This window comes from Saimiri boliviensis, chromosome 15 (assembly GCF_048565385.1).
Source record: "Saimiri boliviensis isolate mSaiBol1 chromosome 15, mSaiBol1.pri, whole genome shotgun sequence".
Lineage (NCBI taxonomy): Eukaryota > Metazoa > Chordata > Mammalia > Primates > Cebidae > Saimiri > Saimiri boliviensis.
Genome location: NC_133463.1, coordinates 6,692,351 through 6,760,000, shown reverse-complemented (window position 1 = coordinate 6,760,000; position 67,650 = coordinate 6,692,351). Strand labels below are relative to the sequence as shown.

The following is a 67,650-nucleotide window of genomic DNA, read 5'->3' as shown; positions in this document are numbered from 1 at the left end:
GAGTGGCCAGGTCAATGTCTCTCCCCAATGGAAAGCAATCAGGGAAATCAAGGCAGGCCTAGACACTTTCGCTGCTCTCACAGATGCTGTGGAGTGCCATAGAGAAAGGAGACAGGCCACAGGACCCCGCTGACCAGATTGTGTTGTTTGAGCATCGGAAGAGGACAAATGATATTGTGATTATTATTACAGATTCTTAATTCTACTCAAAAGGGAAAAATATGCGGTACAATAGACGCAGAGCTTATATGATTTAAAAATCATATCTAGAGACATTGTCATGTATTGTTTCATTCACACTAAGCATGTATTGGATGAAGTTTAGGTCAAATCAGATAGCAAAATATTAAGTAACAATCTTGCAAATGGGGCGTGTGTGTGTGTGTGTGTGTGTGGTGTGTGTGTGTGGGCGCATGTGCATACATGTGTGTGCATGCAATTCCATGAATATCAGTAGAAAAAAACTGAAAGAAATTATTGTAAAAGTTGTGCCAGAGGTTGTAGTAAAAAGAAAAAATGGTCAGAGTAAAATGTAACACACCAAGTTCTAGAGAGAGATGATGTGAAATATTTTATTGCTGTAAAAAGGGGCCATCAACTCTACAATATGGCTTAACCTTCTTGAAAGTTCCATGTTTTTATGTTGCTGTCCTGACATGTTCCTCAAGTTCATAATTGAATCAACCTCCTATCAGATAACCTCGAATCAAGAGCCTAACTTGACCTAAAACAGGACTTCTAAGCTGAAACAGAACTTGTGTTTATTTCGGTCAGAAAAATAGCCTTGTATCTAAGAAGGTACAAAACATGTATACAGATAGAGATGATGATTTTGTTTGTTTGTTTGTTTGTTTGTTTGTTTTGAGACGGAGTTTCGCTCTTGTTACTCAGGCTGGAGTGCAGTGGCACGATCTCGGCTCACCGCAACCTCCGCCTCCTGGGTTCAGGCAATTCTCCTGCCTCAGCCTCCTGAGTAGCTGGGATTACAGGCACGCACCACCATGCCCAGCTAATTTTTTGTATTTTTAGTAGAGACGGGGTTTCACCGTGTTGACCAGGATGGTCTTGATCTCTTGACCTTGTGATCCACCCACCTCAGCCTCCCAAAGTGCTAGGATTACAGGCATGAGCCACCGTGCCCGGCAGAGATGATGATTTTTAAAAATTAAGTTTTGTGATGGTTAATACTGAGTGTCAACTTGATTGGATTGAGGGATACAAAGTATTGATCCTGGGTGCGTCTGTGTGGGTGTTACCAAAAGAGATTAACATTTGAGTCAGTGGGCTGGGGAAGGCAGACCCACCCTCAATCTGGTGGGTACCTTCTAATTAGCTGCCAGTGAACATAAAGCAGGGAGAAAAATGTGAAAAGACAAGACTGGCCTAGCCTCCCAGCTGACATCTTTCTCCTGTGCTGGATGCTTCCTGCCCTTGAACATCAGACTCCAAAGATTTTCAGTTTTGAACTGGCTCTTCCTGCTCCTTAAGCTTGCAGACAGTCTATTGTAGGGCCTTGCAATTTTGTAAGTTCACACACACACACACACACACACACACACACACACATATACTATTAGTTCTGTCCCTCTAGAGAACCCTGACTAATACAGATTTTGGTAACGGGAGTGGTTCTAGAGGAATGGAATATTAAGGACGGAGTTATTTCAATGGTTTTGGGTTTTCGGAAGTTGGCGGCTTAATATGATTAGACCTAAAAATGCTAAGGACTCTACTTTTAATGGTATGGAGAACACTGATAGTCCTTGGCTTGAACTGTTTAGAGAATTATGCAAAATAAATGCATGTGACACTCCTGATTCACCACTCATGAGAGGCAAGGAGTTTGGTGACTCTGTACATAATACCTTTGACCATATGTGGAGACCCAAGGAACATAATGAAGCTGGTGGCTTGCTGTTAAGTTTAGTGGACAACGTGATGAAAGAAAATGAAGAACTCAGGGATTCAGCCTCCCGGCTTCAGAAGCAGATACTGAGTCTGAAATCTGCTAAGATTTCCCTGAGTCAAAGTCTTATCTCCTGCAGAGAAAAAGCCGAAATTGTGGAAAGACAGACACAAGCGCTCGTGCCATGCCAGTGGCTGACATGCAAGGAAAGGTGCAGTCGTGACCTCGCCAGGTGTCTACTGTTAAAGTGAGGATATTGATTGGACAAGAATGGGACCCTGTAACTTGGAATGGGGACAAGAGGGAGGACCCGACCCAGAGATTGTAAACTCTGATGAAACTTTTTTGCCAGAAGGAATAGCTTCTCCAAACCCTGTAGTGACCATGTCCCCTCCCCAACCCATCCTGCCATCTGCCTTTCCACCTGTGTGTGAGCAGATAAACCCTGTGCTGCCAGAGACAGCAGTGATGGCCTCCCCTGAGACAGACGACAGGCAAAATAGTGTTGATTCTTCTCAGGAGGCACCCCCAACACCCTTATTTGCTTTTACACCTATAATTAGACTAAAATCCTGGCGGGGTCCTAGAAGTGAGGTTGAGAGTGTGACCCATGAGGCAATGTGCCCGACTCAAAAAGAACTGTTTGAGTTCTGTAATCTATATAAACAGAAATCTGGAGAACAGCCATGGAAATGAACATTAAGGGTATGAAGCAATGGTGGAAGAAACATACAGTTGGATCAGGCTGAATTTATTGATTGGGGTCCACTAAGTAGGGACTCCGCTTTTAATATTGCAGCTTGGGGAGTTAAAAAAGGGTGTAACAGTTTATTTGCATGGTTAGCTGAAATATGGAATAAAAGATAGCTCACTGTGAGCACGCTGGAAATGTCTGATCTCCCTTGCTTTAATGTAGAGGAAGGGATCTAAAGGCTTAGGGAGATTGGGATGGTGGAGTGGATGAGTCACTTCAGACCAGCTGGGAGGGTCCAGAAGATATATCCTTCAACAATGCCTTGCAAAATAGATTTGTGAGGCCAGCACCTGCATCTTTGAAGAGCCCTGTAATTGCTCTTTTCTATCTGCCAGATCTAATGGTGGGAACCACAGTCATTCAACTACAAAATTTAAATACAATGGGAATAATTGGATCTCAAGGAGGCAGGGGCCAACTAGTGGCACTCAACCATCAAAGGCAAGATGGGTATAGCTACCGTAATGGAGAGCAGAGGCAAAGTGGCAAGCGGAATACTCTGACTCATGTAGAGCTCTGGCATTGGCTAATTAATCAGTGTTCCTAGAACTGAAATTGATAGGAAGCCTACTGCATTCCTACTTAATTTACATAAGGAGAAAAATTCTAGGTTGAATGAACAAAAGACTAATTTGAACTTCTAAAACAGAATCATGGCCCATCAATTAATTTCCAGACTTGATGCAGTTTATAAACCCAGAACCCCTTGAATGAAGGGGAGACTGAGTCCCCTTGAAGAAGGACCCCACTACATCATCAACAATTTATGCAGTGAATGGTTCCCTCATCCTTCCCCAAGGAGACCTCCAGCCTTTTACCAGGGTAACTGTGCATTGGGGAAAGGGAAATAATCAGACATTTCGGGGACTACTGAACACTGGCTCTGAGCTGCCATTGATTCCAGGGGACACAAAATGTCATTGTGGTCCTCCAGTTAAAGTAGTGACTTATGGAGGTCAGGTAATTAATGGAGTTTCGGCTCAGGTCTGACTTACAATGGGTCCAGTGGGTCCCCAGACTCATCCTGTGATCATTTTCCCAGTGCCAGAATGCTTAATTGGCATAGACATACTTAGCAGCTGGCAGGACCCCCACATTGGCTCCTGACTGGTAGGGTGAGGGCTACCATGGTGGGAAAGGCCAAATGGAAGCCATTAGAGCTGCCTCTACTTAGAAAAATAGTGAATCAAAAACAGTATCACATCCCTGGATGGACTGAGTGGATTAGGGCAAGCATCAGGGACTTGAAAGACATAGGAGTGGTGCTTCTTCCCACCACATCCCCATTCAACTCTCCTATTTGGCCTGTGCAGAAGATGGATGGGTCTTGGAGAACGACAGTGGATTATCATAAGCTTAACCAAGTGGTGGCTCCAATTGCAGCTGCTGTACCAGATGTGATTTCATTGCTTGAGCAAATTAACACATCTCCTAGTACTTGGTATGCAGGCATTGCCTTGGCAAATGCTTTTTTTCTCCATCTCTGTCCATAAGGCCGACCAGAAGCAATTCGCCTTCAGCCGGCAAGGCCAGCAACATACCTTTACTCTCCTACCTCGGGGGTATATCAACTCTCTGGCTTTGTGTCATAATCTTATTTTTGTGATGGTTAATACTGAGTGTCAACTTAATTGGATTGAAGGATACAAAATATTGATCTCAGGTGTGTCTGTGAGGGTGTTGCCAAAAGAGATTAACATTTGAGTCAGTGGGCTGGGGAAGGCAGATACACCCTTAATCTAGAAGGCACCATCTAATCAGCTGCCAGTGAATATAAAGCAGGCAGAAAAATGTGAAAGGTGAGACTGGCCTAGCCTCCCAGCCTCTATCTTTCTCCTTCTAACATCAGAATCCAAAGTTCTTCAGTTTTGAGACTTGGACTGACTCTCCTTGCTTCTGAAGCATGCAGACAGTCTACTGTAGGACCTTGTGATTGTGTAAGTTAATACTTAATAAACTCCCTTATATATACGTATATATGCATAGATATACACATATCAGGATATGTGTGTGTGTGTGTGTGTGTGTGTGTGTGTATATATATATATATATATATATATATATATATATATATATTAGTTCTGTCCTTCTAGAGAACCCTGACTAATACAAGTTCATAATACCGATATTTTGGGGAGATGTAGCAATGGATTTTTCAATACTTGTGGCTTTTGAAATTCTGTGTGTGTGTGTGTGTGTGTGTGTGTGTGTGTGTGTGTGTGTGTGTGTGTTTTCAATGGAGCCTTGTTCTGTCACTCAGGCTGAAGTGCAGTGGTGTAATCTCAGCTCACTGCAATGTCTGCCTCCCAGATTCAAGCAGTTCTCTGACAGGTGCCCACCACCGCATCCTCACTAACACTTGCTAATTTATTATTTAATGTGTAGAAATGGATAATTAGCATCACTTTGATGGCTAATGACATCAAAGTGACCCCAAACTGTTAGGCTTGAAAACTTCATTGCTTTGTTGATTTCCTCTAGTTTTAAGTACAGGAAGAGTTTTTTCAGCTTCCAGTTCTTGCTGTCTTTTGCTCTGATAGATGGTTGATAAAGTCCATCTGTCATGGTTTCATCATCACTTCTTCCTCAGCATTATTTCAGGCTGCATTTCTCCATCGTTTTTTGGACTAGTTCTTAACTTTTAATTTTCTAATTAAAATTTATTTTTGAAGTGCCTATCAATGTCTGTGAATTTCTACTCTTTTTTTTTGGAGACGGAGTTTCGCTCTTGTTACCCAGGCTGGAGTGCAATGGCGCGATCTCGGCTCACCGCAACCTCCGCCTCCTGGGTTCAGGCAATTCTCCTGCCTCAGCCTCCTGAGTAGCTGGGATTACAGGCACGCGCCACCATGCCCAGCTAATGTTTTGTGTTTTTAGTAGAGACGGGGTTTCACCATGTTGACCAGGATGGTCTCGATCTCTTGACCTCGTGATCCACCCGCCTCGGCCTCCCAAAGTGCTGGGATTACAGGCGTGAGCCACAGCGCCTGGCGTGAACTTCTACTCTTAACCTGTTTTTTCTAGGAAGACTCTTCTGCGTCTCCCAGGGTGGAAGCCATTCTCTTACACCACTGTGTTTGCTTAGTAAAATACCAGATTCCTATACTTGCGTAACAGTGAAATGATTCGAAGAAGCAGTCTTCACCTGTGTCACAGCTTCCTCAAAAGAGCTTCATCCAAAGGCACGATTTCACAGGGCTCCTGCAAAGCTTGCTTTGTTTCCGCAATGTCTTAGGCATGTTGGAAATGCCAAGCCTACATAAACAATTTGCAGGAGTTGAGGTCATTTTTCAGGATCTGTGACCGACAAGATCCCTTTTTGTAGAGTAATTTAACGTTGGGCGATGCCTAGGGGGTGAGACGCCTCAGTTCCCTTAGTTCTTCCTGCCGTTGTCTTCTTGCCACTTCTTTGCACTTTGCATACGAGGAGATAATTAGTAGTCAATTGATTAGAGAGCCATTTCAACATTTGTCAGTATACCTAATATAAAGCAATAAAGCAGGCGGCTGAAATGACTAAAACACAACAGTGTACAGAGCGCGGTTTCATCAGAGATGCTCGCTTTATTTTAATCAGAACTAGCCTTAATTTCATTTTGTAAGCTGTTAACACTAAAACGCTTTAGAGTGAGAGTTAGAAGAATTCCCTAACTTGAAAAACCCAGCCGGCTGCTTTCCTGGGCGCACTGGTCAACCTTGGAGATTTCACCTGGGGAAGCACCGGCAACCACCACTCCCACCAGGGAGGCCAGGGAAGCTGGGCGTGTGTCCCGGTGCCCCCGACCTCCTCGGCTCTCCGCCGCCCAACCCGGGAGAGAACCCGGTGCCGCGCCCAGAGGGCAGGTCGGGCCTCCTGGGCTGGGGCAGAGACGGCGGGCGCGACGGCGTGGCCAGCATTCCTGAGCAAGCAGGAGCTCGGCAGGAGAGCGCACCCGCGCCTTTGCGCCCAAGGCACCGCGATCTCCGCTCATCCTGGCCGCACCCCTGCGCTGCCTTCTTCCGTCCGGACCTAGGCGCCGCGGGTTCCACAGACCCTGCCAGCCAAGCGAAGCGGTGACTGTCGCCGAGGCTGAGCCGGGAGGGCGGGCGAGGGCGGGAGACAGAGCCCGGGGAGAGCCGCTGGGGCGATGCGGCGGGTACCCTACTGGGTCCTCCCGGGGACGGCGATCGGAGAGCAAGCCCGGGGTCTGGGTCCGAGGCAGGCGTTGCGTAGGAAGCCCTGAGACCCGCTGAGTCCGAGGCTGGGGTCCGCTCCGGCAGGCGGCGCGGACTTCAGAGGGTCCCGCACAACGGGACACGCCCTCATTCCGGGAGACCACACTGCGGCCCCAGGCACCGCCTCCCGTTCCCGCCCTGCGCCCCGCGGCGCGTAAGTAAGCTACCGCACGCTGGGGACGGGGTCCCAGTGCAGCTCCAGCCGACCCCTGGACGCACACGAGGGTTGGCGCGCGGTGAGGACTGCGGCCGGCCGGGTGGCCGCGCTCTGGGTCCCGCTGGTCCTCTCCTGGGCTGCGCACTCTCCCGACCGGCGTCAGGATCCCCCGCGGGCCTCCAGCTCTCTCCTCCCGGCGTGCGAACATGCGGCTACCTAAGCCCGGCGCCCAGCTGCCCGCGCTCCTCCTGCTGGCGCTGGCTTTGTCCCCACACGGAGCTCACGGGAAGCCCCGGGGACACAGAGGACCCCGCGTCGCGGATGAGGAGCCCAAACCGTTGCTTTTCCTCTCCGCAGCCGGAGGCGGCCGCACTCCCAGCGGCTTCCAGAGCGCAGGTATGATGTCCAAGTCCCGCCGCATCCTTTGCCCGGCGCCTGGGGCTTCCTGGATTCCCTTGGGAGCCGGTCGAGGCACTGGTTTTGGGAAGCCTGAAATTAGTACAGCACAGAACAGAGCATCTCTGCAGATCCCCAGCTCCCTGAGAGAGGTCATACGCGTATTAGATTTACCAAGGTTGAGACTTAAGAAATCGGGCTGGGAACGGGACCAGCTTTTTATGTCCCTTCTCAGGTGTGGGAGACCTTTTCGGAAATAAACTGGTAGAGCAGCCCAAAGACAAGGGTTTCAGTCCCACCGGGCGAGGGTAGCGGACAGGTTAGGTCCCTGTCAGCGCCTCATTTCTGGGTCTTCCGGGGTTTTGAGAATTAACTAAGATCGCTGCCCACAGACACCTGACAGTGCCAGGAATGCCCCTTTCTTCTCCCCTCACGCTGGCCGCAGGGCGTGGCTGAGGACTGGCCAATTTCAGCAGACGGCGGCTTATGTTACGGGGACCGTTCCTAGATTATTTCAGAAGGGCGCAAGACGCAGGCGGCTGCTCCCAAATCAACTTTGGACAGGTGGGTTCCTGCTACTTATTTGCCCGAGGAGAGTGGAAGGAATGAGGAAGGAAGAAGTCGCCGCTCTAGTCTAGAGGGTCATGAGACACCCACAGGCAGAGAAGTCGTGTGAATGCGGGGAAAACGGAAAAGCCCCTGGAAATGGAGGTCCGAGGGGGCGGCCGGGCACTGGGGGCAGCGCTGGAGGGAGGAGGGCGGGATGCGCAGGGAAAGAAGGTGGGGACAGAAGCGAGAAGCTCCTCACACGTGTCTCTTCGCACCCAGCAAGAGCAGAGCAAGGTGGAGCTGCAGGCAAGGCTGGGACAGAAGGGCCCCTCGGAAGGGGCACCTGGTGGCCTGCACTGGGCTTGGGGAGAGGAGAATGTCCAGGGTGGCCTGGGGATGCCCTGCAGCTAGCGGCTGGCTGTGGGACCACAGCTCCTGACCCCTTCCCCTCAGGCTTCACTGTTAAAAAAGCAAACGAGGGTTTCTTAGTACCATTTTTCTTTCACAATAGTTGTAATATAAACATATACTTACTCATTCGACAAACTTTCTTCAAGTTCCTAACTGTCACCACGCAGAGGGCGGAGGCCATCCAGAGGAGCAGACAGCAGTGTCTTTGCTCTGCCGCACACCTGGGTGTGGAGGGAGGGGCTGGTACAGACCTGCGCTGAGTGAGCAGGGTGTCCTGCCGCGGGGAGGGGATGGAGAAGGCGGGAGGCTGAGGTGGGCTGCCCAGCCGGTGTGTGGACCGTCTGGGCAGAGCCCCTCAGTCCAGCCGGCCACTGGGGAGCCTTCAGGACGGAAGGGCACAGGGGTCAGTGTCTGCAACACAGCCATGCAGCTATGGTGCACACGGATCATGCACTTTGACTTAAAATTATTCTAGCCTAAAATATTTATCTCAGAGAATCAAATGTCAGTTTGGAATGTGAACGGCCTGGGAGAAAGGCTCTCAAAGCACAGAAGCAACAGGACACACATTCATTCAGACCTTCTGTTTCATTCAACAATCTTTTCTCTTTGATTCAAAGACCGTGAAGACTTACTGAAGTGAGTTACAGGGATAAAACAATATTTTATTTATGTATTTATTTATCTTGAGACAGAGCTTTGCTCTTGTCACCCAGACTGGAATGCAGTGGCACAATCTCGGTTCACTGCAACCTCTGCCTCCCAGGTTCAAGCAGTTCTCCTGCCTCAGCCTCCCGAATAGCTGGGATTACAGGCCGGCCACCATGCCCAGGCTAATTCTTCTTTTTTGTATTTTTAGTAGAAACGGGGTTTCACCATGTTGGTCAGGCTGGTCTTGAACTCCTGACCTCAGGTGATCTTGCCTCGACCTCCCCAAATCCTGGAATTACAGGTGTGAACCACCGCGCCCGGCCAACAATATTTTATTAAAAGTTAAAAGCGGCAACCATCTGAAGTTTTACAAAACAATATAGTCAGACAGAAAGTGCTCTGTGGGCGACTTGAAAGTCATTGCTTTCTGTGACTGTAGTCTTATCTTTTGATTGCTGTACTACATTCACAAGGGAAGAAAAGGGTGGCTGATGACATCCGTATCTGAGTCTGTGAATGGAGTACTTATGCATGGATCAGGGACAAACAAGGGCTTGAGAATATAGAGGACAAGGTCCTCTCTGGATGGTCTCCTGGGGAACACTCAGCAGGTGGCAGGGGTTACGTTCATCCAGGAGGAGAATATCTGCCGGGTCCCGGAGGGACGTCATAAGCACTATGTCTTGTGAATTCTAATAGATTTAAAAACAAAGTAAGGCAGGGGTTGTACCCTGAACTTTAAGTCAAAAGAATAAAAATTAATTGCTATATTAACGAATTACTCATTACTACTGCATTAATTGATGAAGTGTTAAAATAGCCACACCTAAAGAATTCTTTATAGGTGTAGCAAAAATAAAAGATACCTCAGAAGAAAGGAAATCTAACACATCGGCTAGGTTATGTGGACAATGAGCAATAAACTTGCTTAGCTCATATGCTGATGAATTAAATTTTGGTTCGGTTGTGTTACTTTTGACAGCTTTATCCATCCAATCTTTTAAACCCACATATATGCCATTCTTAGGAAAAACATTTCTTACGGGTACTTAATCTATTTTATTATCTGATTCAGTATTTTACATTACTTTAGTAAAATTTTTAACATATGGGAATCAAGTAATAACTGCACATTTCAAACACATTCACAGTAAGGTATTTTGAAATATATTGGAAAACTCTTGCTGCATAAAGAATTCCGTTGCCAACCGGGCACAGTGGCTCATGCCTGTAATCCCAGCACTTTGGGAGGCAGAGGCGGGTGGATCACAAGGTCAGGAGTTCGAGACCAGCCTAGCCAAAATGTTGAAACCCCATCTCTACTAAAAAACACAAAAATTAGCTGGGCGTGCTGGTACACGCCTGTAATCCCAGCTACTCAGGAGGTTAAGGCAGGAGAATTGCTTGAATGGGAGTCAGATATTGCAGTGAGCCAAGACTGTACCACTGGACTCCAGCCTAGTGCCTGGTGACAGAGCAAGACTCTGTCTCAAAAAAAAAAAAAAAAAAAAAAAAAAAAAAGAATTTCATTGCCTCATCTAGGAAATCACATACTGTATTTAGAAAAAGTTAGTTTAAAGCCGGGTGCAGTGGCTCACGCCTGTAATCCAAGCACTTTGGAGGCCAAGGCGGGTGGATCACCTGAGGTCAGGAGTTTAAGACCAGCCTGACCAATGTGGTGAAACCCCGTCTTAAAAAAAAAAAAAAAAAGAAAAAGTTAGTTTAAAACTGTTGCAGAAGATTACAAAGAGAAACATAAGCTCTCCTGTAGCCACTTTTTGCATTACATGACTAGATCTCCCTGCCATGCGGGATCTACCACCATCCATGTTTTAAAATGTACCTGGGATTTGTTTTAATCAGAGGTAGTAAGACACAGACACATGGAAATGACTGTCATGAAGGAAGACGTTTACCTAAAGACAGGAGCACAGTGCACCACACAGGGCCACAGGGGGAAGCACCAGGGCAAGTCAGGAGGAAGGAAGAACGGGGAAAATGTGGGTAAGAGGTTGTACTGTGATTTCCCCAGGAAAGCCAAGGCATGGCAGGCGGGCTTAGGATAGGCTGGTTTGAATGATTTCAGTGGGCCCTGGCACTAAGGGCTGCCTCTAGTGGTCAGGTACCTGACCCTGGAGTGATGAGGGCAGAGGAACGTTGGCCCAGAGTCTGAGAGCCCAGTAGAGGAGGTGGTGAAGGTGTGTGCTCTGCATTGGCACTTTGTAAATGAAAAGGGAGCTTGCACCATTTCTTTACCCTGTCCTTTAAATCTGTGTATTCATTATCTGATGAATAGCTCAGCCACAGAATCTCAATCTTGACCCTTTCCTAGCTAAGTCTGTGTTCTGTCTCTGTGAGTTTACTCTCTCTAGGAATGGCTACCCTGGGAGGGGCAGTCTCTCCAGAGTCAACAAGGCCCCACGATGTCAAAACATCAGAAATACAGAAAATAAAAATGCATGCTTAATACAGCTCGCAGGGCAAAGTCCGATATCCTCTGCCAGCTTCACCTGTGTTCCAGACCTCCACCATCTCTTCCTGCCCGTGACCCTGCCTGGACTCCAGTTGATTCCAGTGGGCATCTGTCAGCCTTTATCTGACTTGGGCTGCTGGACACTTAGCTGCAACTGACCCATCTCTTCCTCTTCAAATGATTCCTGATTCCACAGTTATTCTTGCTTTCTTCTCTTCTCTAGCCATTCCTTCTTTCTCCAAGCATCTCTTCTTCAGCCTTTAAGTGTTTGAGCACCCCAAGATTCCATGTTTATCAATGGATTTTTCACAAAATCCATGGAAGATTCCAAAAGATATCTTCTTCCTTTTTCTTTACCTTGTCCTTTAAATTCACGTATTAATTAGCTGCTGAATATCTCAGCTACAGAACCTCAAACTTGAGGTTCCCTTTCCTGCCTAAACCTGTGTTCTGCCTTCACACATGCTCTCTGTTCTTTATTTCTGGTCGCAGTAAAGGCAAGTTTTGTTTGTTGGAGATGGTGCTTCTAGGGTAGTTAATTTACTGCTGGATTAACAGTCTTCTGGAGTTCCCCAGTTGCTTAGTTTGTTGATAAGGTTTATCATTGTCTAATCCAAGAACATCGTTAGGGCTGGATCCTGTGTTTCCTGCGAGAACTAATCTACTGTCATTTGGTTGTCATTTTGTTGTTGTTTTGAGACGAAGTCTCGCTCTGTTGCCCAGGCTGGAGTGCAGTGGCGCGATCTCAGCTCACTGCAACCTCTGCCTCCCAAGTTCAAGCAATTCTCCTGCTTCAGCCTCCCAAGCAGTTGGGAGTATAGGCACATGCCACCATACCCAGCTAACTTTTTTTTTTTTTTTTTTTTTTTTTTTTTTGTATTTTTAGTAGAGACGGGGTTTCACTATGTTGGTCAGGCTGATCTCAAACTCCTGACCTTGTAATCTGCCCACCTCGGCCTTCTGAGGATTACAGGTGTGAGCCACTGTGCCTGGCCGACATTAATAATTGATTACACATAAGAATCTTAACACAATGTGAAATGCGGTACATCTATTTGTTTTTGAAATGTTTCAGCATCTTTTTAAGAATCTAATTTATCTTTTTAAGTGTCTGTGGAAATGATTATTTTAAATCTGGAAGGAAGATTAGCTAGATTAAACCAGAAACTGAATAAATCATTTCCATGAGCTCAGTCTTCAGATGAAATTGCTAAAATTTAAATTAAACATGAATTGTCCTGTGGTTAAAACAAGAAGATAATCTACTTTACAACATGATTTTATACTTTTTCAAGTTTTCTGGACTCATTTAATATTCTGTCCTTTGGTGAATATGCTATCTACTGTTAGAATTTTATCATAATATTGCGTAATATAGGACTTCAAAAGGATTAGAGATTATTTAGTTTGTCTACTTGAATTTATAAAAGAAACCCAAGGCATCTTTGGAGGTTTGACTGGACACAGGATTTTACTTTGGCTGAGAAGGCAAAGCATGACTATCGAGTCTTAAGAGAGGACACAGGGCATGGTTGGGTACAGCATATGACTATGTGTTTGAAGTCAGATCATTTAAAACAAATTTTAGGTGGTTCTTGTAATATAATCGGTGTCATGTTACAGATGCTGCACATTCCATTTTTTTTTTTTTTTTTAAAAGAGATGGAGCCTCACTCCGTCACCCATGCTGCAGAGCAGTGGCATAATTGTAGCTCACCACAATTTCTAACTACTGGGCTCAAGGGATCCTCCTGCCTCAGCCTCCCAAGTAGCTTGGACTACAGTCATGCACCACCATGCTCAGCTCATTTGAAAATTTTTTGTAGAGATAGAGTCTCACTATGTTGCGCAGGCTGGTCTTGAACTTCTGACTTCAAGTGATTTTTCCACCTTGGCCTCCCAAAGTGTTGGGATAACATTGTGTCCAGTCCCCCAAATATATTCTATTAAGCACTGTAGCTCAATTTTAGAAATAATTTAAACATCAGATGTATGAAAATCAAGTCGCTCACTTACACAACACTACATACACATTTTTCCTTGCTCTGTCAGCTTCAAGGGGCGAAAAGCAGCCACACTCTAGTCACCAGGAGCGCACCAAGCATCCTGATCTTGGTTTCTAATGCCATTCTCCAATAAAAGGAACCAGAGTTCATTGGAGAAATCCCCCAAATGAGCCAGGAGCACACCAAGCATCCTGATCTTGGTTTCTAATGCCATTCTCCAATAAAAGGAACCAGGGTTCATTGGAGAAATCCCCCAAATGAAGACTAGGGCAGAAAACAAGAAGAAATAAGCCTAGAGTATCTGGTAATGCCAGAAAGTTTTAAAAAAGTGATAAAGAAATACAAAGCAATAAAAATAAGAAAAACCTACCAGTGACAGAGTCAAAGGAACGCAGGAGCCAACTAAAACATTTTGTAACGGCCAGAACCAGAACCATCTGAGATACAAAACAAATCAAGTAGTATTAGATTGTAACACAAAGTATAAAATAAATATTCATCAATCATTGCTTGTGTAAGTGATTGACTAAATAAATAACTGGAGGGGAAGAGGCAAACCTCTCATGGAGAAGAATTCTAAATAAGGCATGTAGATACTCTGTACTCAAAGAAGGGACATGCAACTCCCCTGTCCTCAAGTGTGAGCTCAGCATAGTGACCTCCTTCTGTGAAGTACAGTGACAGGGAGGGGAAGGAGGAGCTTTGCAGTAAGAAACCTGACACACAGGGCCTCAGCCAGGAAGTCAAGGTCAACATCAGCAAATATAAGTTACGCTAAAAGTGTGTATACCCTTCACAGCATGTGATGAAAAGGGCATTTTCCCCTGGTGGTCTTCCTCCCTAAAACCCACAAGAATTTAACCACAAGAAAAACAGCAGGCAAATCTCGGATGAGGGACATTCTACAAATATCTGACCAGGACTCCTTCAAAGTTACCAAAACGAGGAAATTTTGAGAGACTGTCACAGCCAAGAGGTGTCTAAGGAAACATAATGACTACATGTAGTGTGACGTTCTGGGGCAAAAAAAGGACATTAAGGAAAAGTGAAGGAAATCTGAAAGGAGGGTGGACTTCAGTGAGTAAGAACGTGTCAGTACTGGTTCACTAATTGCAAGAAATGTGCCATGCTAATGTAATGTTAATAGTAAGAGACACCAGGGCCGGGCATATGGGAATGCTCTGTATTATGTAATTTTTCTGTGCATCTAAAAATTCTCAATAATAAAACACTTATTTAAAAAATTTTGTATCACTCTTGAAGGTGGCTGACATCTTCCAAAACATTGGGTTTTGGTTTTAGGATGTAAATACTGTCCTTTAAAAGTCTTTGTCGTGGAAAGAATAATTGTATAAACAAAAATTTAATTTTCTAAAGTTACATAGAAAAATCAGAAAAAGATCTAAATAACATGACTACGAAAACTTTAATATAAATAACCTGGAGTGAGTAATGTTTTAAAAATATTTCTGGTCAGGGAAAGTGGCTCATAACTGAAATTTCAATTCTTTGGGAGGCTGAGGCAGGAAGATTTCTTGAGGTCAGTAGTTTGAGACATGCTTACACCTGAAACCTCAGCAATTTGGGAGGTTAAAGGCAGGAGGGATCTCTTGAGGTTAGGAGTTTGAGACCAGCTTGGGCAACAAAGTAAGATCTCTTCTCTACAAAAAGTTAAAAAAGAAAAAAAGAATTAGCCGAGCATGGTGGCATGCCTGTAGTCCCCGCTACTTGGGAGGCTGAGGCAGGAGGATTGCTTAAACCCAGCAGTTTGAAGCTGCAGTGAGCTATGATTGCACCACCACACCTCCAGCTATGGTGATAGGGCAAGACTCTGTTTCTAAAAAAAACACCAAACATAAATATTTTCTATTTTTGGAAGTTTTTCAGTCAGGATATTTTTTCGTTGGTGGGTCTTTACAACTTGTGCTGGCTAAATTAACTAGCTAATTTCTTTCACAGGAGATTGTAATAAAACCTCACATGACAGAATATATTTATTTATATAAACATTATGCCCCACTGAAATTTTGTAAATAAGTCATGTTTTTTGATGTCTTGGTTAAATCATTTAAAAATAATTTTGAGACCGGGCGCGGTGGCTCACGCCTGTAATCCAAGCACTTTGGAGGCCAAGGCGGGCGGATCACCTGAGGTTGGGAGTTCAAGACCAGCCTGACCAACATGGTGAAACCCTGTCTTAAAAAATAAATAAATAATTAATTTTAAAAAATAAAATAAAAATAATTCTAAGCAAATTATTGTGAAAATAATTAACTTTTGTAATGCAAATAATTAATTTCAATTTATTTGTTTAGTGAATTCAGATTTCACACACTAAGAGTTTAATTGTGTTCCCTTTCCCCCCAGACATGTTGAGGATCTAGTCCCCCTAGTGCGTCAGAGTGTGCCTTGTTGGGAAATAGGGTCACTGCAGGTGTAATTAGTTAAGATGAGGTTGGTCATACTGGAGGAAAATTGGCCCTTTTTCAGTGTGACTGGTGTCTTTTTTTTTTTTTTTTTTTTTTTGTGGCAGAGTCTTGCTTTGTCGCCAGGCTCCAGGCTGGAGTGTGGTGGCACGATTTTGGTTCACTGCAACCTCTGCCTCCCGGGTTCAAGCAATTCTCCTGCCTCAGCCTCTTGAGTAGCTGGGATTACAGGCGCATGCCACAACTCCCAGCTAATTTTTATGTGTTTTTTTTTGTTTTTTTTTTTTTTTTTTTTTTTTGAGACAGAGTTTCGCTCTTGTTACCCAGGCTGGAGTGCAATGGCGCGAACTCGGCTCACCGCAACCTCCGCCTCCTGGGTTCAGGCAATTCTCCTGCCTCAGCCTCCTAAGTAGCTGGGATTACAGGCACGCGCCACCATGCCCAGCTAATTTTTTGTGTTTTTAGTAGAGACGGGGTTTCACCATGTTGACCAGGATGGTCTCAATCTCTTGACCTCGTGATCCACCCGCCTCGGCCTCCCAAAGTGCTGGGATTACAGGCTTGAGCCACTGCGCCCAGCATTTTTATGTTTTTTAGTAGAGACGGGGTTTCACCATGTTGGCCAGGATGGTCTCGATCTCTTGACCTTGTGATCCGCCCACCTCGGCCTCCCAAAGTGCTGGGATTACAGGCGTGAGCCACCGTGCCGGGCCGACTGGTGTCTTAATAAGATGATGGCCGTGGAAAGATAAAGACACAGGAGAACTCCATGTGACGATAAAGGCAGAGACTGGAGTGAAGCATCCACCATTCAAAGAATACCAAGGATTGCCAGGAGCCACCAGAAGCTGGAACAGGCGAGGCAGGATTCTTTCCTCGAGACTTCAGAGAAAGCATGGCCCTGCCTACACCTTGGTTTCAGACTTCTTGTCTCCAGAACTGTGAGACAGTAAGTCTGCTGATCCAAGCTATCCCATTTGTAGAACTTATGGCGGCCCTAGAAAACAAATACACAATATATGGTCCTTTCTGAAGGCAGAATCCATCTGTACGTATTCCGTATGGGAAGTATGAGAAAGTGCTAGCAGCTACTCAATTCCGCCTCTCCACCTCAAAAGTGCCACACAAAATTATACCAATGGGCGTATATCCAACATGCTGTGTTCCAGTAAAATAAAAGTCTGACAGACTAGGCTTGATCAATATTTTTAACATCCTCCCAGAGGATGCTGACAGTGCTGGTCTATAGAACATTGCAAAAATTTAGACGATCATAAACAACAATTTGAGTTTACTTTTTTATCCTCTGCGTAATGTGCAGCCTAAATGGCATTTAGGTCTTATTAACCACCTGGCTAATGTGTGTGTGTAAAAAAGAGAGTTACACACATACATTCCTCTATTTAAATATCTAAAACTGTAATAGAAGAAGCATGATATAAAAACATGCATTTACAAATATTTATACATTTCCAAGTATATACTGGTACAGATGTTATGTAACTACATAAGGAAAGAAGAAGGCACACATTTAGGACAGTTTATTTTTTAAATGCTTTTAATTTAGTATTTTTTATGTATTTATTTATTTTGAGACGGCTTGCTCTGTCACCCAAGCTGGAGTGCAGTGTTGCAATCTCGGCTCACTGCAATAGCTGTCTCCCAGGTTCAATTAATTCTCCTGCTTCAGCCTCTCGAGCAGCTGGGATTGCAGGTGCATGCCACCATGCCCGACTGACTTTCGTATTTTTAGTTTCACCATGTTGGCCAGGCTGGTGTCTAACTCCTGATCTCGAGTCATCCACTTGCCTCAGCCTCTCAAAATGCTGAGATTACAGGTGTGAGCCACTGCGCCCAGCCAATTTAGTATTTCTTTAAAAATATTTCTTTAATATATTTAAAAGTCAACTTTAATATATTTAAAAGGTCATGCTAGAGTCCGCCCTTTTTCAATATGACTGGGTTGTTAATAAGATGACAGCCATGGGAAGATACAGAAACACGAGAAAACTCCATGTGACGATGAAGCCAGAGATTGAAGTAGCTTTTTCTACTATTATAAATATAGTAAAGCTTTTTCTGCTACACATTTAAAAATTTTGAGCTTTTTGTTATATTGAAATTAAATTTAAATTTTTCTCCAAACACAATTCTCATCGGTAATTCTCTCAGTACTGCTGTAATAAAGGTAATTGTTCTTATTTTTGAAATAGGAACTTGTTATACATTGATTAGATTGATTTGTATTGATTAGTAATGAGATTAATAGTGCCACATCTTTAAAACAAGTAACTCAAAGAGCTGGACAGCAAGCATTTTAGTTTAAACCTAATGTAATGCTAGATTGAAACGTAAAATAATTTCCCATAGTACTTCACAAAGGACTGAGAATCAATTAAAAAGGCTTGCCAACAGTAAATCATATCAGAACAAATTACCTTTATGATAAGATAGTCAAATTATGTGCAGGTAGAAGCAAGAATAAATGTTTTCAATTATTTTGTTTTCTGGTTGTGCTGCTTTATGGTTTTTCATTATTTCACGTGATCATGGCTTTATTTTTTTTATTTTTATTTTTTTTTGAGACAGAGTTTCGCTCTTGTTACCCAGGCTGGAGTGCAATGGCGCGATCTCGGCTCACCACAACCTCCGCCTCCTGGGTTCAGGCAATTCTCCTGCCTCAGCCTCCTGAGTAGCTGGGATTACAGGCACACACCACCATGCCCAGCTAATTTTTTGTATTTTTAGTAGAGACGGGGTTTCACCATGTTGACCAGGATGGTCTCGATGTCTTGACCTCGTGATCCACCCGCCTCAGCCTCCCAAAGTGCTGGGATTACAGGCTTGAGCCACCGCGCCTGGCTGATCATGGCTCATTTTTAAACAAGAATATAGGAATAAGAGATAAACATGCCAACATATATATGCACATACATATGCAAATCTAATACTTTAAAAGATTTTGTAAACTTACAGTTGATGAGGGTGGCAGATGGCAACTGTTTTAGTAAATAAAAACTAGAAATTTTTAGAATTGGATGAATGAGATAGTCATTTATTCACGTTGTTCCAAGATAATGATCACCCGTTACCTAGAGATCTTTTTGTTTTTAACCCTTCCAAATAATGTAATTCTTTATATAATTGTAGTTATATACCACAGGAATGAAGTGTACATTTTATTTTACTGTTTGATTTTTTAATTGGCAAATAATAATGGGGTACACAATAATGTTTTGATATATGTAATGCACAGTGATCTGATCAGGGTCATTAGCATATCCGTCTCAAACAATTATCATTTATTTGTCTTGGGAATGTTCAATATTCTCCTTCTAACTACTTGAAACTATATACTATATTATTGTTTACTACAGTCATCCCACAGTGCTATAGAACACTAGCTCTTCTTTCTCCTATCTAACTGTTGTTTCAAACTTACGTTTTATTTTATTTTTTTATTTTTTATTTTTCTTTTGAGACAGAGTCTCACTCTTGTTGCCCAGACTGGAGTGCAATCTTGGCTCACTGCAACCTCCACCTCCTGGGTTCAAACGATTCTCCTGCCTCAGCCTCCCGAGTAGCTGGGATTACAGGTGTGCACCACCATGCCCAGCTAAGTTTTTTGTGTTTTTGGTAGAGATGGGGGTTTTGCCATGCTGGCAGGCTGGTCTTGAACTCCTGACCTCATGATCCACCCACCTCAGCCTCTCAAAGTGCTGGGATTACAAGCATGAGCTGCCGCGCCCGGTCTGAAGCTTTCATTTTAGACTTGTGCCCTCCAACGCTGCAGCCACGAGCTACCAGACTATTGAGTACTCGACTCAGCACACGGCTGGTCCAAACTGAGATTTTCTGTATGTGCAAAATATACTCTGGATTTTGAAAACTTAGGGCAAAGAAAGTAAAGTATCACATTAGTAATTAATAATGATAACATGTTGAAATGATAATACACTATACTCGGTTACAATAAATTATTATTATTATTTTCAGGTTTAATTTTAGAGATGAGGTCTCACCGTGTTTCCTGGGCTGGTCTCAAACTCTTGGGCTCAAGCAATCCTCCAGCCTCATCTTCCCAAAGTGCTGGGATTACAGGTGTGGGCCACCATGACTAGCCAGATTATTACATTAATTCACGCTTCGTTTTACTTTTTAAATGTGGCTACTAAACATATGGAATTACATGTGTGGCTCCCATTTATCTCATTGTAGATTCTGCTTTCTCAGAGCATTTTCCATCACAGAGAAACCAACTAGTTGTGTTGTTGTGGGGGAGTTTTCTTTTTATTTATTTATTTTGTTTTTTGAGATGGAGTCTTGCTCTGTCGCCCAAGCTGGAGTGCAGCGGCTTGGTCTCTGCTCACCGCAACCTCCACCTCCTGGGTTGAAGTGATTGTCCTGCCTCAGCCTTCCGAGTAGCTGGGGTTACAGGCACATGCCACCACACCTGGCTGTGTTGTTTTTTTTTTGTATCTTTAGTGGAGACGGGGTTTTGCCATGTTGGTCAGGCAGGTCTTGAACTCCTAACCTCAGGCAATCCACCCACCTTGGCCTCCAAAAGTGCTAGAATTACAGGTGTGAGCCACTGCGCCAGGCCTGGGGTAATTTTCTTCCGTTGTTTATTTAATATTTTGTGGATCAAAACTATCAGGTGCATCTAGTCACTAAATGCAAATTGATTTTCAATCAACTAGCTTTTATTGAAAAATCAATACAGGTTTATATTTTAAAAAGTTAAAAGTACTCAAAAGGGTGTGCATGGAAAGGTATCCCTTCTCTCCACCCGCAGAATTCTGCTCCCTGGCTCCTCCCACCGTTTTAGTTTGCTTTTAGTACAAATACGTAGGAGTGTACTGCGGAGCAGGGATTGGCAAACTAGGAAGGGCCGCGTAGCCTATGTTCTGGGCTTTGTGAGCCATACTGTCTCTGCAACAACTACTCAGTTCTGTCTTGTCGTGAAAAAGCAGCCACTGACGACCCCCATACAAATGGATGTGGGCGTGTTGCAGCACAGCCTCATTCACAAACAGAGGTGCAGGCCGGCTCTGGCTCAGGAGCTGTCATTTGCTGGCCCCTGCGTAGGCCAGTGCTAGTCAATACAGTTACAGTCACATGCCACGAAAGGACATTTCCGTTGTCTACAGACTGCATATACCATGGTGGGCCGATAAGATTATAATACCGTATTTTGTGTTCCTTTTCTATGTTTAGATAAGTTTAGAGTCACAAATCCTCACCATGGTGTTACAGCTCCTGACAGTATTCCGTGCAACAAGTTTTGTAGCTTAGGAGCAATAGGCTGTACCATCGAGCCTGAGTGTCGGGAGGCTCTACCGCCAAGGTTTGTGTAAGTGCGCTCTGTGATGCTCCCACAATGAAGGATTCACCTTCCAATGCATTTCTCAGCACGTATTTCCATCATTAAACAGCCCATGACTGTACGCCTTTGTAAACCTTTTAACTTGTCTCTCTGCAGCTATCCTTTGCCCTCCATACTGTAACCCAAAGAGTACCTGAGACAGCTCTCAATCAATTTAGAAAGTTTATTTTGTCTAGGTTAAGGACGCACCCATGACACAGCCTCAGGAGATCCTGCTGCCCTGTGCCCAAGGTAGTTGGGGTACAGCTTGCTTACATTTTAGGGAGACTTGAGACATCAATATATGTAGGATATACATTGGTTGGGTTCAGTAAGGCAGGACGAGTTGGGGGGTGGGGGAGGGGAAACAGGTTTGAGGGGAAAAGCGGGTGTGCAGGGACGTGGGGGGTTCCAGGTCAGAAGTAGATAAGAGAGAAAAGTCTGTATTCTTTTGAGTCCTTGATCAGCCTTCCACTGAATACTCAATTTAGCGTGGGTCAGTGAATCTGCATTTTTACATAGTCAGTAGGGCAGGGGAAGGAATCAGATATGCATTTATCTCAGGTGAGCCTCAGAGGGATGACTTTGTATTCTGTCTGTCCTCCATCCACAAAGAATTTCCTTGTGGGCAAATCATAAGGGAGGTAGGTAGCTTTTTATCTTTGTAGCTAACTTATGTAGGAATAAAATGGGAGGCAGGTTTGCCTGACATAGTTCCCAGCTTGACTTTTCCCTTGGTTTAGTGATTTGGGGATCCTGAGGTTTATTTTCCTTTCACAATACTTAGGCGTAATTGTTTTTTATTATTAAAAATAGTTTACGCTCAGCTCAGTGGCTGGTGCCTGTAATCCTAACACTTTGGGAGGCTGAGGTGGGAGGATCACTTGAGCCCGGGAGGTAGAGGCTGCAGTGAGCCATCATCGCACCACTGCACTCCAGCCTGGGCAACAGAGCAAGATTCTGTCTCAAAAAAGCAAAGTTTATTTATTAAAAATACTTTGAATGGGATATAATTTTATTTATTTTTAATGTGTATCTTTAGAGTGTGCAGCATAATGTTTTGATATATGCATACAGAGTGCAGTGGTTACTGTGGTCCAGCAAATCATATCCATCCTCTCACAGTTACCCTTTCTTTGGTGGTGAGAACCCCTGAACTCTGCGCTCTCAGCCATCCATTATCCTGCATACAACACACCATTATTCCCTGCAGTCCTCCTGCCATGCGTCAGACCTCTGGACTTGCTCATCCTACCCATCTGCAGCTTTGTACCCTTCGGTCATTTTTCCCCATTCTCTCCTGCCCACTAATGATCTTTCGAAAATGAAGCTTAACCATGCCATTTCTTTGCCTAAAGCCCTTTGATTCCTCATCACCCACAGGATTAAGCACAAAGTCTGTGTACAGCTTGACTCTAAAGCCCGCCTGCAGCCTCCTCTCACCCCTCTCTTCTTCAGCTGCTCTGGACATTTCCTCCAACACTGGAACACGCGGCAGACCTTCCCATTCCCATCTCTTCTTACCTGCTTATCTCTGGCATCAGGTGTCAACTTAAACACCACTTCTCTGTTTCAGTTAAATCAATCTGCCGTGCGTTCCTGTGTTCCTAGATAATGTTTGCGCTTTGAAGTTAAAATTCAAGTGAATTAAAATTATGGTTTTCTTGGTGGGCTGTACCGAGTGCCAGAAAGTGCTGATGTTTCCCTCTGAGCAGCAGCAACCCTGTCGGCTTCCCATTCCTTGAACATGTGCCAGGTGCCCCTGCCAGCAAAGCCAGGTTGGACACGGGGACAAGACCGCATCTCTTTCCTCAGGAAGCCATAATTTCAGTGGAGACAGACACACACATGGCGCACCATCATGCTAACCAGGACATGACATCTGCTTTGATAGAAGTTATAAAGTGTGTTCGCGGGTGGAGATGAGGAGGGCAATTTAATTAAAATAGGTAATTTTCTACACACCTAAGTGTCGTCATTGTCACAGGGTCTAGAGATTAAAATTATACTCTAAAAGGCTTTCGGAAATAGAATATTTATAAAGTTTTTAGGCACACCTTAGCCACAGTAGGTGCTTCTGCTGCACTCAGCTCATTCATTTTTCAGAAAGCACCAGTGTAGCTCCTGGCCCAGATATTGACGCCACTGAAGCCAATTGCTGTGTTTGATTTCTGACAAGTATAGAGGAAAAGACCTGTGTTCGGGCTGGAGTACTATTGAAGAGAAGAGGACAAGTTTATATGACGAAGTACTTCCATTTTTCTGCTGCTTTGTTTTTCTGGATTAGTTTTAATTGTGTGTCAAGTGCAGGTGTTCATTGTCAAATGGGAGGGGCACTCCGATCTCTCTGCATTCCTGCTGCACACGCACAATCACGCGCCGAACCAGGCCCTGAACTCACATGAGGCTGCTCGGAACTGGGGCGCTCCCTGCACAGGGAAGGGCTCAGATGTCCCTCAGGAGCTCCTGGGATGTAAGGAACAGTCACCTGCATCTGCATTTTCCAAGCCTCAGTCACCACTGCCTTGTCCCAGCAAAGTCACACTTGACACCGTGGTGGCTGAGACTCTCCTACAAAGAGATGACAAACGTTTACTTCCTCATTATAATCTTAAAATGCTGTAAGTTTAAAGGTGTGCCTACCATCAGACCTTGAGGCTCAACTATGTTATTGAAGGTTAGGTTTTTCTCTTCCTTCGAAAGAGTTGCACATATTCCCAATTGTCTGTATAAATTGCATTTTCTGGATGGTGCAGTTTTAGTGAGTACAAGGTGAAGTCTGAGATACAATTTTATTTTTAAATTTTATCATGTATTAAGCGCAAAGCCTTCCAAGTGGGAGAGATCCTAAGGGCATTTCAGTTTGTTCTGGTCACTGGGGAGAATGATTATGGGGAGGAGGGGAGGGGCTAGGAGGCCACTGTCAAGGCATGGTCACAAAAGGGTGATGGCTTGGACCAGACTCGTGCTGAGGGAAGGAGAAGGAAGTGAGTGGGTCTGGGACAATTTGTTGGAGGTGGAATACATAAAGCTAACTCATAGGTTCGGTGTAGTGGTGAGGGAATTCAAGCATAACTCCTTGAGCTGGGGCCTGATCAAGAGTGATGCTACTGCAGGCGGTTTTCAGCGGACGGAGGAACACGGGGAGAAACAGGTCTGAGCAGAGGGAAAAGGCGGTGTTCCATTGTGGCTGTGCACTTTTGAGAGGTCTGGAAGGTACCCTTCCTGCAGCAGGGCGAGCTGTGAGCTGTGCTGGAGTTTTGGAGCCCCCAGTGGTCAGTGCTGGAGACACCCAGTTTGGGATCAGCTAAATAAACTGCCACGAATTCATGTGTTTAGGGCCTTATTAAGTATTTAGCATATTAAGGATATTTTAAATGGCAGAAATGCATTCAAGAAATTCTGAAGTTTTTTTTTTCTTTTCAGAAACATTCCCAAGAGATTCTAACTTAAAAGACAAATTCATAAAGCATTTCACAGGTATGTACAAAATTTATCAGGGATTCCATTCACGAAATAAAAAGAGTTTCAGATGACTACGTCAGGCTCTAGGGCTATGAAGATAAATGTCTGTAAGGGACTCATGGTCCAGCTGGGGAGATGGATGGATGGATGCTACTAAGTTGTGTTAACTGTAACGTTAACCAGCCCTTAATAAGTAATAGAAGTATGAGCCACGTTTTAAGGATACACAGGAAGTGAATGATAATTCTTGGCTAAGAACTACCAAGAAAGACTTGTAGTAGACACAGTATGTAAGGTGGCCTTTAAGGGATGAATAAGGCTTTCCCACGGTGAGAGGCCTTCTGTTCAGAGGTGCGCATTGAGTACCATGAAGGTGCAGGGTGTGGTTTAGGTAAGGACAGGTGTGCATAGACTGTGGGTGGGCTTAGGTGGGGTCGTCTGTAGCCCTGGGCAAATGTATGGCTGGAAAGGTAGGTTGGCGTCATGTTGTGGATAATCTTAAACAGCATGCTGAAGAATTCAGACTCTGTTTGCCAACCAGGCAGGGTGTAAGGAGGAAGCGGGCAAGAGAAATGTTTTGAACAGGGAGGGACAGACTTTCATATGCTACATCTTTTGAAAAATTTTTATTTTTTTATTGTTAATTTTTTTAGACGGAGTTTCGATCTTGTTTCCGAGGCTGGAGTGCAGTGACATGATCTTGGCTCACCGCGACCTCCGCCTCCCGGGTTCAAGTGATTCTCCTGCCTCAGCCTCCCTGGGGTTATAGGCATGTGCCATCACTCCTGGTTAATTTTTTTGTGTTTTTAGTAGAGACGGGGTTTCACCATGTTGGTCAGTCTGGTCTTGAACTCCTGCCTCAAGTGATCCATCCACTTTGGCCTCCCAAAGTGCTGGGATTAAAAGTGTGAGCCACTGCGCCCAGCCAGAAATTTTTTATTTTTGAGACAGGCTCTGGCTCCATTACTCAGGCTGGAGTGCAGTGTGAGATCACGGCTCACTACAGCCTCGAACAGATAGACTCAAGGGAACCTCCCACCTAAGCCTCCCAAGTAGCTGGGACAGCAGTGCCTTCACACGCAGCTAATGTTTTATTTTTTGTAGAGATGGGGTCTCACTATGTTGCCCAGGTTGGTCTTGAACTCCTGGCTCAAGCGATCCTCCTGCCTCAGCCTCCCAAAGCACTAGGGTTACAGTTGTGAGCCACTGCACTGGGCCCATCTGCCACATCTTGAGCGTAGATGAAATACTGTCCTGTTTCGTTCTTCATATCAACTTTGTGAATCATTTGCACATCGTCCTGTGCCCTAAGTTCTAGCAAATCACTGAAGTATTTTGAACAGTACACCCCCGTATTTACTATTGTCATTGCCTCTCTGTTCCCATCATCCCAGCTGCTTTTTTTTTCTTCTGCACCTCAAGACTATAATATGGGAAAGACGTGGTTTTCCCGCTTAGTCAAGTCCTAGGGCCATGTCTGTTTGTTAGCGGGAAGGATGGTCCTGAGGATCAAGTGGAGAAGCACCTGTAGGATGCAGGGATGTGTGAGGATCTTGAGCCTCTTGAGGCAGCTGTGAGTGACATGACTGTGGACCCCACGAGAAGCAGATTCCAGAGGGAGGGAGGGATGAATATTTCATTGTTGTTGTTTTTAAAGATAGGGTCTCACTCTGTCGCCCGGGCTGGAGTGCCGTGGTGTGATCATAGCTCACTGTAGCCTCCAACTCCTGGACTCAAGGGATCCTCCTGCCTCAGCCTCCAGAGTAACTGAACTGGGACTACAGACATGTGCTGCCATGCCTGGCTAATTTTTTATTTTTATTTTTTGTAAAGACAGGGTCTTGCTGTGGTATCTAGGCTGTTCTTGAACTCCTGGGCTCAAGTGATTCTCCTGTCTTGGCCTCTCAAAGTGCTGGGATTGCAGATGTGAGCCACTGCACCCCATTCAAGATGAAAGTTTTGATGGGCCCTACCTTGGATTTAAAGGGAGAGACAAGAGACTTCTCAAGGCCCTGCCCATTTTACAATTATCCTAGACACTAATAAGATGAAAATTACTATAAATAGAAAACGGAATAAATGTCTTGCCATGTAAAAATTAATTGCTATTAAATAAAAGCAAAGTAGAAACCAAAGATATTTATTTTTTGTACTTCGTGTCCACTTGATTTACTCTCTACACACTTTCTTTTTCTGTCCAGAGCTTTTTCCTTCTAATTTTTCTAGACTGTTCTCCTAAATCTGAAGATTCCATTATGTGAGATGTTGAGAATGTGGGATGAATTTAGAATATTTTTCATAGACCAAAACTCTGCCTCCCACAGAGCCTGGGAAGGGAAGAGCCCTTGGGCACGTTCTTTTAAGGGCATGGACGGATGTAAGCTGCCGTTACATCACATCCACCCATGAAGTGCTAGGAAATTTGTTTGGAAAACATGCCTATGTTTATAACAAGCATTCTTTTCCTGTGCTCCAGGCCCAGTCACATTTTCACCAGAATGCAGCAAACATTTCCACCGACTCTACTACAACACCAGGGAGTGCTCAACGCCAGCTTGTAAGTAACTTGGGCAGGGCTTTTTTTGTTGTTTTTAATTATCCAACAATAAATATGTATACTTTTATACTTCAGATGTCTGTGGGTGGGAAGTAGTAGACTAAACAGTGTATGAGATTCTGTTTATAACACTGACAGTACCTAAGGTTTGTGTGAACTGTTACCGCTGTAAGGAATGAAACCACATTCTAATTGGGAATCTATTCAAATCTGATAATAGCCAGATTTCCTTAAACACCAAAGTGTTTGTTAGGATTTAAACATCTTAACGTGATTCACATTCCTTGGCATAAATAAGGTGCTCTCTCATATAAATGAAAAAAATGAGATGACTGTGAACTCTAAGTAAAAATTTTCTCATAAATTATTTTAAAGTAAGTATTTTTTATATCACATCATTTATATAATGGTGCTGGATTTTTCTGAGTAATGATAGCCTGTAAATTTTGCTATAATTCTTTTGGATACTTAAGTTAATGAAGTTAATAATAATTCTAAACATAATATTTAAGTGCTATCATTTAAAGTGCCCAAGCTATGATTTTGTGTGGTAACTCAAGTTGGCTGTTTTTAAATTCCTTTCTAAGCCTCAACTTCCCTTTTAAAGAACATGAATTCTAAGCATTTTGTTTCTTTTTAACTAGATTGCTCATCTTGAGGAATATTGAATTTTACTCAGCATGTTAAGTTGGATTTGTTATAATTTTTTCAAAAACGACTTGTGTTTAGACCGGTGTGATGGCTCGTGGCTGTTATCTCAGCACTTTGAGAGGCCAAGGCAGGCAGATTACTTGAGCTCAGGTGTTTGAGACCAGCCTTAGCAACGTGGTGAAACCTTCTGTCTACCAAAAATACAAAAATTAGCCAGTCTCACAATCTAGCTTCGAAATAAATATATACATAAATAGATTACCAATCAAAAATAAAATAAAAAATCAACTTGTATTTAATGGCTAAAGGAAGTGAATCACATTGGATTCCAGGCAGAATGACTAATGGTAACCCAGCATGGTGGAGAAAGCACAGGCTTTGGGGTAAAGCTTTTGATTAGTTATGGGGTAATTAATTAACATTCTCAGGCTCTTGTCTCATCTCTAAAGTGAAGATAGGAATAGCACCTTCTTGATTGTGTTATTAAAAGAATTGATGAGAAAATCCATTTCTCACTTGATATGATAGGCATTTATTAAACTGTAAACATTATTCTGTGAATTAGTGACAATAACATGATTTCCCCCACATTTTTAGTAATCTATACATAACTTACCTTTAAATGTTTTTCCTAGATTACAAAAGATGTGCTAGATTGTTAACAAGATTAGCAGTGAGTCCACTGTGCTCCCAGACCTAGCACACCTGCCCCGTGAGTATATATTTTTCTTATCTTGTTTAATAGTTTAACTTTAGTGTTTAAACATTTTTTCCTTTTTTTTAGTTGACACATAACGATTGTACCTATTCATGGGGTACAGGATGACATTCTGATACTTGTATGCCTCAAACATTTATTACTTTTTTGTATTGTGAACATTCGAAACCTTCTTTTCCAGCTTTATACAAAAATAAATAAATTCTAGGTCACCAGATTCACCCTACAGTGCTGCAGAGCCCCAGAACCTGCTCCTTATGTCTGTCCGTAGCTTGTAGTCACTAACCAACCTCTCCCTAGCTGTGCCTCGCCACTTCTCTTTAGCTCCTCCTCCTTCTTTTTTTTTGAGATGGAATCTTGCTCTGTTGCCCAGGCTGGAGTGCAGTGGCACCCTCTTGGCTTACTGCAACCTCTGCCTCCCAGGTTCAAGTGATTCTCCTGCCTCAGCCACCCCAGTAGCCAGGATTACAGGCATGCACCACCACACCCAGCAAATTTTTGTATTTTTAGTAGAGATGATGTTTCACCCTGTTGGCCAAGCTAGTCTCGAACTCCTGACCTTGAGTCATCTGCCCGCCTTGGCCTCCCAAAGTGCTGGGATTACAAGTGCAAGCTGCCAGGCCTGGTCCTCTTTAGCTTTTAATACCCAACATTCTACTCTCTACTTCCATGAGCTTATTTTTTTTTTTTTTAGCTCCTTCATATGAGTGAGAATATTTATCTTTCTGTGCCCGACTTACTTCACTTAACATAGTGTCCTCCAGCTTCATCCATGCTACCTTCAATGAGAACATTGTATTCTTTTTATGGCTGAATAGTATTCCATTGTGTATATACACCACATTTTCTTTATCCGTTAATCTATTGATGGACGTTTAGGTTGATTGCCTATCTTGGCTGTTGTGAATAGTACTGCAATAAACATGGGGGTGTAGGTATCCCTTTGATATACTGATTTCCTTTCCTTTGGATAATACCCAGTCATGGAATTTTGGGGTCATATGGTAGTTCCATTTTTAGTTTTGTTTTGAGAAACTTCCTTACTGTTGTTCATAATGGCTGTACTATTTTACATTTCCATCAAGAATGTATAAGGGTTCCTTTTTCTCTGTGTCCTCACTAGCATTTATTTTTTGTCATTTTGACAATAGCTATTCTAACTGGGAAGAGATGATATCTCATTGTGGTTATGATTTGCATTTCCCTAATGATTAGTGATGTTTTGATTTTTTTTCATATATTTGTTAGACATTTGTATGTCTTCTTTTGAGAAATGTCTCTTCAGATACTTCGTTCTCTTTTAAATCAGATTATCTGGTTTTTGGTGTTTAATTGTTTGTGTATTCTGGATATTAGTTCCTTGTCAGGTGAACGGTTTGCAAATCTTTTCTCACATTCTACATGTTGTGTCTTCACTCTGTGAATAGTCTAATTAAAAAAAAAATAATATCAGAAGCCAGGAAGCTTGTTTTAGCAATACCTGGTGAATTTAATCTGGATTTTTCACTAAGTGTTAAAACTTGGTCTAAACGAAAGACTGTTATTTATTTATTTATTTTTTTTGAGATGGAGTTTTTTGCTTGTCTTGCCCAGGCTGGAGTGTAACGGTGCAATTGCTGCTCACTGCAACCTCTGCCTCCCAGCTTCAAGTGATTCTCCTGCCTCAGCATCCCAAGTAGCTGAGATTACAGGCATGCACTACCATGCCCAGCCAATTTTTATATTTTTAATAGAGATGGGGTGTTCCCATGTTGGTCAGGCTGGTCTCGAACTCCTGACCTCAGGTGATCCACCCGCCTTGGCCTCCCAAAGTGTTGGGATTACAGGCATGAACCACCGTGCCCGGCCTAAGACTGTTTTTTTATTTTTTTATTTTTTATTTATTTTTATTTTTTATTTTTTATTTTTTTGAGATGGAGTTTCGCTCTTGTTACCCAGGCTGGAGTGCAATGGTGCGATCTCGGCTCACCACAACCTCTGCCTCCTGGGTTCAGGCAATTCTCCTGCCTCAGCCTCCTGAGTAGTTGGGATTAAAGGCACGCGCCACCATGCCCAGCTAATTTTTTGTATTTTTAGTAGAGACGGGGTTTCACCATGTTGACCAGGATGGTCTCGATCTCTTGACCTTGTGATCCACCCGCCTCGGCCTCCCAAAGTGCTGGGATTACAGGCTTGAGTCACCGCGCCTGGCCCCTAAGACTGTTTTAATGAATTAGTTTAAAATATCCTCAGCCGGGTGCTGTGGCTCACGCCTGTAATCCTAACAGTTTGGGAGGCCGAGGTGGGTGGATCACCAGAGGTCAGGAGTTCAAGACCAGCCTGGCCATCATGGTGAAACCCCATCTTTAAAAAAAAAAAAAAGAAAGAAAGAAATTAAAAAAAAAATAAAATATCCTCAACAGTGATTGAATTAAGATAGTTTTTTGACACCCTTACCAACCCTGAGTGATTTCCAAAAATCTTTCAGCATTTAGTGTTATTTTATGATTGTGTGGAAACATTATGGGGATAGACATTAGATGAACAAAATTACTTATGCAGATCTATTTTTTAGCCTTCCAAAATATCTAATAAAGATGAAACCAGGTCTTAAAACTGTGGTGCAGACTGTAGGTAGGAAACAGAGAGAAGCTATTGTAATAATAAGAGAAAAAGCAAACAATAAAAAAGATAATGAACATGTAATTGTTTCTTGCTCTAGGCTATTACTTTACAAGAGTGAAATGGCAAGTCAGAATTTTAATTCTGGCTAATTTATCCTAGAAGCCCTTGGGCAATAAAGTATTTGTACAATTTTAAATAAAGAGATTGTAAATTGTAATATTTATTTTAAAAAGTAAAATCTATACAAAATACTGAAAGATACTTAATTTCTCTGCAAATGTTTATCTCATCAGTTCTTTTGCAGTGTAGTGCCAAGTCAACTTTTTTTGGGTCAGCATTTCAGTACCATGGACAAGTCCTTTTAAGGCAACTGGTTCCTCAGGTTGTGAAGGTGGGAATGAAAGTCATAGAGGACTTGTAGCCTAATATTAGTCGTGACTATCTTGAACTGGCCAGTACAACTCAATGTATCCAAAAGAACTGCTTGGGGATTTACTTAAACCACCTCACAGTTTATTGTGACAACTACTGAGACAATCCTGATCTATTATTGTTGCTATACTTATAGTCTTATTTTAAAAGCTATTATTACACATTAATGATAACAATTAGAACAGTTAGTTCTGCATATCTACAGTTGCTAAATTGAAAAAAATTATTTTTTTAGATTAAGAAAATAAACTAGGTTATTTTAGTGGTAGGATACTTAAAATCAATTACTCTCAACCTACCTGTCTCAAAGATTGCTTTCTTGTTCGCTTTGTTTGTTTCTTTGTTTGTTTCTTTCTTTCTTTTTCTTTCTTTCCCTTTCTCTTTCTTTCTCTTTCTTTTTCATTCTCTCTTTCTCTCTCTTTCTTTTGCTTTCTTGTTTTCTTGCTTGCTTTCTTGCTTTCTTCTCTCTCTGTCTCTCTTTCTTTCTTTTCTTTTTCTTTTTCTTTTTCTTTTTACAGGGTCTTACTCTGTCGCCCAAGCTGGAGTGGAGTAGCTTGATTGTAGCTTGTGTAGCATCAACCTCCCAGGCTCAAGTGATCCTCCCGACTCAGCCTCTCGAGTAGCTGGGACTCTTGCTACCATGCTCAGTTAATTTTTTTTTTAATGGAGATAGCATCTTACTATGTTGTCTAGGCTGGTCTCGAGCTCTTGGGCTCAAGTGATCCTCCATTCTTGGCCACCTGAAGTGTTGGAATTACAGACATAAGCCACCGTGCTATCGTCAGTGCTTTTCAATAATGCAAAACATGAATCAAGAAAATTCACTTGGTTATTGAAATGACCTAAATCAAGTTATGTTTATCTCTTTCTTTGTCTTTAATATATTTCAGTAAATGAATAAATTTGCCTAAAGTCCCAAACAACACAATACTGGAAAAGTTTCCCCAAACAAGTACTGTATTATAATTTAAGATAATGTACACAAACTTACATTCTCCTGGGCTAGATCATAGAAGACAGAGCCAATAACATGACTTTTAAAAATTATAGGTTGTAGAGACTTAGTGATTTTCTCTATAGGGATTATCTGTGATAGTATCAGTTTGGAATTATTTATTTAATAATATTTACAATCAATATTACAGATTAATAAATGTTAGGGATGGCCAGGAATGGTGGCTCACACCTGTAATCCCAGCACTTTGGGAGGTCAAGGTGGGCAGATCACAAGGTCAGGAGTTTGAGACCAGCCTGACCAACATGGTGAAACCCTGTTTCTACTAAAAATACAAAAAAAATTAGCCAGGCATGGTGGTGCACACCTGTAATCCCAGCTACCTAGGAGGCTGAGGCAAGAGAATTGCTTGAACCCAGGAGGTGGAGATTGCAGTGAGCTGAGATCACGCCACTGCACTCCAGCTTGGGTGACAGGGTGAGACTCCATCTCAAAAAAATAATAAATAAATAAATAAATAAATATTAGGGATATTTAATGAATTGTTTAAAAGATGTCAAGTTCTTTTCTGTTTTGATTTGTCTAGATATCATAATCTTTAAGAGAAAAATATTTTTTAAAGCCTCTAAAGGTACTGATCAACCTTCCTGCCTCTCTGCACGCACATTAGTCTGTGTTCTTAGGATTAGACTGTAAATTAGGAGTCCACAGATTCTTTAAGCAAAATAAAATAAAACTATTGAAACTGTATATATTTTTAGATATTCTAAAAACCAGCTCGGAAATGATGCGGCTCTTCGTTTCCCCCACAGGCATCTCCTAACAATGTACATCCAATTTGAAGAAAAAGTGCCTCAAACCATGACAAATGTAAAAAAAAACAAAGATGAAATTTCTAGTTTTATGGATATTAAGATAAGTAAAATAAGAGAATTCCCAGAAATAACTGCTTAGCTGTGTCCTGTCATAGGATGTAGTCTTTCTTGCTTTATCTTTTTGTGTATTCAGTAATTTATAATTTTGTAAAACAGTTTGAATCTCATATTGAAAATTAGATATTAAAAATTGTGTGATTCTATTTTATTTTTACTAGGTTTATTATTTTCTCTATATGGTTAACATTCTAATTAAATATTTAATTGTGTAAATTATCTCTGAGAGTGCCAGTGAGAAACAATGATTTTTTTGTATATGACTGTTAGTAATGTTTGTCAAATCATCACGTACCAAGTTAAATTTTATAATTCTTATTTAATATTTAAATACATGTATTTAGAACTTGATTTTACTTGCATTAAATTGAAATGTGAATTTTATTAAAGCTGAAATATGATAAAAATGTCTTGTTTTCTTTGAATTAAAGATGTTTGGAATAGAGGTTATGCTTTTGAAGTATGATGACTACATACATATTGTGTATAAATAGGTATCGTTTGAATTAATAATTAGAACCATGAGACAATTTCTGCCTTTTGAAGTTAGAACATCCGATATTGCTGTTTTAAATACAAAGAAGTCTAGTTGTTCTTGGACTGGCAAGCTGTATATTAAGGAATGAGAAGAATGTATGGGTGGCCTGGGTGTTCTGTTTAGAATGTAGCAGAATACTCTGACGTATCCAGGAAGCCTCATTTAAAACAATGACAAAAATCATGACCTACAACAAAACAATGGACGACCCCATCCTTTTAATGAGTAGACAAAGCATGAGTTGCTTAACAGTACGTGAACAGTGCAGTAGTTGGTTTTTTTAATCGCTTGCCAACTGCTCTTGTTGGTGTCATGAAGACATATGTATCTCTGTGCTACATGGAAGCCGTCACTTCAATTCTGCAGTGACTTTGGTCTTGTCCATAACTTCCAGACAGGGTACCATGTCTATTTGTGTATGTATACATACATTTTCCTTTGTTCTTCAGAAATCCAAGCTTAGGCCGGGTGCGGTGGCTCACGCCTGTAATCCCAGCACTTTGGGAGGCCAAGACAGGTGGATCACGAGGTCAAGAGATCGAGACCATCCTGATCAACATGGTGAAAACCCCATCTCTACTAAAAATACAAAAATTAGCTGGGCATGGTGGCGCACACCTGTAGTCCCAGCTACTCAGGAGGCTGAGGCAGGAGAATTGCTTGAACCCAGAAGGCGGAGGTTGCGGTGAGCCGTGATTGCACCATTGCACTCCAGCCTGGGTAACAAGAGCGAAACTCCATCTCAAGAAAAAAAAAAAAAAAAAAAAAAAAAGAAATCCAAGCTTAAAAATGCCCCCTTGACTTCAGGAATACTGTGATGCTACATTTTCAGTTTTTAGTTTTACTCATTTTGATCTATGAGCAAAGACAACTCTGCATTAATGCTATGTAATAAAGAATGAAAAAAGACTGCTTTTTAGTTAATTGTACTTATGATAATAATTAGAATACTACATCTGGGAAAATAAAGTAGTTTTTGATTATAGGCATCTGGGGAGCTGAGGGCTGTTTTTACAAGGTGAAGAGGCTGTTGAATGATGACATAAAATAACTTACTGGTGAGACGTATTTGGCTAAAATACAGAAAATAGCCTAAAATACAGAATAGCTAAAATACAGAAAAAGGGGCTTCGTGATTAGTATGGTTTTAATAAGATAAACGATTTCAGATGCAATTCTATGAAATTAGTTTTTAACCATTCTCATAGATGTCTAGTATGCCTCAGAAATATATTCCATGCTACATATTTTTTAAAAACCCACAGATATATTAACTATTACTTCAGTTAAAATCATGTTTATTTTACTACATGATCTTCATTTTCTCACTGTAATTATTTCAGTATAGAGAGGCGGAAAGGATACGAACGAGACTTTTAATTTGTCTCCATAGAGAAAATTTTCTCGAGTGGACAAATGAGTGATTGAAACGTGAGTAGGGTAAAATATTCATGGTGTCTTGGTAAAGTAATATCCACACAATCGGAGAAATGATCTCATTGTCTAAAGCAGCAAGCCAGGATGTTAGCAATGTTTTCAGAATATTTAGAACTACATCAGCTAAGTGGGCTGTTCTCAACGAGGCACTCAGGGGATTTAGGCAAACAACCCAGATAAGCTTGGAGCTGTCTGTGTAATCACCTAACCTGCCACTTCACTTTTTATTGTACATATTTTGCTTTGAAAGGCAAAATGCGGTTAGTAGAGCTAGCTCTTGACATTCTAGAGGAGAGGAAGTGGGCTTTAAACTTGGGATGGAGAGGGGAGGTGTATGTTTTGTCATTTTCTACATGGTAAAAAATCGTTGACTGGAAAATCGAATTCTATCTAAAGTAGCTTTTCTCCACATTTTCAAATTGCTTAATTTGCTTCCAATCATTTATCAATCTATGCAATCACACTTGTTGGTTTCTTATCTACCTCAACACAACAAATGGCAATGAATTCTCTATACTGTAGCAGCAGTGGCCGCTGGAAACGGATCTCTCCAACACCGAATAAAGGAGGGAGGAGTTTATTCGGCCAGGAGACCAGGCAGTAATTGGTGAAAAACCCAGCTCATCTAACAAAGGAAGGTTCTGCCTTTATATAGGCTTATACTTTAGATGTTACACGTGGAAGAAGCTTAGGTTCATAGTTTTAGGACTCACATGTGAAAAGGTTTTGGTTTACAGTTTCAGGAATCACATATGAAAGGGTTCCGGTTTATGGTTTTAGGACTCACATGTGAAAAGGGTTTCTGGTTTGATCTTGTTTTAAGTAAAAATAGTGTCATCCAGAGGGTTTCCCCAAGACCAAGTGTGTTATTTTCAGGAAGGAGATTCAGAAGGCGCCAGCTGGCCTGCTGTCTCTTCTATTGAGCTGCACAATGATGCCAGAGGGGGAGGGAATCCCAGATGCCTGGGTCTCCTTCCTCACTACAAGAGAAGAGACTGCCTTCTGAAGCATTTCTAGAGCCTCCAAAGATGCCTGGTTCATAGTAGGTACTTTGTGTAGTGAAAGGATAAACAATCATCTCATACTCCAATGAATGAGATTAAAGAACACTCTGTAATGGTCATAAAAGGCAGGCAAGGATTTATGAAGCACTATTGAGCAGTTGTCTAGTGACTCATCAAAACTTCTATGCTTTCTATGAAAACATGACGTTTACCCACTTCATTTCTACTCCTGCAACTGCTTCAATTTATCCAACTCATGGATACAAGGAACCCTCCTACACTGGCATTGAAACTCAATGCCTGTGGGCCAGGTGATTAACACAAGTAATCTTATGGTACCACAGAGACCTTACTTGGTCCGGGGTGGGGCAGGTTTGCAACCCCATTGCATCTTACTGGTCCATGCTGCTAAGTGAGAATGCAGGCTTCCTTTTGATTTTTCTAGGAAAACCGCAATCTGGATTTTTATGTGAAACATCTCAGTTTCTAAATGTTGGCATTTACTAGAAAAATTCCAACGTATATTCCAGCCAAATAAAAAAATTTGGAGCCCTATTTGGCTTGGGAGCTGCTATTATTTGACAGCCAATGGACAGTTTTTTTGTCTGGTCCCTATGGAGATTTAGTGATTAGTCTTATATTTGTGCCTTGGCTTTGGCCTGGTAGCTCCCTAATACCATGCTGCTGGGGAGCTTTCTCCTAGGCTCCTTCTGTGTAGCCCCCAGCAAGGTAAACCACATCTCCATGTCTTTCACAGAACGCTGAGGTACCTCTTGATCCTCAACAAAGGTAAGTCTTTGCCTCTTCAGTGTGTGCCAGTCATAGGTGGGGAGGTTGATGAAGGGGAAAAGTGCAGAGAGGGAGTGAGAGAGATAGATAGAGATAGAGATAGATAGCTAGATGGTTTGAGATAAACTTACTGCTCTATTTAACTATCTGCATCAAGCCAGATGTATTAGGTGCTCTTAGAGGGATAGAACTAATAGGATGTGTATGTATGTATGTATATATATATATATATATATATATATATATATATATATATATATATAAGACTTTACTAAGTATTAACTTGCAGAATCAGTAGGTGCCACAATAGGCTGTCTGTGAGCTGAGAAGCAAAGAAAGCCAGTCTGAGTCCCAGAACCGAAGAACTTGGAGTCCGATATTCAAGGGCAGGGAGCATCCAGCACGGGAGAAAGATGTAAGCTGAGAGGCTAAGCTCATCTCTCTTTTTTTCCCATTTCTTTGCCTGCTTTATATTTGCTGGAAGCCGATTAGATGGTGGCCACGAGATGAAGCTTGGATCTGCCTTACCCAGCCCACTGACTCAAATGTTAATCTCTTTTGGCAACACCGACACAGACACATTCAGAATTAATATTTTGTATCCCTCAATCCAATCAAGTTGACTCTCAGTATTAACTATCACAAGTCTACCCCTTGTCAACTCAAACCCATACACATCTTCTGAGATCGTGCATAATCTTCAAACTAAAACAATAATAAGGTCATAATCACGCCTAACGTAATACAACTATCCTTCGTACAACCAGAAATGCACCAGTCCCCAACTCAAATACTATTACATAAAGTCAGCAATACCTAAATGCCGATATGAAGTCAGGAAATCTTACATCACATGATAAAGAAAAAGGGACTAAAACGAAGAGATTTTCTTAATACAAGTGCATGCATGCACAGACATGCTCTTAACAAAAGAAGGAGGAAATACTCATGACAGCTACAGTCTTTGTTTCTGGAACTGGTCACGTGATTGTAGCTGGTATTGATGACTATCTTCTACTACTCATTCTACATTCCCCTGGCCTTCAGCAAGCACCTCAGCAGGCCATGGTTTTTTTTTTTTTTTTTTTTTTTCCTGGTAGAGTGACCCAAACCTTCATTCCTGAAGGGTCTGGACCATTTGTAGTCCTGCCTGGACGGGGTTGTTGTCGTTTCCCGTTGACCTTAATCAAAGGACATGGTAATACTAACAGATGCCCTAGAGGATCTCCTGCATTTCGTGCATATGCTTTCTTACTTCCATTATGGAGTAGTAGACGGATTCCATCTAGATAGACCGAGTCAGTCACCTCAGCCAACACTGTAACTCCCTTCTTACCCTGTTGACTTAAAGATAGGAGGAGCCCAAAGTGTCCAGCTGCGAACCTTAACTTCCAGTTTAATGGAATTGTGGCTGTGTCTCCTGGTGGCAGTGTTCCTCCCTTTGGAACTAAGACTTCTAGGCCAGCAGAATGTTATGTCTTGAGAATAGGAAGGAAATTTTTGCTAGTAGATCACTAGGGGTGATGGTGCGATGCCACTTTCACTTCCACCCCTTGATTCCTGGACCCATGAAACTTGGCTATAAGAGAAACAGACCATATATTGAATGCTGATTCAGAGCATACACGGCCTTTTGGAGAACTTTGCCTCAGGCCTGCACAGTATTGTTGCTCAGTTGGCGTTGTGATTGTGACCTCGAAAGGCCATTCCACGGTTCTGTCAATCCAGTTGCTTCAAGATGAGGGAGAACATGGTAAGACCAGTGAATTCTGTGAGTATGAGCCCACTGCCTTACTTCTTTAGTGGTAAGGTGAGTGCCTTGGTCAGAAGCAATGCTGTGTGGAATACCATGATGATGGATAAGGCATGCCATGAGTCCGCGGATGATAATCTTGAGGAGAATCATTGCTTGCAGGATAGGCAAACCCATATCCAGAGTAAGTGTCTAGCATACTGAGGACAAACCTCTCCCTTCTCCATGATGGAAGAGGTACAATATAATCAACCTGCCACCAGGTAGCTGGCTGATCACTCCGAGAAATGGTGCCATATCAAGGGCTCAGTATTGGTCTCTGCTGTTGGCAACTTGGGCACTCAGCAGTGGCCGTAGCCAGGTCAGCCTTGGTGAATGGAAGTCCATGTTGCCTAGCCCATGCACAATCTCTATCCCTACCACCATGGGGAATTTGTTCGTGGGCCCATAGGGCGATGACAGGGGTGGCTGGGAAAACAGACTGAGTGGTGTCCACAGAACGGGTCATCCTATCACTTGAGTATTAAACGCCTCCTCTGTTGAGATCACCTGTTGGTGTGCACTCACATGGAATACAAATCTCTTCACTTCACCACTCAGGGAGGTTTGTCCGCACACCTCTTCCCCAAATTTGTTTGTCACCAATGTTTCAATCACGTTTCTTCTAAGTCTGTGACCATCCAGCCAGACCATTGGCTAGAGTCCACGAATCAGTATATAAGTGCACCTCTGGCTGTTTGTCTTTCCGTGTAAAGTGCACAGCCAGGAGCACTGCTCGAAGTTCTGCCCACTGGGAAGATTTCCCCTCACTGCTGTCCTTCAGGGACATACTAGAAAGGGGCTGTAGTGTTGCAACTGTCCACTTTCAGGTGGTGCCTGCATATTGTGCAGAACCATCAGGCCCTAGTCTTATCTTCCTCTGTCAACCGATCACAGGGAACTTCCCATGAGGCCATTAGTGCAGAGTAGGGGACAGGAGGCAGCGTGGCAGGAGTGAGGACCATGAACATTGGAGCCACTTCCTCGTGTAACTTACTTGTGCCTTCAGGACCTACTAAAGTGCAATCACACATGTACCATCTCCATTTGGTGTGTGTGAAATGCTGCTGTGCATGACCAACTTTATGGCTACATGAGTCAGAGAGCACCCAGTTTATGATTGGCAGTTCAGGTCTCACGGTGAATTGATGACCCAGAGTCAAGCGTTCAGTTTCCACCAAAACCCAGTAATAGGCCAAGAGCTGTCTCTCAAAAGGAGAGTACTCTTCTGCAGAAGATGGTCTTGCTCCAAAATCCTAGAGGCCTCCAGCAGCCTGGACTTATTGCAGAGCCTTCTCCTGCAAATGACCTGTCGGGTCATTTGATGATGGGCTGGAGTGGCACATCCAAATGAGGAATGTGTTGCCTCCAAAATCCAAATAGACTCATTAGGCATTGTGCCTGTTTCTTGGTTGTAGAAAGCAGCAACTTATACTCACCTTAGAAGGAATATCTTGACAGGCCTTACACCACCGGACCCCTAAACATTTTACTGATGTAGCTCCCTGAATTTTAGTTGGGTTTATTTCCCATCCTCTGGTACACAAATGTCTCACGAGTTAGTCCAGTGTGTTTGCTACTTCTTGCTCATCAGATCTGACAGCATAATGTCATCAGTGCAATGGACCAGTGCGCTATCTTGTGGAAGCAAAAAGAGTCAAGGTCTCTCTGAATAAGATTAAGATGCAAAGCCAGAGAGCTGATGTATTGCCATGCTATTTACAATAGCAAAGACATGGAATCAATCTAGGTACCCATCAACAGTGGGCTGGATAAAGAAAATGTGGCACATACACAACCATGAAATACTATGCAGCCATATAAAAGAATGAATGGTTTGTCAGCACTGATTCAGCATCTTGGTGCTGCCCTTGTAATAGTGAGTGAGTTCTCATGGGACCTGGGAGTGCATGGTACCTCTGTGCCTCTCTCTTGCTCCTGTCGTAAAGATGGAAATAGTAGACACCGGGAACTCCAAAACAGAGGAGGATCGTGCAGAGGTTGAAAAATAACCTGTCCGGTACAATGTTCACTATTCTGGTAATGAGCACACGAGAATCCCAATCTCCATCAGTACGCAGAATACTCTTGTAACAAACAAGCACATGTACCCCCGGATCTAAAATAAAAAACTAAATAAAATAGAATTGATATTGTCAAAATGAGACCACCTGAAACAATCTACAGATTGAATGCAATCCCTGTCAAAATACCAATGGCATTCTCCACAGAAGAGAGCATATCTTAATGTTTGCATGAAACCGCAAATGACCCTGAACAGCCAAAGCAATTCTGAGCAAAAAGAACTACTAGACTTCAAAATATACTACAAAACTATAGTAACCAAAACATCATGATATTGGTATCATGGTACTGGCCAAAAACCAGACAAATAGCCCAATTTAATAGAATAGAGAACTCAGAAATGAATCCACATATCTACAGTGAACTGATTTGTGACAAAGGTCCCAAGAACACTCACTGGGGAAAGGACAGTGTTGGGGAAACTGGAAATCCATTCCCAGAAGAATGAAATGACTCCTGCCTCTCATATTATACCAGAATCAATACAAGGTGGATTAAAGAACTAAGTGTAAGACCTAAAGCTGTAAAACTACTAGATGAAAACATAGGAAAACTGCTGCAGGGCATTGGTCTGGGTAAAAATTTTATGAATAATATCTTAAAAGCATAGCACAAAGCAAAAAAAAAAAAAAAAAAAAAACCCAAACGGGATTATATCTTTCATTTTGTTCTTTCTTTTTAGCAGACTTTTAAATTTTATTTTCGTATCCAACAAATGGGATTGTACCGAACTAAAAAGCATTTGTGAAAAGTGAAAGATGACCTATAGAATGGGAAAAAAGTATCTGCTATTCACTTCCTCACTTGACAGGGGATTACATTCAGAACATACAAGGACTCCAAACGTGTCAACAGAAAAAAAAAAAGCAATTTGAGTAAAAGATGGGCAAAATTTCTGAACAGAAATTCCTCAAAAGAAGACACACAAATGGCTAATAAATATATGGAAAAATGCTAAACATCACTAATCATCAGCAAAATGCTAATCAAAACCACAATGAGGTATCATCTCACCCCCGATGGGAGGGCTATTCTAAAGAAGACATACATGTGGCCAACAAGCCTATGAAAAAATGCTCAGCATCACTAATCATTAGAGAAAGGCAAATCAAAACCACAATGAAATCACCTCACACTAGTCTAGTCAGAACAGCTACTATTAAAAAGTTAAAAACTATACACCATGGAATATTACGCAGCCATCAAAAATGATGAGTTCATGTCCTTTGTAGGGACACGGATGAACCCGGAAGCCATCATTCTCAGCAAACTGACACAGGAGCAGAAAATCAGACACCACATGTTCTCACTCATAGGCGGGTGTTGAACAATGAGAACACATGGACACAGGGAGGGGAGCATCACACACTGGGGTCTGTTGGGGGGAAACGGGAGGGACAGTGGGGGATGGGGAGTTGTGGGGGGATGGCATGGGGAGAAATGCCAGACATAGGTGAGGGGGAGGGAGGCAGCAAACCACACTGCCACATGTGTACCTAGGCAACAATCTTGCATGTTCTTCACATGTACCCCAAAACCTAAAATGCAATAAAAAAAATAAAATAACAGATGCTGCTGAGGTTGCAGAGGAAAGGGAACATTTACACGTTGCTGGTGGGAGGTAAACATCCTCAATCATTGTGAAAAGCAGTGTGGCAACTCCTCAAAGAACTTAAAACAGAATTACCATGTGACCCAGCAATGCCATTGCTGAGTATGTAACCAAAGGAAAATAAATCAGTCTACCATAAAGACACATGCACGCATGTGTTCTTTGCAGCACTATTCACAATAGCAACGACATGGAATCAATCTAGATGCCCATCAGTGGTAGGCTGGATGAAGAAAATGTGATACATAAACACCATGGAATACTCTGCAGTCATGGAAAGAATGAGATCATGTTATTTTCAGCAACATGAATGGAGCTGGAGGTCATTCTCCTAAGCAAACTAACACAGGAACAGAAAACCAAATATTGCGTGTTCTTGCTTTTAAGTGGGAGGTAAATGTTGAGCACACATGGACACAAAGAAGAGCAACAGACACCAAGGCTTACTTGAGGGTGAAGGGTGGGAGGAGGGTGAGGATCAAAAAACTACCTGTGGGGTACTATGCTTATTACCTGGGTGACAAAATCTGTACACCAAAGTCCTGGGACACAAGTTTACATAGGTAACAAGAAAGAAAGTAACAAACCTGCACATGTGTCCCTGAATCTAAGATAAAAGTTAAGGCTAGACATGGTGGCTCACATCTGTAATCCCAGCACTTTGGGAAGCCGAAGTGGGAGGATCACTTGAGGTCAGGAGTTTGAGACCAGCCTGGCCAAGATGGTGAAACCCCATCTCTACTAAAAATAGAAACATGAGCCAGGCGTGGTGGCAGGCACCTGCAATCCCAGCTACTCTGGAGGCTGAGGCAGGAGAATCACTTGAATCCAGGAGGTGGAGATTGCAGTGAGTCGAGATTGTATCACTGCACTCCAGCCTGGGTGACAGAGCAGAATTTTGTCTCAATAAATAAATAAAGGGACATGGATGAACCTGGAAACCATCATTCTCAGCAAACTGACACAAGAGCAGAAAATCAAACACCACATGTTCTCACTCATAGGCGGGTGTTGAACAATGAGAACACGTGGACACAGGGAGGGGAGCATCACACACTGGGTTCAGTACAGCTGGGGGTGGGGAGTTGGGGAGAGATAGCATGGGGAGAAATGCCAGATACAGGTGATGGGGAAGAAGGCAGCAAATCACACTGCCATGTGTGTACCTATGCAACAATCTTGCATGTTCTTCACATGTACCCCAAGACCTAAAATGCAATTTAAAAAATCAATAAATAGATAAATAAAAAAATTAAAGTTAAAAAGAATACTTTTTTAAAAAATAATTTTTTAAAAAAAGTTTAATAAAAAGATCCGTTTTAGTCACTCTGAAATATAGAAATAAATACATTATTGTTTTTTATTTTATAAAGTATAATATTTGTATACACGTTAAAGATTACTTTGGTTCCAAGAAACAAAAACAATCTGATTTAGATCAAGCAGAGATAATCTACGGGTCTGAGTTAGAAGAGCAACCCTTGGGTTCAAACTTGGCCTCTGGAAGGACAAGAATTGGAATGCTCCTGGAACCGTGGCGGTGAGAATTTGCAGAACTTCCTTGAAAAACACTGCCGTTGGTAAGATTCAGTTCTCAGCACCCTCACCTCTACATCCATTCCCAAGTGGAAGTTCTCGGTAAGGAGAATCTGAGTGACTCAGACTGGATGAGGTGTTGACAGCCAAGAGTGGGCTTTTCCCAGGATATAAAACTGCAATCCGCTCGCCACTCTGTCCCCTAGAGGGCCAACATTTCCAGCAGTCTGTCAAAGTTTCTTGCTTCTGTGAAATACTGAACATCTCTTCAATCCATTTGCTTGAGTTAAATACCAAGCTATGATAAGCTATATGAATCTATAATAGGGACAAGAAGGAAGAAAGTGTCTTCTGTTTATTTTACTAATTCCACTGCGTTGCTGATTTATCACCAGTGTGCAAAAGGGCCTCTAGAGAGTCATGGAATGTACTTGGTTTGCTGTAAAGAATTAGAATCTCACTTAATCATCATTTGGAGTTATGTTATTATTATTAAAACAGCAGCTTCCAAAATTAGAATTTTAGTTCTGCAGCCTTAAAACATTTGTGCAATGACTTAAAATATGAAAACGTTAATGCATGAATTTCTGACCTGGGTTCTAATGAAAATGACTTCCTGATGATTATTCGGGGAAAATCTAGGCAATAACCATTTATTTTTGAATGTATAGCACGTGCCAAACATTAGGCTGAGAAGTTAATCATGTTTGTTAATTTTGCAAGCATTCTAGGAGGTAGATACCATCAGTGTTCAGCCTCATTTTAAAGATAAAGAGACTGAAGCCAAGAGATTTTTAATAACTTCCTCAAATTTAAACAGATAACAAGTAGCAGAGTTAAGATTTAATGAAGGTTTTTTTGACTGTAAGCCTGACATTCTTTGGATTGTATTACACTGCCTCAAATAGTATAAATCTTTCCAATTGGGTCTGAGTCCAGTGGGTACGTTGCTATTTCTGGGATGGAAGTGCTGGTGACTGTGGGGTAGATTGGACTGGGAGTGGGGTTCATGAATCAGCTTGGACAGAGGATGAGTTACATTAAGAAAAAAAAAAACAAACCCACCAAAGGCATAACCAGAAAAGGTAAAAGCATGCAGAAAATCTTAGATGTGAGTCCAGGGCACAACAGAGACATAGGATTGGTATCTGGGAAGGTAGAGACAGAGTAGAGGAGATTTGAAGAGGCTGTGGTTAAAATATTTAAGAGCTGGGCATGGCGGCTCACGGCTGTGAGCCAGTACTTGGGAGACCAAGGGTTTAGCAGCCTGGGCAATGTGGTGAGACCCTATCTCTACAAAAAATTAAAAAATTTAGCCAGATGTTGTGGTGTGGGCCTGCAGTCCCAGCTACTCAGGAGGCTGAGGCAGGAGGAGGCTGCTGTGTGCCATGATCACACCTCTGCACTTGAGCCTGGGGGACAGAGTAAGATGCTGTCTCAAAAAAAAAAAAAAAAAGAAAAAAAAAGAAAAGAAAAGAAAAGAAAAAAAAGAAAAGACATTTGAGAAGCAGTGTGTGAACAGGAGTAGATTAGATACATTGAGGTACACAGGGCAGGAACAGGCTGGGGTTCACAGATTAAAGGGACTATGAGGAGCTGGATTTCTTTTTTCCTTCCTTCCTCTTTCTTTCTTTCTTTCTTTCTTTCTTTTCTTTCTTCTTTCTTTCTTCTTTCTTCTGCCTTCCAAAGTGCTGGGATTACAGGTGTGAGCCACTGCGCCCCGCCACCAATGCATTTTATATTGTCTTGGTGAATGGAGTTTCTCCAGGACCCTCAGAAGGAATAGTAGGCAGATCACCCTAATAGAATCATAAGAAATACCCATTTACTAGGTCTTTGGATTCCTTTCTTTTTTTTTTTTTTTTTTGAGACGGGGTTTCGCTCTTGTTACCCAGGCTGGAGTGCAATGGCACGATCTCGGCTCACCGCAACCTCCGCCTCCTGGGTTCAGGCAATTCTCCTGCCTCAGCCTCCTGAGTAGCTGGGATCACAGGCACGCACCACCATGCCCAGCTAATTTTTTTTTGTATTTTTAGTAGAGACGGGGTTTCACCATGTTGACCAGGATGGTCTCCATCTCTTGACCTCGTGATCCACCCGCCTCGGCATCCCAAAGTGCTGGGATTACAAGCCTGAGCCACTGCGCCCGGCCGGATTCCTTTCTTTTTAACGCTCTAGTGATGTCCTGACATTTGACTTCAATAACTGTAGGACATTGCTGAGTTCAAGCATCAATCATTCAACTGATGACTGTTAATACCACTTTCAAAGCCTCAAGCCAACCCAATAAATCCCACATCCCAGGTGACAATTGTACAATTTTAATAAACCCAGACAGATTGAGTCCCTTATTCCATCCTTCTTGGCCTTACCTCTTAAGAATCTATTTCCACAGGTGCCCCTAGGGTTCTGTCAGCAAGTTTGGCAAAATTATCTGTTTCTAGAGCAAGTCTTACTTCTCCTCATCTGGGATATTTGAGGATCTAACTCATATGGGCCTGGAAGCAATGAGTGGTAGTGGAGTGTGTCCCAAGAAGTACTGTTATTCATAAAGCATTGTTTGTAGGCGCATCACTGAAAGACTTGTATTTGGACGAGGACTGATTGCCTCAGTGTAGGGGTGCTAGGATGAGGTGGAGAAGGGAATTTCAGTGAATTTAGAAGATCAAATTTTAACTTCATTCATTTCTGCCCATATGTTCCCCATCCCATGAGTCAGAGACCCGTGTCTTCTGAACAGAACCCTTATTTCAGCATAAGAGAGGTGAATGGGTCAAGTATTCACATGATGTTGTAACTCTGCTAACATTTCCATCACACCCTGGATTGGTTACATCTCAGTTATACCTACTCTGTGACTAGAAGTAGAGACACGTGTTCTGTTGCCATGGAGAGCTTTCTGGTTCTCTGTGATTGCACTCAACTGTCTGTTCGGATTCATGTGCACATGCAAATTTGAACTCGTGTTTTTACTTTTTAGTTTTCCTTTTCCTCTGGCATACTCTTCATGGCTATCAGGAGAAGTGGCGCAGCTCCATAACCTCCTTCCTCTCTTGTGTCTATAGTGTCACAGACACTTGATGGCTCTCCATCTATACATCACGCAGTGCTAACTGAGTAATCCTGATGCTTTGGCATGTTGTAGATGATGTGTCCCATTTATGGCTGGTAAGCATCTTATTGCATTTCTCAGATATACAACTATGTGCCACCTGATTCCAAAATCCAGATTTGAGAGTCTGCTTCCTGGAGCAATGATATAGTTAAGTTTATGCATGAACTTGGCTGGGCTGTCGTCCCTAGGTATTCAATCAAACACTTATGTAGGCATTACTGTGAAATAGTTTTGTAGATGTGATTAAGGATATTGAGATGTGGGAATAACCCTAGATTATCTAGGTATCTGGGTGCATCTGATGTAATCACAAAGGTCCTTAGGAGAGAGATACAGGAGGAGGAGAGTAAGTAGCAGGAGATGGGAGAGCAGAAATAAGAGGCTGGAATGATGCAAGGGAGAGACAAAGGATGCAGGTGCCTCTAAAAGCCAAAAAAGGCAAGAACATGAATTCTCCCCTTGAAGCCTCCCAAAAGGAATGCAGCCCTGTTGACACTTAGATTTTAGACTTCTGACCTTTAGAACTGTAAGAGAGTAAGTTTGTGTTATTTTAAGTCACTAAATTAGAGGTCATTTGTTATAGCAGCAATAGAAATAGATACAGACTTTGGTACCAGAAGTGGGGTGCGACTTCCAGGCTGGTGACTGTATTTATCAGAATGTCAACAAGCTAGAGAAGACTTACTCAAAATGAGATAACTGAAAGGGGTTTATTTACAAAGGGACTATTTAGAAAGATATTGTTGTAGAAGAACCACAAGTAACAGTGCAGAAGTTAGGAACCTAGTACCTCTCATACTGTAATGACTTCTATACTGAAAATATCAGGGCAGGGAGAACTTACTGGAATCTAGAGGAAGAATGTTATATAAATTTGGTTACTTTGGGAAAGGAACGCTTGTAGGCATAGAAGAAGCTGAGGAAATAAGCAGACTGGCTTCACTTTCCTCCCTCTGTGATTCCCTTCTGTATTTGCCATGGTCTGAACCAGGGAGCATGGGCTGTTGACGAAGTCACACATGCCACCCTCCTGGGACAAAGACGATGGTGGACAAAGACAAAGGGTAGATCTGTAGGGAAAAATAGAAGAATTTAATGTATTCACATAATGCTTCTAACTACAGCCTTCAAATTGGGAATGACATAGAAGAAATGAAATTACGTTTATGTTGATAATTAATTGTTCACAAAATAGTTGAACTAGCAATTGTAGTGTGTGTGTCCAAATATGTCTTCTTCTTTATCCCTAAAATGATTTGTAAGAATATTTATATTTTGTTTGTATCTTGTGCTGGCTACTCTGAAAAAATGAATGCCATCAATGCTGAATTGTTTAAATTCTGACCACAACCATGGAAACAGAAACCAGGAGATGGCAATAAGCCTTAAAGCTACCGCTTTCAATAGCAAAGAGGACACAGAGACAGACCCTCATGCTGCGTATGTTTCTAGGCTGCCTGCTGTTCTCTCTACATGTCAGCCTTATGACCTGTACAAGCCTAGTGTGGGCCAAGCTGTTAGAACATTCACAGAAGCAGGAGAAAAACCCCACACTTTCTGGCATGAATACTCAACTCAGACATGGGTAGTATTAACAATATGCTACCTGTCTTCTGAATGACACAGAAACCTTAGAACAGTTTTTATCTCCACTCATTTTTTTACATGATGACATGTAATTTTTGTTAAGTATTTTAGCTTCACCTCTTTATGTTCCAAAATTAGTCATTGTGATTGTTAGCACTTGGTTCAGCCGATGCTAGTTTACATTTTCCATATTTTGGTCATAACATTTGGACACCACTGTTCCTTGCATCCCACTAGTTCCTCTAGGTTTAATTTTCTTCTTCCTAAAACATATCCTTTACAGTTTTTCTAGTGAGAATCTGTGAGCAGTTAACCTTCTCAGTCTTTGTTAGTTTAATCATATCTTTATTTTGCTCTTATTTTTGAAAACAGACAGTTATAAACTTCTAGGTTGAGAGTTATTTTCCTTCTGCCTCCAAAACAAAAAAGCATCTGTCCCAAATTGCTAATAGTGCCAAGGCCAAGAAACACTGACCTAAGAATATTATTTAAGGATATTAGATAAGAAAATGATCTAACAATATTATAAAAGAAAATGTCTTCTCCTTCTATAATCTTGATTTTTCTCTGGGATTCTAGTATCATATTTTTGATCTCTATCTTTCATACTAAAGATGTTGTTTAGATCAAGGGTTGGAAAAATACAGTTTGCAGGCCAAATCTTGTCCATGGCTTATTTTTATACAGCCCATAAGCTAAGAATTGCCTTACACTTCCTTTTTTTTTTTTTTTTTCTTTTTTGGCAAGGTCTCACTCTGTTGCCCAAGGTCTCACTCTGAGTGCAGGTGCATAATCATGGCTCACTGCAACCTCAGCCTCCAAGGCTCAGGTGATTCTCCCACCTTAGACTCCTGAGTAACTGGGACCACAGGTGTGCATCACCACAGTCTGTCTATATTTTTTTGTACAGAGGAGGTTTCACCATGTTGCCCAAGCAGGTCTCAAACTCCTGGGCTCAAGTGATCCTCCCGCCTCAGCCTCCCAAAGTGCTGAAATTAAAGGCATAAGCTACCATGCCCACATGCTTCATACTTTAAAATAAAAATGACTATGTGACAGAGATGCTACTGTAAAATCTAAAATAGCATAAAATATTAAAAATCAAAAAGGAGTGGGAGATAGAAGATGAAAGTACAGGAAACATACACAGGAAAACCTGCGGGTCCATCTACATTGTCTAACATCTGAATGCTAGGTGTTTAAGGCATAGAAAAATCTGAGAAGACAGACACCAGTAAAGTAACCCAGAACACATCACAAACGGAAAGATGTGAGTTTTTAGGTTGGAATGAATAACTTAGTGCCTAGTTACAAATCATTATGAAGTTTAAGAACACCAAATGCATGACAGAAGTTTTTCTCACCTTCTGGAGAGCAAAAACAATTTATGTCACCCACAAAGAATCAGGATGATTTTGGATTTCTTGGCAGAATACTTGGCAGGGAGACAAGGTAAAGACATCTTCAAGACTCTGAAGAAAATGATATCCTTCTCCAAATTCCACTCCTAATGAAACGATCATGTGTCAGGGTAAAACAAATATGTTTTCAGGCTTTCAAGGCTTCAACATTGACTGTCATGCTCTTTTTTCTCAAAAAGCTATGGGAGGAGGATGAGCTCCATCAAAACAATGACAGTAAGAGTGGAAGAGGATACCATTGCATACAGGACTCAGTAGGTCCATCACAGAAGAGGGCCATGGGCATCCCCAGAACGATAGCAAGTGGAGACCCCAGGATGACAGCTCTGCCCTAAGAGAGGGTGGTCAGTCTAGAGCAGGGCAATGTGACTCACGAGACCGATACCAGATGAACTGTGATTACTGAAATCTCAGCAGCAATTGCATCCTCTTTTTAACAGGAGGATGTGCTACCCACTTGCAGACTCTGGCCAAGGGTCTTACCCACCTTTGGTTTGTCTTGACCTCATGTTGATGAGGTTCCCGTAATCCTCTGCGTGGTTCACCTATTGGATTCCATAGAGGTGGTTTTATAAGATCACAGTGTAGCCCAGTCCAGATTATAACCCAGAGAGCCTAAATTTTTATTCTTCAGGGAACTTTATATACTATGGGAAATATTGTCTTCTCTTTGTACGGCTAAATTCAATTTTTCACATAACATTTCATTTTTCAAACCTGAGTAATATTTTATGTAGGGACACAATCACAGAGTAATAAAAACAGAAGAAAAATAAAACTGGCTGGGTGTGGTGGCTCATGCCTGTAATCCCAGCATTTTGGGAGGCCGAGGTGGGTGGATCACCTGAGGTCAGGAGTTCGAGACCAGCTTGGCCAACATGGTGAAACTCTGTCTCTACTAAAAATACAAAAATTAGCCGGGCATGGTGGTGAGTACCTGTAAGCTCAGCTATAAGAGAAGCTGAGGCAGGGGAATCTCTTGAACCCACTAGGCAGAGGTTGCAGTGTGCTGAGATCTCACCATTGCATTCCAGCCTGCGCAACAGAGCAAGACTCCACCTCAAAAAAAAAGAAAGAAAGAAAAGAAAGTGATTATGCCAAACTTGTTTGTTTGTTTGTTTGTTTCTTCCTTTTCTCTTTCTTTCATTCTTTTTTCTCTTTCTTTCCTTTTCTTTCTTCCTTTCTCTCGTTCTCTTTCTTTCTTGAGATGGAGTCTTGCTCTGTCACCTAGGCCGGAGTGCAGTGGCATGACCTCAGCTCACTGCAACCTCTGCCACCCAGGTTCAAGTGATTCTCATGTCTCAGCCTCCCAAGTAGCTGGGACTACAGGTGCATGCAACCATGCCTGGCTAATTTTTTTTGTGTTTTTACTAGAGATGGGGGTTTTGCTGTGTTGGCCAGGCTGGTCTCGAACTGCTGATCTCAAGTGATCTGCCCGCCTCAGACTCCCAAAGTGCTGGGATTACAGGTGTGAATCACCCCGCCCAGCCTAAACTTGTTTCTTAAAAGGCACTGTTCATGCAAATTAATTGAGGACCAAAATGCCTCCTGTGCAATCTGTCTTTGGTTCCTTTTCTCATAAGCACATTTGCCCCAACCCTTATGCCATAGAATCAGCTTAAAGATTCAGACTCAGAATGGGAGTTTCATAGTCAGCAAAACATTAAAAATGGATTCTTTCAGAAAAGAAAAGGAAAATTTATTTAGAATTTCCTTTTTCTTCCCTTACAGTACTTACTATTCTTTGCAAGCTGGTCAGTGATCACCCAGTATGGCAGAGGAAAGGAGGAGAGTTGAAGTTCAGTTAATTTTCTGTCAATTAAGTCAGCAAATAAAGCTCACAAAATTCTTGTTATTAATAGTAACTATAATGATCGTGTATAATTGAGATAGAATCAGCATTGTTTTACCATATTTTTGAATTTTGGGAAACTCTAAACATACAAAAGTGGTATAAAGTATGTCTGTGTATTAATATGTGGACATACTGACACATTTCCTTCATCCTTCCCCCAGCTTTCCTCAGCTTCTCAGTTATTTTGAGGCAAGTTTCAGTCATTTATTTAATCAACAAATATTTCAGCATACATGTCTACAAGACAGGACTCTGCATTAAACATGCAGCATGTCCTTAAAATCATGATCACCTCTAAACACTAGCAATTATTCCTCAATATCATCAAACACTCAGTTAATGTTCACATTTCTTCAGTTGATCAGTGATTTTTAACCTGGCTAAGAGTCTACAAAACAAAAAGAGAGTCGTAAACTATACCAGGAAGCTTTGCAGTTATGATAGAACACAAAGAACAGACTATTTTGACATTCAAGGCAAATGCTAAATGCAGTGTGGTCTCATTTGGCTGTAGTTCAGCTCTGCCTCATCATGAAGACTGTTCCTCAACTGTATCAATCATGGTGAAGACTGTTCCTCAACTGTATCAATAGACTGTTCCTCAATTGTATCAGCTGTATCTTTTGACTCAACAACTTAATCATGTGCTTCCTTACATTTACTGGGACATGGATTAGACCTATGCTACTTTTGAATTTTCCTCAAATACACACATTTTCAGAAAGGTACTGTGGAATGAGCAGCTGGCTCTGTAATTGGCATATGGGGAGATAATTTTGTTCACAGTTGAGGAACATCATGGAAGACTGTTCCTCAACTATATCAATCATCGGGGAAGACTGTTCCTCAACTGTATCAATCATTGTGGAAGACTGTTCTTCAACTGCATCACTCATGGTGAAGACTGTTCTTCAACTGTATCACTCATGGTGAAGACTGTTCCTCAAATGTGTCAATCATTGTGGAAGACTGTTCCTCAACTATATCAATCATTATGGAAGACTGTTCCTCAACTGTATCACTCATGGTGAAGACTGTGCCTCAACTGTATCGATCATCGTGGAAGACTGTTCCTCAAGTGTATCAATCATTGTGAAGACTGTGCCTCAACCATATCAATCATCATGAAGACTGTTCCTTGACTGTATCAGACATCATGAAGACTGTTTCTCAACTGTATTAATCATTGTGGAAGACTGTTCCTTAACTGTATCAATTATCATGAAGACTCTTCCTCAACTGTATCTATCATTGTGAAGACTGTTCTTCAACTGCATCGATCATTGTGGAAGACTATTCCTCAACTGTATTGGTCATCGTGGAAGACTGTTCCTCAACTGTATCGATCATTGTGAAGACTGTTCTTCAACTGTATTGATCATTGTGGAAGACTGTTCCTCAACTGTATCAATCATCATGGAAGACTGTTCCTCAACTGTATCAGCTGTATCTCTTGACTCAACAACTTAATCATGTGCTTCCATACATTTACTGAGACATGGATTAGACCTATGCTACTTTTGAATTTTCCTCAAATACACACATTTTCAGAAAGGTACTGTGGAATGAGCAGCTGGCTCTGTAATTGGCATATGGGGAGATAATTTTATTCTGGGAATACAAGAGCGCTCATTGAGTGATGGAAGACAGGAGAATTAGACTAGGAAATAGAAATGGGGAAATTCCAGTGGTCCAGGCATCCGACTTGACAGAGCCCAGGTGCTGGAATAACAAAGGGGCATGTGTTTTGTCCCTCTGCCCAGCTTTCAGATTCTAGGAGGAAGTGGGATTGCCTAACTTTTTAATCACACATCCAGTCTTGGCTAAAAGGAGCCTCCGCAATTTGATTCATAGTCTTACTAAACAATACTCAACAGGGCAAGGTAATACTCCCAAAGCAATTGGAGTGCTAATATAGAAATTAAATATGGCTGGGCACAGTGTTTTCATGCCTGTAATCCTAGCACTTTGGGAGGCCGAGGCAGGTGGATCACCTGAGGTCAGGAGTTCGAGTTGAGACCAGCCTGGCCAACATGGTGAAACCCTGCCTCTATTAAAAATACTAAAATTAGCCAGGAGTGGTGGCATGTGCCTGTCGTTCAAGCTACTCAGGAAACTGAGGCAAGAGAATTGCTTGAACCTGAGAGACAGAGGTTGTAGTGAGCCAATATCATGCCATTGCACTTCAGCCTGGATGACAAGAGAAAAACCCGATCTCAAAAAAATTAAAAATAAATAAATAAATAGAATAAATGACAGGAAGAATGGAAATGGCCATGAAGACAGCTTTCTGCCTCACTGGGGCAATCAAGGAAAATCTAGAATGAAAAACAGACAGAAACTTTGTTTTTAATGTACTAGAGTAAGGCTGAAAGTCAAAATGGCCAGAAAAAGAGCTGAATACTGTAAAGAAATGCTGAAAGGTGGTGTTTACCTCTAACTGAGTTGATAACTAGGAAACCAAAGAATCTTTGTGTTCAGTAATATCTCATACCCTCAAACTTTCAATCTCCATTTTTTCTTACATTAATTGAGAAAAGCTAATACTATGTAATTTTTCTTTGTATTTTGCCATTTCTCAATTATCAACTCAACTTCGATAAGAGCAGACTTTTAAAAATCAGCTGTTTATTTTAGAATAATTTTAGATTTGTAGAAAAGTTGCAAAGATAGTATAGACTTCTGTCTACCCCTCACACAGTGTCTCTCATCATTCAAATCTTTTTCATGGTCTGTTTGCCAAAACTAAGAAACCAGTGTTTGTATGTTTCTATTAACTTAATTCGGACTTGATTTGGGTTTCAGCCAGATTTCCATTAATGTCCTCGGATCCGCAATGACATTTAGGGAACCACACACACTGTCTTTGGCCATCCTGTCTCCTGAGTCCCTCCAGCCTGCCACAGTGTCTCAGTCTCCTGGTCTTTTTAACCTTGACAGCTCGAGGAGCAGTGGCCAGGAATGCTGAAGAGTTTCTGCCCATCTAGGTCAGCTTGATGTTTTTCTGTCGATTACGTTGGAGTTAGGAGTTTTGGAAATAGAAATCACAGAGGCTAAGGGCCCTCTTTGCCACATCGTGTTAGGGGATACTTCATAGCCATGTGGCTTCACCGGTGATGCTAACCTTCATCACTTAGTGAAGGTGGTGTCTGCCAGGTCTCTCCACTGTGAAGTTACCGTCTTCCCTTTCACTGCTGTACTATTTGGAAACAAGTCACTAAGTCCATCCCATCCTGGAGAGGTAAAGGGTGGGGATGAAATTCCACCCATTGGGCAATGGAGTATCTGTATGTATTGTTATGAATTCTCCTGTAAGGAAGGTTTGTAAGAGATCTTTTTTTTTTCAGAGACAGACTCTCTCTTTGTCACCCAGGCTGGAGTGCAATGGCTCAATCTCAGCTCACTGCAACTTCCGCTTCCTGGGCTCAAGCGATTCTCCTACCTCAACCTCTCGAGTAGCTGGGATTACAGGCATGTGCCACCATGACAGGATAATTTTTTTATTTTTTATTTTTTAGTAGATATGGGGGTTTCACCGTGTTGGCCAGGCTGGTCTTGAACTCCTGGCCTCAAGCAATCACCTTGGCCACCCAAAGTGTTGGGATTACAGCTGCGAGCCTGGCCTACGAGAGAAGACTTTTAAATTCCACTTTGGAATGTTTAGGAAATACTGTATGCTTGAAGAACACAGGTATTTGATCAGTAGCTTCTATGACGGGGAGTCAGACAGGTTATAGGTCTTGGTTGAATAGATGCTGTAGCCTCATTCTCAAGGCGTGACTATGGCAAGCTAAAAAGAGAGAGGGTGAATTTGTATTTAATGTGACATTAGTGGGCTCTTTTCCAGAGAGGGACTTAAAGGGCTTCAAAGAGGACACCAAACACGAAGGAAGCAGCAGATGGGGCCCACTTGGAATGAAATCTGAACCTTTATCTGTAAATAAAAAGGAAGGTAGTGTCTCACTCTCTTTCAGACTCTGGGAATTAGAATCAGAATGATTTGGCTCAGAATCTTGGCCTCTGCAAAATTAAGCAAATGCCATTTTTAGCCTCTGAACACAGCTTGTGTTGATTTCTGATGCTGCTGCACACTTCAGACTCCCTGAGGAGACAAAGACACACGTTTAAACAGTCCTCAAGCACACACATTTATGCTGACAAATTCACAAAGATGTAACATCAGTATGACAATGGGTTTATATGATAAACAAGAGTGCTATACCATATAGGATACCATATCTAGAAGTTTACAGCTGAGAAAAGCATCAAAGACTTCTCAAAGGGTGTAGGTAAAGACTTGCATTTAACAGGACTTCATGAAGACCTGTTAAAGACGCATACCTCTACAGGCCCTGACGATTATTATGGTTGTTTTCCCAATCACAGTATAATGAATCGTGTCCTTGTATTATACTATCTCTTTCTCCCACAAGACTGTAACTATATTTTATCAGACACCAATCACCATTGCATCTGTATCACATAGCCTTACACCTGGCATACAGCAGGTGCTTAATATATATTTGTTCAATGAATAAAGAAACTCTACAAAGAAGATGCAAGACTAACTTGTTTCTAGTTTTGTCATTTTATGATCTTATGCAGGTGTAGAAACTTAACACAATGTTTGCTATATCCTTATATCTGAAAACATATTTTGATTTTTGAGAATTCAGATACTTTCACAGAGTAACTGGCAAAGAGTGTGCTCAATCTGATTCCATAGACATTTTTTTAGAGTGAATTTTCAGAAAGGCACTTGGGTGAGTGTTTTGGGAGATGAAGGTGAATGAGGCCTTCTCTCTGATCTACAGATGTTCAGGGTTCTCCCAATGTCTACCTCTCCCAATGGGCACCTGAAGCTTGGTCCTTTACTGACAGACTCTTGCCGTCAAGTTCTCTATGGCACAGCTGATGAGATTCCATGCTGACTCTCTGAGAGGCCTCTGCCCAGTGGAAAGTCAGCTGGTGGCACTAGAATCTTGTCCCCTGTAGATCTGCTTTTTACGAACTCCAGCACCAAGACCTTTTTAGGGTAGCCTGTGGCTGGAGGTCATCCTCAACCCAACTGTAGCCAGGACTCCACTGATCATTGCGGCGCTCGCTGTCAAATGCTTCTGAGGTGCTTGAACCATTTTCTTCTGGAGAACTTGGAAGATCTCTCTTTTTACAGTCTCCCTTGTTTTCTCCCATATTCCTGTTACGAGGTACAATCACGAGGATTTCTGTGCCTGCATGAGGCAGCCAATCCCTTGTTCTGACGGTAGGGGTCGCTGCCCCTAGCCCTACTCACATCATGTGAACCAGCGTTTCTCTGCGCTGTTGCCCTTCCTATAATACCTCCTACAGTCTCTCAGGGGAGAATTCTGACTTTAAGTTTTCAAGTGTCTGGAAACACTTCAGTTCTCCAGGCCCTCAGTTCTGTTTGTGTCCAGCATGAACATATTGTTAAAAGATAAACTGAGGCACATTTCAATATGCAAGAGTTTACTTTGGCAAATGGTAGGTCAGGAATGGGCAGTGCCAGGGTTTCTCCCACTGCTGAAACCCCAGGGGTTCGGTCTAGATCCTGCCGCTCACTGCACGAAAAGCCAATCCAGGAGACAAAGAAGGCTCTTCAGGTGGCGTCCCTGAGGAGAAGGGGAGATTGCTTCAAATCCATCTATCCAATGGACTAAAATGGGAGAGGGTGGGGAAGGGAAAGGAAGGTCACCAACTGTGGGGAAAATAGTAGTTAGGGAGGGGCGTGGGAGCAAGTGTGAGGAGGGAGAGGTCTGTGTGTCCTCCAGATGCGGGGACCTGGTGAGTTTCAGTCCCTTGACTGAGCGTTGGTTTCCTGAAAAAGGAACTCAGATAAGACATGTACGTTTCAAGCTTTAAGACTGGGTGGGAGTCAATGTCTCTGTTTATTCCTAAATATCATCCCTATGGGGAAATTGGGTGGCTTTCATAGGGGATGAGCACAAGAGGAAGGCTTTTATAGGGTGAATGAGGAAGCAGAGGAAAGAAATTATTTGATGGGTTCAGGTTTGAGCTATTCCTTGATGGCTCCTTTGTTTTGTGTCCAAATTTTCTTTCCATATAAGGACGCCAGTCAGATTGGATGAAGGTCCACCCTAATGGCCTCATTTTAACTTAATCGCCCCTTTAAGGAACCTATCTCCAAACACAGCCACATTCTGAGACATGGGGACTAGGACTGCAACATATGACTTTGGGGAACACGATTCACCCTGCAGCAGTGCCTCTGCAGGGACCAGAGGCTGTCATTTGCACTGCTCCCAGAAGTCCACTTTCTGGTAACTTCTGGTGGGTATGCCAAGACAGAAACCACCACATTAATGGAGCCAGCCAGATGGATGTCTTGCATGGAGCTTGATTCCTTACGTGCCCCCGTTAGAATAGGCAGATAGGCAGAAATGAACAGGCAAGGGAGGCCCTGGGAAAAGAAGTCCTGCAGGTGCTGCCCATTGACACTCAGCAAAAAATCAGTGGCTATGCTGGCTACGTCCAGCCCTGTGGCTGGGCTCCTCCAGCCCAGAAGGAGACTTATCCGGCCCTAGCCAGGGAGCCATGCTAGGGACTTTCCCCGCTGAGCAGCATGCCAGTCCTCCAGTAACTCACAGTGGGGCGGGCTTTTGCTTGGTGTAATAGCAAAAAACACACCTCTGAGTGGAGATTTTAAATGCCAATGTGACATATGGCATGTGTACTAGCACGTACAACCACAGAGCACGTTTGCCCAAGGGGACACCTAAAACATCATTGCACGTGATAGAGATTCTGAGAAGAGAGGAATTTGCCTTATAGATTTTTTTTTTTTTTTTTGAGATGGAGTCTCTTTCTTTTTTTTTTTTTTTTGAGACAGAGTTTCGCTCTTGTTACCCAGGCTGGAGTGCAATGGCGCGATCTCGGCTCACCGCAACCTCCGCCTCCTGGGTTCAGGCAATTCTCCTGCCTCAGCCTCCTGAGTAGCTGGGATTACAGGCACACGCCACCATGCCCAGCTGATTTTTTGTATTTTTAGTAGAGACGGGGTTTCATCATGTTGACCAGGATGGTCTCGATCTCTTGACCTCGTGATCCACCCGCCTCGGCCTCCCAAAGTGCTGGGATTACAAGCTTGAGCCACCGCGCCCGGCCTGAGATGGAGTCTCTTTCTGTCACCCAGACTGGAGTGCAGTGGAGCGATCTCAGCTCACTGCAACCTCTGCCTCCTGGGTTCAAGTGATTCTTCAGCCCCAGCCTCCCAAATAGCTGGGATTATAGGCATACACCACCATGCCTGGCTAATTTATTTGTATTTTTAGTAGAGACGGGGTTTCATCATGCTGGCCAAGCTGGTCTCGAACTCCTGACCTTGTGATCTGCCCTCCTAGGCCTCTCAAAGTGCTGGGATTACAGGTGTGAGCCACTGCACCTGGACTTCACCCTACAGATTTTATAGGTAGTGAAGGTGAAGTCTGGTTTGAAGGTGAAGACGAGTATTTGGTTTGACTTCCTAGCCTCATGTGGCTTTTAAAAGCCCAATGTGAGATTCTTTATGAAAAGCTCCAGCAAAGCAAATTGAGCAAAGGCCCTTTTGGTGAACTTCCATTCTTGCTGGGTTTATGAAAATGATGAAGCCAATATTAATTAGCAAATTAACCTCTACCAAATTAGCAGGATTCCCTCCACTCTTTCTGCTCCTTGTCACATCATCACAAAACATATCTACTACATTCAGGGCACTGTGCTGGACACATGCATTGTTCTCCTATGATTTGAAAGCATTCATTACATTCAGTGAGAAAAATAAAGATATTCAAACTGATTGTTGGGAGCCATGTAGATAAATGGACAGTTTCCCAGTGTTTGGTCTTAGAGATTTGAAGTTCTTTCCTTTTAACTTTCACATAATTTGCCAGCAGAGGGCCCCTGGAAAATCTCAAAGGCTTTGTCTCTCATAAAAGAAATGCTAACTAGTTAGGTTTATTTGATAGACTAAGTTCCATGGGAAATGTTTTCAAATGAAAAGTGCTGCTTACCTTCCCTGTGTTATATTTTTGTAGGTAAATATTGCTAATAGAAGTATTTCAGAGCTGACGTGAACTTCATAGAAATCTGTCCGAATGTTTGCTGTTCATATCATGTGTGGCACGATGTAATCAGTCATAATTCCAGTTATTATGTAAAAGTGTTATATGCTGCAGAAATAGCGAACTTTTCTTACTAAATGAACTCATCAGATCTGTAATTACAGCTATTTTAAGTCTTTGGTTGTTCACAGACTGTTTCACTCTAATGTTTTCCCCAGACTTTTGTAAGCAGCTCTAATCCAAAACTGTTTTACCTTTAAAGAGATTCATAAAAATGATTGACAAGAACAGGTTTCTGAAAGCCTGGAGATCATGGCGATGGACTGGGTTAGGAGTTTTAGAATGCTCATGAAGAAACTGATGGGTTCATGAGACTTCATCCACGGCCAAGCAGCACAGGTGGGCTGCACGGGATGAACAGGCTGAGAAACAGGATTACAGTTTTTACCCTGGAACGTGTCTTGTGCTTCAGTGTTTTATTTTCCAGATATAAGGAACCCCTCTTCCCATCCTCTTCAGCCATTTATAGCCTACAGCTATTTGATGAAATATGCCTTTATAAACAAAAATGAAACATTGATTTTTCCCAGACTTTGAAAACTCCACCCGGACTTCGGAAATGCTCACGGAGTATTTCTATTTTCATTGCAATGCAGTTATTTTGCAGAAGCTCAATAAGAATCTGTTCTCGTTATAACAAGCCATGGTTTTATTGGAAACATTGGTTATATTACCAGGGTTTTGACTGGAATGACATATTTGAGAATGAAGTGCATGATATTACATATGACCAGACAGTTTACAGGCACTAAAGCTGACTTTATGGAGCCAAGGCTTACAAAGCCCTCTTGGGGAAAAGACACCAGGGTACCTGGCTTATAGCATTCCTTGCCTTACAGATGAGTAAGAAAGGTCACTTCCTGGCCCAGGAATCTTAAATCATCCTAGGGACTCTGAAAAGAGAGTAATTCACCTAAATCTCTAGGTATTGAAGGTGAAGTCTGGTGTTGAGTTCTTGACTTGACTTTGTAGCCTCAAGTAGCTTTTAATAGTCTAATATGGGCCGGGCGCAATGGCTCACGCCTGTAATCCCAGCACTTTGGGAGGCTGAAGTGGGTGGATCATGAGGTCAAGAGATTGAGACCATCCTGGTCAACATGGTGAAACCCCGTCTCTACTAAAGATACAAAAAATTAGCTGGGCATGGTGGCGCGTGCCTGTAATCCCAGCTACTCAGGAGGCTGAGGCAGGAGAATTGCCTGAACCCAGGAGGCGGAGGTTGCAGTGAGCCGAGATCGTGCCATTGCACTCTAGCCTGGGTAACAAGAGCGAAACTCCGTCTCAAAAAAAAAAAAAAAAAAAAAAAAAATTCATACAATTAAATCATAAATAAAAGTCTGAGGAACTTTCAGTCATGTTACGAAGATGTAGCCTTTAAATGTTGTGAAATGCATGTGCTTTAAGATGATGAGAAAGAAGAAAATTTATTTTAAAATAACTTGTACAGGAGTCACAGTAAATTTTCTGCTGAGATAATCATTACATGTGATTACTTGTGAGAATCACACATTCGTGAGGCAACTAGACCCATGTGAGATGATCCTTCAGGCATCTGAATATGAAGACCTTGAACACAAACCTGGAAGACCACAAGACTTCTATGATTCCATGGCAGGAAGATTCAGCCACCCTGCGATACTCCAGCTTGTTTCTGAACTTGAGGCAGAGAGAAACCCTAATGTCAGTGAGCCGTGCTCCTGAGACACTCTCTAAATTGCTGCACTCCTGTAACAAACATTGTTTTTCCATTTCATGGTATCGTCTTTTGCCGTTGTTGGTCTGTTGAGTTCCCTAGATGTGGGTCTGTTTGTTTTCGATTGTCTGAACTTCAGTGAGAAATGTGATATAACTTGGGCACTGAAAGCCACAAAGCAGGCAAATAGTCATGAAAGTTTCATGGATGAAGACTGGAGGGGGTGGTGCCTTTTTAGCAACTAACTAAATAAGTATTAAACACCGTTAAAAAAGTTAATTTTGTTAATTCTTTCAAATACATTTTTAGGCAACTGATTAGTGATTGATCCTTATCTCCAGTTTTAATTTTTCATTCTTCTGGACAGTATTTTGACATTTAGTGATGCAAATTAATGTTTATATCTGTGTTCTTTAATGTTGATTGAATTTCTCCTTTCTGGTTGATTTATTTCTAATCAGTCAGCTCATTGTCAATTAGATTTTCAACAACAGCGTCCTAAACACCCACTTGTGTTTTAGCCATTGTTGAAGTTTTAGCTCTTTACCGCTTAGCCATTGTAATGGCATTGTGTAATGATACTAAAATGTCAAATGCAAAGTAAATAATGAAAACAAAAAAACTGATACACAAAGATTTTTTAAAAATTGTTAACTCACAGGAACAGATTGTTTTAGAAATACGCACTCTCTTTTTAAGAAACAAAATACAAACAAAAAATAAATTTTAGTTATTTACTTTTATTAAAATTTTTTTAACCTTTTTGACTGGGAAGAAAAATGTAAATGAATGTCAGAAATCTCACTAGTGCACAGTAGTTGGGTGGTCAATTCCCGACCGTTGCGGAATCCAGGTTTGCGTTTAGGCAAGCATGTTTAGTCTTTCTTCATTCTAACGAAGGAGACCCTTCCCACAGAAATAAAGATTCTTAGGTGTACTTCTTGAATGCTAAGCAATGCCACCCTTCTCAGACCGTGGGCTCCAGCTAGCCTTTGTCCCCAGGATGAGGACAGGCGAGAGCCAGCCTTAGAAACTTCAGAGCAATTTGAATCTCAGAAAAAGATTTTATGTGCATGTCTTCTTCATTTCATTTTTCCAAATTGTCAGCCTCTTTTACAAAACTATTTTCAGTCCGTGATAAGTTGCAGGAAAAATAAAGGAAAACAAAGCCAGATCTTGCCCACGGCGCTTGTGATTTTTGTGCAGGGCCCGGATTCCTCCACCAGATGGCCGCTGACTGTCAGCGTGGCTCCGAAAGGCTGGGGACATTCTGGCCGTGCTCGGGGAGTCACCGGCTGGCAAGGAAACGTCAGTGCTTAGCAACATGTGCCAGCAGACTGCCACTCGGGGTAACTCTTCTAAGGGTGTGATTTCACTGAAGGGAGGGTAAAGTTGTGAGAGCACCTTCTGAGTGATTCGGGGTTCAGATCTCACCCCAGGAAATCGCGGTGTGTTGTGAGAACGCAGGAGAGCTCCTGACAAGGGAGGCTGGTTGTTGGCCTCTCTGACCTCTCGGTAGGTTGAGAAAGAAAGAAGGAAAAGAAAAAAAAAGAAAAAAAAAAAAGACAGTGTTCTTAAAGGTTCGTGTGCATCCGAATCCGAATCACCTAGAGAGGGTGTTAAGCCAGGGACTGCGGAGTTCCAGCCCTGAGGCTCTGATTCAACAGATCTGATGCCTGGCCGGGAGATTCCAGGCTGCCGTCCAGGGACCACACTTTGAGAACCTCTGCTCGATGACTAAGGGATGGGTATTGGAATTAGACACTGCTTCAGACCCAAGCCTCTGAGACAGTCCGGTAACCTGGGACAGGGGACCCCGCTGTTTCAGTGGAGGTGCTGGTGGTGGTAAAAACGTGTTGGGACAGTCCTGTCTCCAGCGAGAATCTGGACTTTGTGGAGTTCAAAGGTTGAACAATTTCGAAAGAGATTACCAAAGCACAAATGCAAAATTGGGTGACTATTTAAAAAACAGACCCATGTCATAACTGCAGGAAAACCCAATGAAACAGCATCATGTTTTTATGAATTGCCTGACGTATCTCTCGAATCATTATTGTTTACTGCACTTTTTCTCCTGATCTTCTTTTCTCTCCACATGACAATTTTATTTATTATACTTTTCTACAGCTATACTAGGAAGTCTCAACTCTAGCATGCTTGATCAAGATTTGTTTATCATTATTTATAGTTCAAGAAATTCCTTTCGACTTCACAACAGACAGCATATAAGGTTTTAGGGCTGTTACCAAATTAGGGAAAACTCAACTCTCTTTTGAAAATGAGCAGTATGATTTCAAGGCAGTCCAAGTTTTCCTGTGCAAATACTAATCTCAAATGCTTCTTGCATTCTTGATAGTCTAGGCGATTAACTGCGGATGTCTTTGTCACAGGAGTTTATGGTACTGTATTATCGTAATATCGTGTATAATATAATTGTATTGTAGCCTTTCCTATTTGCTACTGTAAAAGGTTACTAAAAAGGTAGTGAATAAAATGACGCACATTTATCCCTTTACATTTCTGCAGGTCACACGTCCTCCAGTGGGGGTTTTAGCATCTGTGGGCTAAAATCGAGGTATCAGCAGGGCCCGCTTCCCTCTGGAGGCCGCAGGGCAGAGTCGTTTTCCCTTCCTTTGTCAGCTTTTAGTGGTCCCCGGCGTTCCTTGGCTGTGCCTTCTTCCTGCCTTCAAAGCCAGCAGCAGTAGCACCTTGCAATCTCCACTGGCTTGGACTCTCCTGCTTCCCCACTTCTACTTACAAGGACCCCACCCAGGTCACGCAGGATTCTCTCCTCTTCTTCAGGCCAGCTGATTAGCAAACTGAGTTCCATGTGCTGCCTTAATTCTCCTTTTCCATAGAAGGTAACATAGTCACAGGCTCTAGGGATTAGGACGGGGGAATCATGATCTTGCCTATCATAATTGTCTTCGTAGATGTTGATAGTTTACTCCAAGTCAGCAAAGCATGTAAATCTTTTTAAATATTCTTATGATTCACTCTCTACACAGACAATGAAAGAACTGATTCATTGTTTCTATTTCAAATGTATTTCTTTCTCTTAATGAATTACTGCTTTTGATCTGATCTGAAAATTTAAGAAAAACACTTCTCAGTATCAGAATACTTTCTATTTCATTCCTATTTTTTATTCATTTCATTTCATATGGTGTAATTTTTATTTGATTATTCTCTATATAAATAAAAATGACAAAGGAAGGTACTCTTCAATTATATCTAAATCAGGGGGCTGTAGTTTTAAACATTTCTTTTAAAGAAGTATTCCAAAGCTTTTTTCCAAATTGCATATTTAAAAGTACGATAACTGAAATCAAAACTTTACTGGAGAAGTTCCACAGCATATTTGATCAGACAGAGTAAAGAGTCAGTGAGCTTGAAGATAGGTCAAATTAAATTACCCAGTTTGAGGAGCAGAATAATAGAAGAATTTAAAAAAATGAACAGAACTTAAGAGACCCATCGAAGTCTCAGAAAGTGAGGAGAGAGGCTGCGCATGGTGGCTCCCACCTGTAATCCCAGCACGTTTTCAACTCTGTGAACAAACTTGCATCGTGTTGGTGATTCTTTTTTCCTGGTTTTAGAATATATAGCTGAGATCTTTAAAATGTGACTGTTATCTCATTGCAAAGCTCAGACAGTTGTAAAATGAGCGGATCATCTTGTTACATTTAAACCCCTTAAAGGAAAATTCAAATTGTATGACACCAAATCCGATTGTATGACACTAACCCCAGAAGACAACTTACATCAGCTGCAAAGTGCCAAAGCAGTCAACATCTTCAGGTGCTGTGGAGGCGAATTTTCTCCTACAAGATTAAGGAACTGAGTTGCGTATACACATCTCCTACAACACCGTGGTGTCAGGATGCTGAATGAATTGCTACAGTGTGTAGTGGAAGCCATTCCTCTCCCAGAGCAGCTGCCCATTACTTAATTATAGGCAGATGTGACCATGAACCTTATACATACTTCCCACTATTCCCTACATAAATGTATCTCTACCTCAACTTCCCCTTAGCTGGATCTCAAAAATGTTGTCAGAGCAAACACAGTTAAACTATCTTACTTTGCACATTGTATGAAAACAGGGCCATGTGAAGCCATTGCTGGACTTTGTTTCTCAGGGCCTTGGAAGGGCGATGCAAGTAAAGCATCCTGAAGCTCAGACTTTGTTAGCTTTTAGCATAGCTGCCTCTGCCAGTGCTAACGTTAGTTGTTATTGTGTGGTGGGCTCTTAATGTCAGCACGTAGTATTCTCCTGAAATGTTAACAAGTTTAAATGAGCTGAAAAAATCACAAGGAATACTAACTCTTGTAAGTATTTAGAGATAATCTTGGTTAAAAGGTATTTAGAGGTAACCTACTTAAAAGGTATGATACACACATACCTCTTTTTTTTTTTTTTTTTTTTTTTTTTTTTTTTTGAGACGGAGTTTCGGAGTTTCGCTCTTGTTACCCAGGCTGGAGTGCAATGGCGCGATCTCGGCTCACCGCAACCTCCGCCTCCCGGGTTCAAGCAATTCTCCTGCCTCAGCCTCCTGAGCTGGGATTACAGGCAGGTGCCACCACGCCCAGCTAATTTTTGTATTTTTAGTAGAGACGGGGTTTCACCATGTTGACCAGGATGATCTCGATCTCTTGACCTCGTGATCCACCCGCCTCGGCCTCCCAAAGTGCTGGGATTACAGGCGTGAGCCACCGCGCCCGGCTACACATACCTCTTAAAAATGAAAAAGTAACTCCCATTTGAAGTCAAGAATTGAATTGCACAGGAAAATTGGTTCAGACACTACATTTCTTTTAATGTATTCAGCTTCTAAAGAATTATTACAAACCAGAAGCAATAAATCAAACAAGTGGCAATGAAACTCTCAAAGTCCCATCATAGTCTGTGTTTTCTGATTTATTTTTTATTTTGTTTTATTGACAGATAACTCTATTTTACTTAACTTGGTGGATCTCTTCAAGTTTCAAGACAAAAGACAGATAACTAAGCATCATTTGCAAACATTAGAAACCAAGGAAAATCTAGATTATTTACAAAAATTCAGGAAGTAGAAAGGGAGTCCTAGAAATTAGATTGACAAATGAAACAAAACAAAACAAATACAAATGCATCTGAATAAATGATAGCCTTATTATTTCCACAGCCCTACCAACACGTTCAGTCTGCACATACGACTTTGTACATTAAGGAAAAGCAGACAGTATCACTAAAATCCCTGGATCCTTCAATCCCAAGGCTTATCTCTCTTGGTGAAGAGTTTCTGTATTTTCACCCTTTGACTTCTTTGACACTCCTTCAGTGCTCAGTGAAATCATTTGCAGCGCTGTCCTTGCCTGAGCCTAAGACCAGCCACTGTCTTTTCAGAACTTTGCTCAGCATAAGGTCTGTCCCAAGCTTGTG

At 42.2% G+C, this 67,650-nt stretch overlaps 1 protein-coding gene across 1 annotated transcript; it reads left to right on the top strand.

Moving 5' to 3' along the window:
* The first annotated feature begins 7,064 nt into the window (after window positions 1-7,064).
* Window positions 7,065-34,344, top strand: ALKAL1 (ALK and LTK ligand 1). Its single transcript, XM_003940856.3, has 5 exons — window positions 7,065-7,428; window positions 24,736-24,789; window positions 27,251-27,331; window positions 28,618-28,694; window positions 33,504-34,344. Exons 1-4 carry the CDS (start codon window positions 7,239-7,241, stop codon window positions 28,680-28,682), a joined length of 390 nt encoding a protein of 129 aa, XP_003940905.1. The 5' UTR covers window positions 7,065-7,238; the 3' UTR covers window positions 28,683-28,694; window positions 33,504-34,344.
* The last annotated feature ends 33,306 nt before the right edge of the window (window positions 34,345-67,650 follow it).

Excerpts from the sequence above, each read along its gene's own strand:
- ALKAL1 (XM_003940856.3), top strand. The coding sequence starts at position 7,239 with ATGCGGCTACCTAAGCCCGGCGCCCAGCTGCCCGCGCTCCTCCTGCTG. Across the intron at positions 24,790-27,250 it reads ATTCATAAAGCATTTCACAG|GCCCAGTCACATTTTCACCA; the intron begins GTATGTACAAAA and ends CCTGTGCTCCAG. Across the intron at positions 27,332-28,617 it reads GGAGTGCTCAACGCCAGCTT|ATTACAAAAGATGTGCTAGA; the intron begins GTAAGTAACTTG and ends TGTTTTTCCTAG.